General features: G+C 42.5%; 3 protein-coding genes across 4 annotated transcripts; 2 read left to right on the top strand and 1 right to left on the bottom strand.

Annotated features, from left to right (window-relative positions):
• The first annotated feature begins 4,706 nt into the window (after positions 1–4,706).
• mthfd1a (methylenetetrahydrofolate dehydrogenase (NADP+ dependent) 1a, methenyltetrahydrofolate cyclohydrolase, formyltetrahydrofolate synthetase) lies at positions 4,707–27,759 on the top strand. The gene is made up of 27 exons (XM_076272886.1): positions 4,707–4,858; positions 5,276–5,385; positions 6,077–6,161; positions 6,823–6,882; positions 7,601–7,654; positions 8,220–8,356; positions 9,366–9,466; positions 10,914–11,050; positions 11,981–12,092; positions 12,548–12,675; positions 13,378–13,475; positions 14,237–14,410; positions 15,005–15,141; positions 15,316–15,362; positions 15,502–15,609; positions 15,892–15,966; positions 16,052–16,147; positions 16,374–16,514; positions 17,926–17,994; positions 18,883–18,994; positions 19,562–19,701; positions 21,875–21,975; positions 22,662–22,839; positions 24,173–24,280; positions 24,448–24,600; positions 25,882–25,964; positions 26,789–27,759. The coding sequence occupies exons 2-26, from the start codon at positions 5,285–5,287 to the stop codon at positions 25,948–25,950; spliced, it is 2,721 nt and encodes a 906-aa protein (XP_076129001.1). The 5' UTR covers positions 4,707–4,858; positions 5,276–5,284; the 3' UTR covers positions 25,951–25,964; positions 26,789–27,759.
• A 7,151-nt stretch (positions 27,760–34,910) lies between these two features.
• zbtb25 (zinc finger and BTB domain containing 25) lies at positions 34,911–39,429 on the bottom strand. The gene is made up of 3 exons (XM_076272892.1): positions 39,371–39,429; positions 38,238–38,435; positions 34,911–38,016 (listed from the first exon to the last, which is right to left on the bottom strand). Exons 2-3 carry the CDS (start codon positions 38,408–38,410, stop codon positions 36,798–36,800), a joined length of 1,392 nt encoding a protein of 463 aa, XP_076129007.1. The 5' UTR covers positions 38,411–38,435; positions 39,371–39,429; the 3' UTR covers positions 34,911–36,797.
• Positions 39,430–39,788: 359 nt separating this feature from the next.
• Positions 39,789–45,839, top strand: zbtb1 (zinc finger and BTB domain containing 1). Of its 2 annotated transcripts, none has more exons than XM_076272891.1 (2): positions 39,789–39,914; positions 41,290–45,839. In XM_076272891.1, exon 2 carries the CDS (start codon positions 41,294–41,296, stop codon positions 43,328–43,330), a length of 2,037 nt encoding a protein of 678 aa, XP_076129006.1. In that variant the 5' UTR covers positions 39,789–39,914; positions 41,290–41,293; the 3' UTR covers positions 43,331–45,839. The 2 variants fall into 2 exon arrangements, with proteins under 2 accessions (XP_076129006.1, XP_076129005.1); XM_076272890.1 differs by lacking the exon at positions 39,789–39,914 and adding an exon at positions 40,005–40,208.
• The last annotated feature ends 6,440 nt before the right edge of the window (positions 45,840–52,279 follow it).

Here is a 52,279-nt window from a genome sequence, read left to right on the forward strand (position 1 = left end):
CCACTGAGTTAACAAAAAAAAAATACTGCCAAAACCGTCAGGGTTATGTCACAAGTTACAATCAGAATATGTCAAAATCTGACACACCGCAGCACACCCCACGAGTGACAAAGATTGGTGTGGCTTGATTAAGATGGCCATGATGTGATGGGGGGAGTGCAGCCCAACTGCTGTCCAATCACCACCCCATCCCCCCTCCTCCTCCTCCTCCTCCTCCTCCTCCTAAGACAGTTGATTGTTGAGACGAAGAGTCGGCCTGATAGCTCACAGAGCGGCCTTGACTCTCTCGGCTGGACAGCTGCTGGGCAGTGGTCAAGATTTCTGGGAGGCAGTGGCGGAGCTATTTCTGCTTTGGATGCACTCAAGCGGACTGTGATGTGACTGTTGTGATAGGTTTGCTGGCTTCAGTAAGATTTCCGTGGCACAGCATTGTAAACAACCAATGAAAAACACAAAACAGAAACTCGAGGACAAAAGGTTGTGTGTCCGTAGGCTACGTCGGTGAGGAGTCAATGAGTCTGTGTCTTTGTTCCTGCTGGTGTCCCCGCTACTGTGGCGAGACCATGGGTGGGAACAGCCTGTCAAAGAGTGTTACACACACACACACACACACACACACACACATGCCTACGCACATACATACTCACACTGTCACTTCCATGGATAAACAGTTAAGGTAAATCAATTAACCTGTCATCACATTCAGTGGTGCTCAGAACTTTATGGCACAACAATGGCCCATTCGTTCTGAGGTGATACTTGCAGACCAAGTCATCTCTGTGTCCCATTCTTCATTCTGGCTCCTCTTCTGGAGCAGTCCTTCATGCCCCGTGATTGATGCCGCTGCGGACGCACATGTCCACCACGGAGCCATACAGGTGGAGGGCAGGGCAGGGGAAAATTTAGAGCCACACTGGATCAGCAGTCCGGTTCTGTCACAGGCGACATCTGCATTTCAGAAACAGAATTTGACCCATCCCGGTGGTTTAGTGTGCCTCCATAACATCAAGGTCTGCAATCCAATACCAATTGGATTTCATTTATATGATGTAAAGGTCCAAGGTGACCTTAGCACAGCTGTACAGCTGAGTCCAGTAGATTACAACATGACACTTAACAGTCCGTGTTAACATTACATGCACTGCACACACACACTCACAAGCTCAACCAAATAACATTACAGCTCTGGAAATGGAGGGAATAGTGTTTTGGGGGGAGAGACACTCTAATGTAGGTGCTGGATCAAATGGTCCAGGGCATTCCCATCAATAACATGCCTTGTGCACGTTCCTAATACCACCACCCCCCCACCCCACCCCTCCCCAAATTCTCAGTGACCCACATTCAGGTAGATGGTGCCACTGCGGCTCTCTCCAGCTGCTTTGGCACTGCCAGCAGATGCCCTGGGCAGCGTTGGCACTCAGGGGGGGCACCTGGAGTCCCAGGCAGTAAATCACCCAGCGTCGCCCACGCTGGCTGGGAGTTTTGGAAATGGAGATTTATTAGGGGACGTCGCCTCAGTGAGGGACCAGTGTCTCCGCCAAACTGCCCGAGCTTGGTATGGCTCAGGGAGACAGAAGTGGGACAGAGGATAGGGACTGAGCTCTTTCACATCTCTGTCCCTCCTGTTAGGCTGCGAGAGGCAGGTGTAGAGGTGGGGTGGCTGTTAACTGCTGAGCTCTATTTGATGTTGTGTCATTACTCAGTGAACAGTGACATAGAAAACATAGAGTGAAGTTGGTAAATCTCAAAATACCCTCTCTCTCTGTTTCTCTCTCTCTTCCTCTCTCTCTCTCTGTGTGTGTGTGTGTGTGTGTGTGTGTGTGTGTGTGTGTGTGTGTGTGAGTGAGTGAATGAGCATGTTCAGGAGTGACCACGGTGTAATGGGGTGTAAAGACCTCACAGATTATTGTAAGTATAACAACAAGTAAACCTGAAACAGACATTCAACTGATAATGGGTGAGCTTATTATGAGCAACGCCGCTATGCTATTGCTATCCCAATAGGCCACTACAAATGCAGCTCTATGTGTTCACAAGCCTCCTCAAAAAACAGCTGCATTGCTCCAGATGTCACCATGTCATTCTTCCTGCAGATAACTAACCCCCCCAACCTCTCTGTCACACATGCCATGGCACATTATCACCCTGTCCTCCTTGACACCCTCCAGTGACCCCCACACGTGGCCAGCCTATTAGACCATGACACGTTCCTGGGACATCAGGGGACAGAGGGAGGGGCAAGTGGCATGTGTGGGGGGGGGGGGGGCTCTTCAGTGGACAGAACCATTATTACATCCCGCTAGAAACCATGGTGACAGCATGCATTGTTACAGATGTATTTGTCCTCTTCTGAGAGTTCTGCCAGTAAATTGATATGTGGGTTGGGAGTCAAGTCGTCTGATTAGTCCTCATTGTTTAGGGGCAGGTAAGTGTCCAATGTGCTGTAATCATGAATGTGAGCCTCACACAAGGAGAAGGATTTTAAAATGGAAATAGCGTACTGATAGATGACTTGTTACAACAGATATAGAAACCTGAAATAAAACTGTAAACTCCATTATGCCAAAGACAAATATGACAACCTATTCATTAAAAAACTCTTGTAGTATTTGGTAGTTGGATTAATTTGGATGACGACTGGTTAGATTTGTTTTGTATTGTACCACCATCTAGTGGACCATAAAAACACCACTCTCTGTATGATAGTCGTACCACTCTATATAAAAATGAAATTACAGGTGAGAAGACATTAATAATATCATAGTGCTGCTTTAAGTTCCAGTTTTCTACATTAAGCCTGAAAAGATGGAATATGTATCTTCTACCTTACTTTTACATATTTAATCAAAGAAAGAAAATGAAATACATTTATCATGTCTGTTCGAGATTCCTGTCAGAAATCTGTAGAAAATGGCTAATCATTGTATCACACAGAATATAAATTCCACATCTGACAAAACTGAGTTACCAGAAGCAGAATGAATCTTCAACAAAGAACAAAGAGATCCGTCAGCATCCTACCAGTCTTGCCTGATAACGGAATTGGTTTTGGTGTCCCCTGTTTTAATGTAATAGTATGGTGTGCTGCCTCCCCCTACTGGTCTCCTTCTCTCTCTCGTCTTGTGAGAGCATTGCTTTGGAATAAAACGGCCATAAAAAGGTTGTTTGTTTACTTGTAACCTACTTAGATTGCTATTTAGCCTACCCTGACTTTCTAATAAAGTCGATCAAATATGCATGACTTTGCTCTAATTAAGTCTGTTTTCCTGAGAGCAGATATTGTAAGACAATATTAATTTATTTACTTTTCCAAACAGTACATGAAATAAAAAAAACAACTTCTGAAAAAAAGTCAAAAAATGGCAATGCCCTGCTGCCAAGTGCAACAGCAAACTTGACCAAAAGACCATGTCTTACCAACATATTGCCACAGGGAGGCAGCAGTCTTCCAAAAGCAGCAGTCACCCATGGTCAGCTAAATAAAACATAACAGAAATAGTCCCTCCTTTGTGCCAAAAGTTTTCTCATTAAAAATTGACATTTCTGTTCTGAATTGTCACTGTTTTGTGTAAATGTCATTCTCAGAATTTCAATAGAACTATATTATGGGAAGAGATCTGAACAACCTCAACCTGAACAAGAAAAGTTTATGACAGTAATGTTTCCAGTAGCCTAGTTATTTCATCACTCCTATAAGAAGCCGTTAGCCGTCAGTCATTTCATGTGACTGTTTTGTAACAGAATTCTTGTCGCATGCTCTGATTCTGCATATCATATGGTTAGTGCACTTTACATTTCCGTCAAAGTTAGCCTATTTATGGAGAACGACTCAACAGGCTCTTTAACACGGAGCTTGTAAAATGTAGTCCAAAAGGTGGGTCAGCCTGATCTAGTTCCCGTAAACACACACATAAATACACACACACACACACCCACACACGGGTGCTTGTGACAGTGAAACAGTGAAAAACACTGCGAAACTCCTCCTATTGACTGGAGCCGCGCCAACCTCAAGAGCAGGAGTTTGCTGGAGGTTTGTGGAGCTTTTATTGGCCCAGTGGGTAGCTGAAGGGGAGGAGCTGCGTGTGCAGAGTTCACAGCGGTGCACTCTGAAATAGTCACACGCCACAAAAAGGCTCTGCTCAATCCTAAAATCGGCTTCTTTCAGTCTCTCTTTCTCTTTCTCTTCCCCCACCTTTCCCCCCTTCCTTCCTTCCTCCCCTCCCTCTCCACTCAAACTCAAACAGAAACGGTCTCTTCACTTTTTTGGAAGAAGCTGCCTATGTCTTGCAGTAAACTCAAGAAAGAGGGAGGAATGACACAGGAGAGAGAGAGAGGGCCGAAAAAATGTTTGTCTTCAGCTCCAAGAATTCTACACTCCCTTCTAGCAGGGCCCTGTGATTGGCTGCCGGGTAGCCTTGCAGTAGGACGGCCTACTTCCTGGTGAAGTCCAGCGGTCTGCACCGCCCGCCACCCCCCTCCTTCCTCCCGACAGGCCTCCCACCCCCACCATAGGGAGCGCCAAAACAACGCGCATTCAGCCTTGGCTCCGAGGTGCTATTCCAAATCTACCTGGCTCACAATCAGGCCGGAGCTGGCAGGAATGCTATGGAAAAAACCTGTCAGCCTGATAAGATAGAGCCTGGGATTGCTGTGCCTGTGCCGAAAAGTTTGCAGTCGACTTTGGAGGAAGAGGAGGAGGAAGAGGAGGAGGAGGAGAAGGAGGAGGCGGCCACAGACGAGGGGTGCAGGAGTGTGCAGCTGTGCACGGCCAGCAGTGTGCAGAGCCAGTGACAGAGCAGGGGAGAGGAGCTGGACATCGGGACGCAGAGGGACCGCAGGAGACCAGAGAAAGGTTTGGACTCCACTCCTCTCCTGTCCTCTCCTCTCCTCTGCTGTTGGCCCTGTCTTGCTTGCACATCTTGCACATAGAGCCTTGTGGTGCTTCTCATACTTCTCAATCTGCACTTGATCTCAGCAGATTAAGTCATAACCATGTGTCCATCTGTCTGCTGAACTGCTGGCCAACTTATTGTTGCTTTCTCACTGACGCAGACATTGCGTATCTTCATCTTTCCCTCACTCTCCCAATTTCTATCTCTCTTTCCCCTCATCTTTTTCTGTTTCTATCTTTTTGCATCTCTCTCCCTCTCTCTTTCAAATATGCTTTATTGGCACGAGAAATCATATGCTGCATTGCGAAAGCATTCACAGGAATAATAGAAAATGAACATACATATAAAAACACCTCTCTCTCTCTCTCTCTCTCCAGAAGCTCAACATGCTCTCCGTTGCTGCCACCATCCTCCGCCACGGGGCCGTGAGATGCCGGTGTGGCCAGCGTGCCATGGCAACGGTTATCTCCGGCAACAAGACGTCACAGTGAGTTGGAGTGCAAAGGGTCCCCTGAGTCCTCTCTGGCCAAACCATAACAGGCCCTTTTATACAGAGCCCTAATGTCTGACCTTTTATACAGAGCCCTAATGTCTGCCCTTTTATACAGAGCCCTAATGTCTGACCTTTTATACAGAGCCCTAATGTCTGACCTTTTATACAGAGCCCTAATGTCTGACCTTTTATACAGAGCCCTAATGTCTGACCGACTTGCTCTCTCTCTTTCTCTCTCTCCCTTTTATACAGAGCCCTAATGTCTGACCGACTTGCTCTCTCTCTTTCTCTCTCTCCCTTTTATACAGAGCCCTAATGTCTGACCGACTTGCTCTCTCTCTCTGTCTCTCCCTTTTATACAGAGCCCTAATGTCTGACCTTTTATACAGAGCCCTAATGTCTGACCTTTTATACAGAGCCCTAATGTCTGACCGACTTGCTCTCTCTCTCTGTCTCTCCCTTTTATACAGAGCCCTAATGTCTGCCCTTTTATACAGAGCCCTAATGTCTGACCTTTTATACAGAGCCCTAATGTCTGCCCTTTTATACAGAGCCCTAATGTCTGACCTTTTATACAGAGCCCTAATGTCTGACCTTTTATACAGAGCCCTAATGTCTGACCGACTTGCTCTCTCTCTCTGTCTCTCTCCCTTTCTCTCTCTGTCTCCTCTCTCCCTCTGTCCAGGCTGGTGAGGGAGAGGCTGAAAACAGACGTGGCTGAGATGAGGAGCCATTTCCCAGGCTTCAGGCCAGGCTTGGTTGTGCTCCAGGTGAAGCCTTAACATCTTCATGACTTTCACAGCTCTCAGTCCTCCGCTCTCTTTCACACTGTCCCTCTTTTTCTTTGTACGGTTATCTGATTGCGGTGATGTGATATCTTTTTCCTGGTTTTGTGTGTTCTGTATCAAAGAGACTGCCGTTTTGTGAATTGGCATGGCTCCCAAAAACTAAAAACCTAAAAAGGTCGGCAGAGTGTGTTGTGTGCTGACTGAAAGAAGAAAAAAAGCTATGCTAACTCTGTTGACATGCATTGTGCAACAATCCGTGCGTAAGTCAGGGCGAGCCAAATGCCCTAACTATATGACCCATGAGTCTCTCCAGAAGGCTAACATCCCAAATGTTAGCGGTCTGTAATATCATTGTGCATGGCTGTCAGGAGCAGATGAGACAACATTGCAGAACAATAGATCTGACACAATAATACGTTTTCATAATACGGCCAGAGGAATTGGGAGTGCAGCGCTCAGTATTACATCTCCTTCAGTGTACCAAGTGTGCAGTAATGATGATGGACAAGTTAGATTATGGATGTTATCATAGGTTCATTCATTCATTTATTTATTTATTTCATTGTACCTCTTTTGCCTGTCAATTACCTAATCACCTAATTGCCTCATTTGCTTACTCACATAAATGTGTTCAACGTCGTAGGTGGGTGACAGGGACGACTCCAATCTGTACATCAGTATGAAGCTGAAGGCTGCGGCAGAGGTGAGAAGACCTACGATAACCCGTATGAGTCGAGGGAGACATCCACAGAGCTCTTATTGCTGGGACTCAGCTGTTTAAAGCACATAGTGGGGCACAAAAGTTAAAGGTTTCATCTCTGACATCAGGGTATTAGGCTGGTTACTCTACAGGAAAGTGTGGATTTTGTCAGCAGAATTATGAGCCAATTGTCCTTTTTGCCTTTCTAGAAGACGCTTCTGTGGAAAGTGATGAATAATGAACGCACACATTGTATTATTGCCTAATAACTACACTCCCAGAAACTGAATAATGTTGGCAACATTAGAGCCATTGTCCTAGTTGAGTTACAAAATGTATCACAGAATATTGACGAATCAGACCCATTGATCTTGTATTGGTGTCATGTAACGTCAGACCCAGTGTTTAGAGTCGTCTGCTGCTGACTGCATGATTATTGTAACATTGTTGGATTTTGGTACAACAGACAATAAGGAATGTTGTATTGCCTTTTTGAGTGTGAAAAAAGTAATGATCTACCCAAGTAAATGTACAATCCTTGGATTGTGGATAAAATAAAGTGGATGTGGATGCAGCACGTCCTGGACCACTTCAAACTGAATGTAGGAACATACAGCATGCTCTGTGGACTTGGTTTCCTTTGTATCATTACTAAATACAGTACCTTCCAGTCTGTAACTGCCATGTTTTTCCCTTGGCTCCTTCTCTGTCTTTCACCCAGATTGGAATCAGTGCCAACCACATCCGGCTGCCAAGCACTGCCACAGAAGAGGAGGTAAGGAACCGTGGCATGGAGCCGTCAGTCAAGCCGCTTTATTGCACATCATCCATTTAGTCACATAGATTAAATGTGGCAACAGCCAAGGTCATCCGCGCCAATCATTGCTTAGTGGAAAAACACACCTCTGGGTCTCATTCTCACTCTTTACATGTGTCCCTTTCAACTGAAATGTTTCTGTTTCACTACAATGACCTTCCAGAAACTGCACACGCAAAACGTTTTGTTATGTGGGGGCCACAAAAAATTCCCCAGCTGCTTTCCCCAGACAAGACGCAACATAATACTAAGGCTAATAGTAACGATGATAATAATACAAATAATGATAATAACAAGGCTAAACAGTCTCTTGGTCTGAATTGAAATTATGGACCTGTTGATGTGAAGACATGTTGACTTGGGCAGGCAAGAGGAAATGAGAGAGAAAGAAAAAAAAAAGAAGTGTGAAATGAATACTGGCAAAGACATCTCTTCTCCTGTAATTCAGAATGTGATAAATGCTGAAGGAACAGAAAGCTACTTTTTGGAGAGTGGTACATGCTTACTCTTGTGCGTCTCGCAGGTGTTGCGAAGCATTGTGTCCGTTAACGAGAACCCTGCAGTGCACGGCCTGATTGTGCAGTTACCTCTGGATTCAGTGAACCCCATCGACACAGAGAAGGTGACCAACGCAGTGGCTCCAGAGAAGGATGTTGATGGGTGAGTGAGTCCTTGAAATGATCCATTCTAAAACATGGCTTGTCACTGAGTTTTTTTGCATGACTGCAAAGTGGTTGTTTTATGAAAGTGAAAGTGACCATGTTTCATATTCCTCCGTTTTTCACAAAATAAACAATTTGTGGATGATCACAAATGAACATGCCATAGAGCTAATTTAAAAAAAGCAAAAAAGGGATATTTGTCTTGCTTAGACACTCCACTATGTGCATAGGCCTATAAGTTCTATGTGTTTTTCTTGGCCTTGGCCCCATGTGATTTCCCATGCTATTGGCCCTGAGTACAGATTGTGGTCCCAGTCTCTTCTAGTTGAAGCCGACTTCACTCGGTCTGCCTTATCGACTGCTCTGGTGTGACCAGCCACTGGTCGCGAGCAAAGGCCAAAATACACGCTCGGTATTAGACGCCCACAGCTTTCTGATTCATCCACTGTTTGGTGCAAGATATTACAGTGGCAAAAAAAGGAGAACAAATCATGCTGACAAGATTACGGCCCACCCAATCACGATTCAGAACAGACAGAAGGTTGCCCTCTGCTGAACAGTAGCTGTGAATAACTGAATGTGTGACTAGGAAGAGGAATTAGTGAAGGTGTGCTAACATGGCATATTGTATTATACACTACACTTGTTATCACACATTCCCTAATAAGTGACCACGAGGAAAAGCTACTTTTAAAATGGTCCTATTATGGCCATAAACAAAGATATATGGGAGGTATAGGCCAGCTGCCAATTTACCTAGGTTAATAGGTTGGCAGGGCTACTGGAAAAACCAGCAGTTCTTGCATAATACATACTGTACAATATCCAAGCTACTTAAGATACCATCTCCCTGGTGGCTTTTCTCTGAATGTTACAAGCATATTAATACATACAGTATGTAGTAGCAGACATTCCGGTTTGGACAGTGAGGTGAGCAAAAACGAAACTGGTTTGTCAATTTGTGCAACTTATTTGTATAACTGTTTGTTGTATTCCTCTCCACACAGCCTCACTAGCATCAATGCGGGGAAGCTTTCCCGTGGGGACCTGGGCGACTGTTTCATCCCCTGCACACCAAACGGCTGCATGGAGCTCATTGCCCAGGCAGGTGTGTGACGTCATGCATGTTCAACATTTCAGTCACTCCTAATACCCCAGATCATAATTCATCATCAATTCAGTTCATGGCTATGCAAATGAAGCACAGCAACACAGCACCCACACTAGGGATAAAGAGCATCTGAATAAAGCTGAAGATACACTATGAAAGCAAAGTAGCTTACATGCATCTGGCTACATCTTTATAATGCTGGGTTTATGAGATGTCTATAATCTGTGAACTAAATTGCAGATCTGCCTCATTTGCATATAGATTGCATATGTATTTACATTAATTCACTTAACAGATGTTTACTGAGAACTGTGAATGAAACATGAACTGTAAATGAAACTATGAAACAATTTCATTTTGGGGTGGATGTGTTTGTGAGTAACTTTTGTTATCATCTTCAAATGAAATTTTGGTGCAATATGATCAATATGAATATGATGTGATAGATAAACACACTTCTAGTTTTTCTCATTAGCTGTCCAGGCTCCATGAACTATGGTTCTGTGATTCAGGTTATAACAGTCAGTGAAAATGTAAGAAAGGTCATGTCATCACAAACAATATCATCAAAAGACACCAGTTATCATGATATCAAGCTTTTATCAGTGTCAACTTGGCTGTTGGTGATTTTTGCATGTTTTTTTACATGCTTTTCACATAGGTAGGCCTATCTTGCTAGTTTTAGACCAGAAGCGCTTCTTCAAAATGCAGTACAGGCCTAGGCTTCATCTGCCTTGAAATTATGCGTCCTAAAAACTGAACCCTTGATTTTAGTGTTGTTGTCAGCTTATTATCATTGCATAATTATCATTGCTAACTAGATTAGATTATCAGATTCAACTTTACTGTCAAATACATGTACGATATTGTAAAATAGACTAGTAAAATAAAATACAGTTTTACATCTAACCAGAAGCACAAATAGTAGATAATGTGCTGTTGGTAGAAGCACAAATAGTAGATAATGTGCTGTTGGCAGAAGCACAAATAGTAGATAATGTGCTGTTGGCAGAAGCACAAATAGTAGATAATGTGCTGTTGGCAGAAGAACGAGGCATCACTGTGTTGCATACATGCTGTGTTTGTGGTGGGAAGAATGTGGTGGTGGAAGCCTTGGTGTTCAAACTTGCCGTCAGCTTATTACTTATTAGATCTCTGAAGACTGGAACGACGCGCTTCAACAACAGCTTCTACCCTTCAGCAATTAGACTCCTGAACTCCTGAAGATTTGCAACTCTACTTATTTATTTATTTTATTTTATCCCCTCCCCCACCGGACTGAGCTACAAAAAATACCACCAACATTGTTGTATGGCAGTTTCTATTCTATTCTATTCTATTACGTAGCCTACACTGTAGTCAAAACATTGTCAGTGGGTTTTTTTGCTATCAAGAGAGGAAAGAGGCGACACCGGTGACCAGCCTGTTATGTAATGGCGTGCAGGTGTATCTGTGGCTGGGAAGAACGCGGTGGTGATCGGGCGAAGCAAGATCGTGGGAGCCCCCATGCACGACCTCCTGCTGTGGAGCCACGCAACAGTCACCACCTGTCACTCAAAGACCCGGGATCTGGCAGCACAGGTGATAACAAACTTTCATCTTTTATCTTGTCACCATCTATTACAATTATTATTATCCACCCTGATTTTCTCTTTTATCTTTTAATTACTCATGAGTTACTCTTTGTAACTCATTTTCATTTTATGACCCTTTCTTTGAGTCCTTTTGTATACGTGCCATACAGAATACAGAAATGAAAAAAAAATATAAGCACCTCTAGCGTGTGCTCGGAGTAGTGCTTGACATCTTACCATTAATCACATGAGAAGAGAACAGAGGTTAATCATGGCGATTATTGCCATGGCTGCTCAAGTCAAGACTGTCTTTGTTCTGCTGTAATCTCAACGGAAAAATGTTGCACTTTCAGCATACTAAATTTGCCACAATGTTGTTTCTTTGCTCCACTATTGAATGCTAGGCCTTACTGTTTTTTTTTCAAAGAGCTTGACTGGTGTGGAATGAAAATATAGGTCAGCTGAAGAGACACTTGGACACAGAGCTAATAGGATTTGGAAAAAATGGACTACATACACATAAGAGTGTGTCTTCAGAATATTCAGCGGATGCCTTTACATTCACAAGTTCACGGCCATAAACAAAGGCCACACACACACACACACACACACACACACAGCCTGAAGAGGACACATACTTGAGCAGTCCTCTTCTCTACCCACCACCCACAGCGCTAAACGTGCAGTTTGTAGTTGCATATGGCTTATTGAATGGCTTGGGGGTTAGTCATAACAATGTGACACGACGATGATGACGACGATGATGCAATGGCGAGTAACAGCACCTGCCTCTCTCTACAGGTGGGCGAGTAACAGCACCTGCCTCTCTCTACAGGTGGGCGAGTAACAGCACTAGCCTCTCTCTACAGGTGGGCGAGTAACAGCACTAGCCTCTCTCTACAGGTGGGCGAGTAACAGCACTAGCCTCTCTCTACAGGTGGGCCGGGCGGACGTCCTGGTGGTGGGCGCTGGGAAGGCTGAGATGGTGAAGGGGGACTGGCTGAAGGAGGGGGCCGTGGTCATCGATTGCGGGATCAATCACATTCCAGGTCTCCACACTCTTTGTCTCTGTGTATTTACAAGGGCAATTACTAAAAACACGCTATTAAATACACGCTAATGTATGTCTGAGAGAGACTTGTATCGAAACGCACACTGAACTAATAGGCCTACATTTGATGGACATTGCTTTGTGGGAACTGTGCCAATGACCTTGATTTTACCTCTGCTATTCCATCTTCCCTTGTTGATGCTCTTTAGTGCTCATCATGAATTGCACTTCACAAGTACATTTACAAGATCATTATTATAAACAATACACCATACAACAATATACAAATATACTGTATAACTACTGTACAGTGCATTTATTATTACATACACTGCCTACAAACTGGACACTGTTGAGACATCTCTCTCCACTTTTCTGACCTGAGGAAACGCTTTTAACGCTTTCTCCTCCTCTCCCCCATGCTGTTCCTGTCCCGCCCACCTCCTCCTGCAGACAGCAGTAAGCCCAGCGGGAAACGTGTGGTCGGGGACGTCCACTACGCCTCCGCTAAGGAGCGGGCAGGGTTCATCACCCCAGTGCCAGGAGGCGTGGGTCCAATGACAGTGGCCATGCTGATGGAGGTATGCACAACGCCTCTCTCTAACACTTGATGTGGAAATGAATTATCTCTTAATGTAGGCCGTGTGAATCATCTCACTTGGCACGCTAGAGGGATAGCCTTGTGTTCAGGTTTTAGCTTTTCTAAACCTCTGATGAAAAGTTAATCAGTGAAGAATAGGTAAAACTGTGGAAAACCCGATTGAATATTACAGTAAAACAAAATGATTAAACTCTAACTACGGATCAAATGACAACACTGAGAATGTCATAGTAAATTCACAAGACAGAGTGAGAGAATAAAGTGAAGATACAGTGGGGCACATTTAGTCTTTCACAGGTAGATCTTTTCATTCCGGAGTGGTTCTTTGCCTGTGTGATGACAGATGCTGTTGTAATTAAACTTGACAGGGTTTTACGGCTAGCATGAATCATCTGAGCTGCTAATCCAGGGGGAATCTTATTTAGTAGCATGCTTGAAAAAACACAGCGTCCACCAGGAACAAAATGCATCCCCCACAGCTGCAGAGTCGATGCTCTGTCCACCGCAGTTCTACACAAGGGCTTCAATTAATTTCTTTTATGATCATCGGATACTTTTAATTATGACAAGCCTTGGAGACTTTTGATACAAATGCTTATTATTTCTTTTAACCTTTGACATGAAATGTATACATATACAGTATACACACCTGATTACTTTTCCTTTTGTCTGGTTGTACCAGAACACAGTTCAGAGTGCCAAGCGGTTTCTGAATTCATATCGTCCAGGGAAGTGGAACATTACATACATCAAACTGAAACCGGTGCGTCCAAAGCCAAGGTATTCCCATTTGATGCCCTGACATTCATCTGTTGGACAGTCAGGACTTTGAACTAAATAGAGCACCTACATAACACTCTATTCAGTATATTCTCTCTATATTCTTTCAGTAGTTTTGTTTTATAGAAGGCTAGACATGATGGAAAGAAGTGGGCAGCATTTACCATTTCTATCTTCTGCTACTGTGTTTGTAGATAATGTATTGCCTTATATTAATATAGTGGAAGAGTTTGTTTTGTGACTTTCTTCAGTAAAATTCACGGTAATAATAAGTCCATTGACTTTAAAGTACATACTCTAACGGACATACTCTGCATGTGGGTGTTTCAGCACTGTTGATCCGCTTAAGAGTAGACGCCACAGGCAGACCCCCTGGAGATGTTAATCACGAGAGCACTTTACCAGTATATCTCACGGAGCAATGCTGGAGATGTTAATCACGAGAGCACTTTACCAGTATATCTCACGGAGCAATGCTGGAGATGTTAATCACGAGAGCACTTTACCAGTATATCTCACGGAGCAATGCTCCGGTCACGACCATGCAGTAGTTTTTTTTCTGCATATGACTGCAGCTTCTCGGGCTAAATTAAGAGTGTTAGTCTAATTGCATTAGTGTCTCCTAGGAAATATGACATAACATTGTATTGCTCTTGTCCTCTTTGTTAGCGAAATCTAACGTTGCTGACGTCTCTCCATCTCCATTCCTCTCTGTGGTCGCTGTTTGTTTTATGTAACGCCACTTTGCTTACCTCCTGCAGTGATGCTGCAATTTCCCAGGCGTGTGCTACCAAGCCTGTCATGAAGCTTGCCAGGGAGGTGGGCCTGTTCTCGGAGGAAGTGGAGCCGCACGGACGCCACAGGGCCAAGGTCCAGCTGGACGTCCTGACGCGCATGAGAGCACAGCCTGATGGGAAATATGTGGTGGTCACAGGGTGAGATCATAATGGAAATGGGAATCAAATTGGAATTTTCAAACTGCATTCCAGTTAAACTGACTGACAACAATAAATAAACCCTTCACTAACAATTGCTCCCATGCTGAGCATATTTGGTCAAAATGTCAACCGATATTTATAGAATAAACCTATTTATAATAAGGTAGGGTTTGATTCTGAGAGCACTGTGTGTAGAATACACATTAAAAATTAAAAGTTCTATAAAACTACTGTATACAGTATAGTGAGTGTACATTAATGCTAAACCTGCCCACTGTAGTGAAGGAAAATAGTTATGACTAGGTGAACGCAATGTTTACCTGATGTTGCTGTTGCTGCAGTGTTAATATAGGGTTAGATTCACTTTATAAACATTGTTATGTATACACTGTTCCAATCATCCCATTCCATTCCAGTTATTAATGTTATTAGCACTTTGTCTATTGAGCTGTGAGCTACACATAACATTAGCCTACTTTGTGAGACAACCATTATTGACAAATGTGCACTCAGCAGTAAGGGAAAATTGATGGACACACATTACCTGAGGCTATTAATTTCCTTGTGTTTGATGATGGATCTCCTGTGTAGAATCACACCTACTCCACTGGGAGAGGGCAAGACCACAACCACCCTTGGACTCACTCAAGCACTTGGGGCACACCTTAATGTAAACAGCATTGCTTGTATACGGCAACCTACTGCAGGGGCTACATTTAGCGTCAAAGGTAAACAGTTAGCTTTAGCAAATAATATAGATACATGGGTAATGCTGTATGCTAGCCCGATTTGATTAGTAAAATGATGTAGGTGATGAGATATCCTATTCCTTTTTCCAGATGTTCTAAGCTACCACTATAAAATGGTTTGTCTTACTAAGATTTCTCCCTCCTTCTCAATAGGGGGTGCGGTTGGAGGGGGATATGCCCAAATTCTTCCAATAGAGGAGGTATGGACACTTTCCTCAAAATAATGTTAAATCATTACAGAATAGGAAAACACAGTGTCACAAGGGTATTTGTTCAAGTAGGTATAGTTGATTTGTTTATTTTCATTGTTTGTTTATAATTTGTTGTTTATTTCAAAAGGCCAGTCTGCAACTAACCAGCGACACTCAAGCAGTCTCCACAGCCACAAGTCTGGTGATGGACTCCATCACTTCTCGGATGCATTGTGAATCTCAGCAAAACCACCAGGTGACTCCCTCCCCCTGGGTTATCATGTTAATGTTTAGCCATATGTGTCCTCATATGTAAAGGTTTGCATGTTTGATCATGTATGCATGTATATGTGTCTGCAATGCTTATGCATAATGCATTTGCATGTGTATGCAGAGTGCTGACTGTTTTTGAGAGTGCATATGTTCTCTTTGATGTCTGGTTACATATGACTGTGTCCATCTAATGAGATTTCTTCTCATGTGCTGTTTTTCTGGCTTGTGTTGGAGTGGCCTGAATTTCCTCTCTCCATTTACACAGACTCTGTTTGATCTCCTGGTCCCTCTTCGCGATGGTCAGAGAGAATTTTCTACACCTCAGCTGAAGAGGATGGAGGCAAGTTAACTCATGTGCAAACCCTGCTCAACATCATCAGCCTCTGCATTGACCTAAAACTCTCTGTTTACTCGTTGACCTTTAGAAACTTGGAATTGACAAAATGGACCCTCTGACACTAACTGACAAGGAGATAAGACAATTTGTGAAACTGGACATTGATCCTCTCAAAGTGTCTGTGGTATGTCGCCAACAAGAGCTAGATTTAGAACTCTCTGACTTTTTCTGACCTTTGGCTATATGGGTTATTTGTGTGTGTGCGTGTGCGTGTGTGTGTGTGTGTGTGTGTGCGTGTGGTTTGCAGATATTCTGTTTGCATGCAAGTATCTGTTTTTTGAGAGTATATGTGGGTGCCATACAAACCAGCCTTAAATCAATCTGTATGTGTTTGGGTCTCTTATCAACAGGACAAGCTCAGCCACACCATAGGGAATGAAATCATGGCCATCTTGGCTTTAAGCACAAGCATTCAGGGCTTGCAGGAGCGCTTGGCTAAAATGGTGGTAACCAGCGACTGCTCTGGAGAACCTGTCACCACGGAAGACCTGGTTAGTTTCTGGAGAAAGCCTCTCCGTGAGAGTGTGTGTGTGTGTATGTAGGGCATTTTAAACTTGCTGCGGTGTGTGTGTACATACCCAGTGGATGCCTACAGATGAGCTTTCTGGTATGGCAACAAGCATATAGAAGCTACAGTAGCAGCAGAAATAGCCTGCTGTGCTGGCCCCTCTGGATCACGGTCACAGGTGCTTTGGCAGATTGTAAACAAACATCAGGAGAAGCAAATCTGCTGCTTTCTGTCATCACTTAGCCTACAAATTAGTATTTGGAAAGCCATCTAGATTACCAGTGATCTTGGATCTCTCTGCAAAAGCCAACAGGCTACTTACATTTGGCAAGGTGAGGTCCAGTGATACAGTATAATGTTTATTTGTTTATTTGTTTATTGATTTATTTGATAGGGACAATGCATATTAATGAACATTGTGTAATAAACACCATGTAAATATGCCAGAATTAGTAAGAAGAACTACTTTTCATCTGCAGTCCCTAGGCAGGTGACATAGGACAACACACTGTAAAATTAAATACATAATGGTGACATATGCATTAACAGAATAAACAGAACACAACAGACAAACAGAAACAAAACAGAAATACATGAAGACAAGGAGGACATAAGGGTGACATATACAGTACATTGACAGAATAAACAAACAAAATGAAACAGAAATACATGAAGACAAGGACATAATTCATCCACCTCTATACATTCAATTGATAGTAAAATTGAGTGGGTGATGAAATTACATGTGTGGCAGTTAAAAGTGAGTGCATCTCTGGTTTTCTAGGAGCCACTGTTTTAAGTGAGTTTTAAAGGTGTTATATGTAGGACACTCTCTTATTGGGAGGGGCAAGCTATTCCATAGTTTACCTCCTACTACTGACAATACGTTTTGGCCAAAAACGGTGCGTCTGAATGGTATTATACAGTCCCCTTTTACAGAGGCCCGTGTACTACCTCCACTTCCAAGTCTTTGGAAAAAGCCATGCAGCGGAGGGGGTATATATTGAGCCAACATGTTTCGACCGAACATGGTCTTCTTCAGGGCAAAGACCATGTTCGGTCGAAACATGTTGGCTCAATATTTTAAATGACCTAAGCCAGATTCAATAAAGGCTTTTTAAAGAATTCCTTCTCCTCTTATATATTTGAGTGCCTGGGACCTATACTATTGCTTTATTGGATTTTCCCTACCCCAAGAGCACCGCTTGAGGACTTGATAATTTCACCTAAGCGCCTGGTTGAACCTCTTGCATACAGTATAATGTAGGCTATTGTAGTGACTCATTGACATAAAGTTGAAAATGGAACAAAATACCATACCAAAGGGTTTTTTTGTACGGCCAACCATTGAATGGTTAATGTGTACTGACAATAACTTTTACCGTGTCCTGCAGGGTGTCACAGGTGTGTTGACCGTCCTTCTCAGAGATGCATTGAAACCCTGCTTGATGCAAACAGTGGAGGTGAGAGTCCTTATTTGAACCTTTCCCCTGCTTTCAAGCATTTCCTCCCCTGCAGGCTTAGAGCTTGGGGCGGCCCAACTGAACAGATGTTGAATTATGCAAATCTTGTTGCGCTCTTTAAAGAAAATAAACATAGTGAGGATGACATCTTCCCCTGGAAATACAGAAACATTTTCTATTTCTATTTCTGTTCTATATTCTATTTTCCCTTTTGCTAAGTGCTGTTTAGCCTGTAAAATCCAAACTAGTCTGGTTACTCTTGATTGGGAAATGTTTGCAACACTTCAATCGCGACGGGCACTAACTTTAAAATCATTGGTTTAGCCTTACCAATCACATTGATCAGAGATCCCTAACGTTGCTTCTTACTTCGCCTAAACTTTTTAAACTGACAATGAACAGCATCAACAGTCAGGAAACAATGTATGTGAGTCTACCTTTGCTGTAAATAAATTGCTACATTTTCCCAACTGCATTTTGCGATGTTTGCAGGAGTTGCTGCTTCTGTTTATCACAATACGTTTTGGTTTCGACTTCCCCTCTCGTCGCTGATTGGCCTGACATTTTTCTTGTCTGAGGGAAACGGTTATCTCTCTGAAAAAATATCTAGGTGGGAGGGGCCATGCTAAGTGCTGTTAGCACAATAATATGGTCATGGTAGAGTTCGGCTTTGTTTCATCGTGGTAATTCAACTCATGACCTTCCAGAGCTACCCAAATAGCACCTGATTTTGGAGTTAATGCTCCATATCAGATGGGAATCAGATCAGCCCTGTTCAGCCTGTATCCGCCACTCTACCTGTATTATATCAGACACATATCGATGTCATAACTCTTCATGTATTTGGTTTCTGTTGCTCTCTGTCCGGTCTATCTCTCCCAACCCCAGGGGAGTCCAGTGTTTATTCACACAAGCCCATCTGCTGACATCGCCCATGGCAACTCGTCCATCCTGGCCGACAAAATGGCCTTGAAACTGGTGGGGCCCGCAGGCTTTGTGGGTGAGTCATCTTCAGTTTAATATGTCTTTCTCATGGGTGCGATGTTGGCCTCTGGTTGATTTTGTCCGCTGCCTGCTCCCTTGTCATTCATTGGTTTGATTGAGAGGGATCGTTTCCATTCACTGCATTAGTATTGCAGAAGGACAGCTCGAGTTGATCATTTCAGACTGACATTTTAGTCCAAAATGAGAAGCATAATTCTGTGGGTTAATAATGCAGGAGCATCATAAATAGATATCTTTCATCTTTTGTCTTGCACACATAAATGAAGACTGAACATACCAAGTAACTAAAGCATTGTTGAGTACATTACATTTATAACTTAAATAACTACAGCATTTGAACAGCGGAATTGACACAGAAATACACAGAAATACACAGCACATTGCTGGCTCCCCTGTGTCTGATTGGATAGCTACTGTTTAATGTACTTTTAACCTGATGGGTTCAGTGAAAGAAACCACTGAACTGGATTGCTGTCAGGCCAGCCCCTAGTGTACAGATTTGCCAATGTAATGATACAGTATCAAAGACTTGAATGACCAACTCCCCCTCAATTTCTTGCAGTGACTGAAGCTGGCTGCGGTGCAGAAATTGGTCTGGAGAAGTTCTTCAACATTAAGTGCCGATATTCAGGCCTGCAGCCGGATGTGACGGTGATGGTGGCTACTGTCCGTGCTCTCAAGATGCACGGAGGAGATCAGAAGGTAAGACAGTTATTAAAACATGAGTGTATAAAAACACTGTTGCTCTTCACATACTGTAATGTCTTCACATCACATCATGGATAAAAAAAGATATGGATAAATTCTGAATAATGTCAATATACTGGGGAGACAATTAGAAATGATAAACTTAGATATGTTATGGGATAGCATTAGTAAGCCTTGGTTGAGGCATTGCCACCTATTTTATTTCTATTTCTGGCGTTCTGCTTCAAATAGGATGACGCACCTGTCCGCAATAACAGCTTAGCACATAGCTTGTTATCTGCAGATTTGACTGGAGACTGAGATATATCAAAAAAGGAACCTGCTTTTCAGCCAGTGACACCTTATCTAAGAATGAGACAGTCAAATGGACATGTTACCTGTTTCACTGCACAGTTACTCTCTGAGGAAAAAAAGGACACAAACTTGTACTTGGGCCATTAAAAACGTGCTGTCAGCCTGCCTGCCTCCACCTCTGTCTGTCCCTGTGATGCCTGTGTAACTACTGCGCTGTGGGACGTGTTAGTGTGTGCCGGAGCCAGCCCGCGCCGGCCTCCCAGTGCGCTGTCACTGAGGCGAGGCTGCGGCAGAGTGCAGACAAGCGCACAGACGCTCTCATTACAGGGTCACCCAGGGCCACTCACGCATCAGGCTCTCGTAAGCGTCAGAGATGGAAAGATACAGGTGGTAGAGAGAGAGAGAGAGAGAGAGAAGAGGGAGAGAAAGGTAGAGAGAGAGAGAAAAGAGGGAGAGAAAGAGAAAGGTAGAGAGAGAAAGAGGGACAGAACAGAGCGAGAGAAAGAGAAAGGTAGAGAGAGTGGGGAAGAGAGAGAGAGAGAGCGATGCATAGCTGATTTTGTACATAGAAGAAGAGATCATAGGAACAGATCTCCTGGGCAAGCAGCAGGGCCTGAGGCGCTTGCTAGGCTGATGTAAATTGTTGAGACACTCAGGGCAACCACAGTGCATTTGGGAAAACTAAACATATCCAACCTTTCTCAGAGACAGGATTAGTGAACAAGCTAGAGACCACGTGTGTATCTGTGTGTGTGTGTCTGTCTGTCTGCCTGTCTGTCTGTCTGTCTGTGTATGTGTGTGTGTGTGTGTGTGTGTGTGTATGTAAATTAGTAAAAGAGTGTATGTGTGTGTGTGTGTGTGTGTGTGTGAGAGAGAGAGAGAGAGAGAGAGAGAGAGAGTTTACTGTCGCCAGGGCATGTTTACTGTACGGTCTGGCTTTGCATAGTTAAGATGTCTCTGTCCACTGACCAGATCTCCATGCTGCAGGTCACAGCTAGCTTGACCTCACCAGCGAAGTGTGCAGCAGAAGTAATGTCTCATGTGTTTGTATGAGTGCACTCAATGAACTCCACTGTTGTCTGAGCTATATGTATGCATGTATTTACATCAAGCATTGACACACTAACATGGCATAACAACACTGTGGTATTATGTATGTGCCTTAATACAGCATGACATTTTAATAACAAATAATAGATCGATAGATAGATAGATAGATAGATAGATAGATAGATAGATACAGTAGATACTTTATTGATCCCCAAGGGGAAATCCAAGGTCTCAGTAGCATACAGACATCACACACAACATGCACTTACAGCAGAAAAAGTAAATAATATACATATAAAAAAAACTCCACTGTACAATAGAGACAGTAGAAGATAATGATACTAAAATACTAAATACTAAATATACTATATACACTAAATCAATCAACATAGTGTGCTTAAGGTTGATCGAGCATGACCGGGCAGGGACTGAGCCTGTAAGTCAGTGTGCAGCTGAGGATGATCGCTTCCTTGTTGTCCCTGTCAAGGGTGCCATGGTCGTGGACCCCTCAACAGACACAATCAAGATGCAATATACAGTTGAAAGGGTGGGGATAGTAATATGGACATACAAGAGTAGTTTTTGCAATATGGTGAGATATTAGTGGCTGATATTGTATACAGAAATGTTATTAATTTTCAACAGTGTACAGTTTATAAATCATGTTTACATGTACTTTTTTAAGAATACACCATCATTTGATTCACTTCAAGATTGATGCAAAAAGTAGAAAACATATCACTAAGTTACCATGGCATTAGGATAGGCATTTGTTGATTGCATGTCACCTTAATAATGACATTTAGCTACATCTTTCCTATAGAATGTGAACCGATTGGAGTTTGGCTGTAGCCATTTAAGAAGACAGATTGAAAATGCAAGAGTTTATGGATTACCAGTGGTGGTAGCCATCAATATGTTTTGGTAAGTGTATCAATTTAGATGTACCATATCTGAAATAATGCATACACACAAACACACACTAGCTTTTGCTAAACATGTCATAGGTTTACCTGTGTGAGTATGACTCACCATCCATTGTTCCCATATCCATAGTTTTATTTTGACACTTTATTGAGTTTGCATAACCAGCTCTCCTACTCCATTTCAGGGAAAGGTTCAGTCAAGTTCAGTGGAAATGTAATTATAGGCTGTATATATTTTGTTAGTATGACTCAGACTAATGTCTTCAGGGCTTCAACCAGTCTCTGATGAAATTGCCATCCATGTTACTCTAACCTTTCCTTAGAAAAACGTTCCAGATAGTATCTACTTTTATGCTGTGTAGTAGTCAAAGGATTTGAAAAATTTCTATTCTGGGTTCCGATTAAATCTACACTTATTTTTACACGTGTGACAAAGAGGCTACTTACCGGTACATGCAAACATACTGTGTTATAATCCGTTTCTAAATTTTGAAAATGTAGAATGTGGCTCTTGTTCTTCATGAAAATAGCCACTAGTCTTTTCAAATCATTAGCTCCCCTGTGGTTAGTCAGCTATCACATACTTGTATGAACAAACATGTATTTCTGTTTTTGTGTGTGTGTGTGTGTGTGTGTGTGTGTGTGTGTGTGTGTGTGTGTGTGTGTGTGTGTATTCCTCCAAAGCTCTGACACAGAGGATGAGTTGGAGATGGTCTCTGCCCAGGCCAGGTTAGCTGGGGCTTTTGATGTGGTGCGCTGCACTCATTGGGCTGAAGGAGGCGCTGGCGCCATGGCTCTGGGAAAGGCTGTGCAGAGAGCTGCAGAGGTCCCCCATCCATTTAAGTACCTCTACCCCCTGGAGGTAAAGAAGGGCATTTGCTCTCTTTATTTAAGTACCTCTACCCCCTGGAGGTAAAGAAGGGCATTTGCTCTCTTTATTTCATTCATTTATTATTAATATATGTTTGCCGTGAAAGTAATTGTCATTGGTCTGTAATGCCATACCCTGCGTGAACATCATATCTCAGATAAGTTGTTAATTTGTAGTTTTTTTTGTCTAGATTTCATTTAATTGCAAGTGATAGAACCTTCTGACTGACAAAACAGGAAATGACCACGGTTGCCTAATGCAACTATGTTGTATAGTATGTTGTCTGAGATTGTTTGTGTGTGTGTGTGTGTGTGTGTGTGTGTGTGTGTGTGTGTGTGTGTGTCTGTGTGTGTGTGTGTGTGTCTGTGTGTGTGTGTGTGTGTGTGTGTCACTGTGAGTGAGTGTGCAGCCTACATACTGTACATGCGCGTGAGTCGGGGTGGTTACTTAGCTCATCCAAATCTATATGACCCTCCTCACACTGATGCAGACTATGCCCCTGTTTCCCATTAACTAATGGCAGCCCCACCACCACCCACTCCTACTCACACCACCACAGCTGTTTCATCTCTTCAGCTCGTAGCTGACGACAAAGCCTCAGGCAATTAGCACTCGCCAACTAAAGCGACTGTGACCCCCTATTACACCTGCGTGTGAGTCTCATAATCCCTACCCTGTCCCCCATTATGGTTAGTGACTTTTTCAAACAAAGACAATTAATTCTAAAGACTATAAATAATACAGACTATAAAGTTAGATATTTTAACTGGGCACAAGTGGTCTTTAAAAACCAGAGATTCTGTCTTTGTCCATCTAAAGCAGTGGTTCTCAAATTGGGGTACATGAAGGCACTCCAGGGGGTACGTGAGATTTTAAAATATACATATATTTAAAAAGTAGAATCCATGCAAAAATACTTTAAAAACAATTATTTAATAATAAATATTTCAGGAAAATGTAAGTTATAAAATGAATTTTATATTTCAGTAGGCTATTCAATTTCATTATCCTAAAAACCCAGAGTCGCCCCCATACCAGGATGGTTCGACCCAACCTGTCACATGCCACCTGTCAATCACATTCAAAACTCAAACGATGGAGTCGTGGTTGAAGCATAGCAGTAATTCTTGTGCGCTGGTTAGGGGTACTTGGCTGAAAAAATATTTCACAGGGGGGGTACATCACTGAAAAAAGCTTGAGAACCACTGATCTAAAGAATGTTTGAATAAGTGGGTTGAGCTGAAGGAGTTCAGGTCACCTTTGAGTGATGTGTTGTTTTAGCCTAATGTTTTGAAGACCCTAAGAGGTGTTAATTATTTTCAAGATGTCCATTGAAGAGAAGATTCGCACAGTGGCCCAGAGGATGTATGGAGCCAAAGACATACAGCTATCAGCGCAAGCACTGAACAAGATCAGACTTTATACCAAACAGGTTAGGGGCCATAATTAAAAAAAATCAGCTTAACACTTATTATTTCTATCCGTTGTTAATGTGTCCTTTTGGATCTAAGAGGTTTCTGTTTCAGCGGTCTACTTTGTATCACTGATGGTGAGCTTGTTGTCAATGCTGTCTTTTAATGTGTTCGTTCTTTCTCAAAGGGGTTGGCAAATTTGCCGATCTGTGTTGCCAAGACCCACCTGTCACTGAGCCCTGAACAGGGGAGCACGGGAGTGCCCAAAGACTTCACCCTGCCCATCGTGGACATCCAGCCTAATGTGGGAGCCGGGTTCCTGTGTCCTGTGGTCAGCAATGTGAGTGCCTTCTCTGGTGCGGTCAGCACCATCTGTGGATGAAGTAAGGGATAATGTATTGTCCGCCGGTAATTATCAGAAAATAAGTCCCGAAAGGGAGAACAGAACCCCGACGCGCAGCGGAGGGGTTTTGCTTCGACCTGAAGGGACTTATTTTCTGATAATTACCGGCGGACAATACATTATCCCGCTTATTACACGGCTACTTGCCAAAACAAGAAAAGAAACCTAACACAATGAATCTTTAAAAATGATTTTGCTACCGTTTCGTGTCTTCCGCTGACAAAATAAATAGTTCGCCACACAGATAGAACTTGACAGTTTCAGGTGTTGCGTGGCAACGTCTTACTAGCTTACTTTCCCTTTCAATAAAATTCCATTGCAATAAGCGAACGGAATTCTTGCGGAGGGATATGAAAGACGTTAATCAACCCGTTGCCATTGACAGCGGTGATTATATACTTTGCCGGTGATTTATATAGATTTAACATAGGCCCGAACGTTGGAAAGGCCCATTCATGTGAATGGAACTTTCTGCAGCACTCTAAAGAGCCGTGTAATAACAAAGATTAATCAAGTTGGCTATTAAAAAAAAATATCTCTGGCAATGTCTGTTTCATTGCATAATTTAATGGTTCTGAGAATATTTTTTATTATCTTTTTATGTCTTAGTATAATTTTTAGCACACACATATATATAAATAATAAATTGGATTTTGAAGTATGTCTCTCCTTTACTTCACTATGTGATATGTAATAGGGAAGAGAGAAAATTGCGCTGAAAAACATCCCATAACCCCATGGTGTAACATTTGAGAAGGTTGTTTGGGTGATTATCCACAGAGAAAAGAAAGCAGTGGACATGTTGTTTTCCACACTAAAAGTACAGTAGTTGCTAGGTTGCAGAGCTTTACTTAACGTAAAAGTGTGAATAACACATGCGTCTGTTTAATCAGACGCTCACCTTGTCTGCCTGACGTGTGTGTTCATCTGTGTGTGTGAGTAGGTGAGTGAGACAGATAGAGAGAGAGAGACAGTGAAAATGCAGAGAGAAAGAGACAGTGAAAATGTCGTTGAAAACTACCGGTATATGTTGTTGCATTGTCGATGTTGTAAAGTTTTTGTCCTCAAAACATTTGTAATTTGTGATGATTTTTTTTCTACATTCATTTGATCACAAATCAGTGTCTTTAATTGGTGTGCATGTAAAACTATAGTCTAGAAGAAGCACTCTCTCACCTTTCCACCACCTTCTCCCCTCTGTCGATATACCTTCACTAGATGACTCCACCGCACAGACTAATATGGCCCTGTTACCATGACAACGACCTCTATTCCGTCATGCAATAGGTTCAGACCCCAAGGTAAGTAGAAAAAAAGTGTGTAAATGTGAAAAACGTGTTTTTCTGTCTTGCCTCTCGGCTTGTTCCAATCCATCCTGCCATTTTCATTAAATAGATGCCTAGCTTTTACATAGTAACCACATCAGCTCACCGAAGAGCCATATGGTCATCTGTAGCAGAGTAAACATTTCATGCCCAGGACCTTTAATCTTTATCACGGACCAGACTGCTGTTTTCATTGCTTTAAATTGCTTTTTTTTTATCTGGCTTCTCTCTCTCTCTCTCTCTCTCTCTCTCTCTCTCACTCACACACACTTGCCTTCTTCTTTCTCTCTCTCTTTCTCTCTCTCTCACACACACTTGCCTTCTTCTTTCTCTCTCTCTTTCTCTCTCTCTCACTCTCACTTGCCATCTTCTTTCTCTCTCTCTCTATTCTTGTAAGGTGTCGTATGTTGATTGATTTATAAATCTATGAAGATTCTTGATGTTTTTGAGGAAAAATGGTGCTACAACAGCGTGATGTGTATTGTTGAGAATGATAAGCTACAGATTGCACATTACTTTAATAAATTTTCCTAACTTTTACTTTTTGAGTACAGTGTCAAGTTGATCTTGATGTATTTTTAAGATTGTAATAAAGAGTTTTTGAAAATTCAAATTCTCTCTCTCTCTTTCTCTCTTTCTCTCTCTCTCACTTGCCTTCTTCTCTCTCTCTTTCTCTCTCTCTCTCACTTGCCTTCTTCTTTCTCTCTCTCTCTCTCTCTCTCTCTCTCTCTCTCACTTGCCTTCTTCTTCTCTCTGCACTTGATTTGTGCTGCACACACTCACTCTGCCTCCCTCCCTAGGTTTGGTCAGCCATTGAGGTACAACTCCCCCTGGCACCTGGCCCTTGAAGAGAATGGATGTCTCCACTCTTCCATCTATCCCTTGATTGATTCAGTAAAGCGCAGACCTTAGCAAGCATGGCTCATGCTTTTGAAGACTGGAAGACCGTCACAGACACAAACACTTGCAACACACCCAGTGTGCTATTGTGAGGTCAAAATCCTCCACAAACCCATTTTCTTGAATACCCACATGAGGAAGATGTCTAGAAAGAACACATGAAGCACCCCATTCACTTGGAAAATGGATAGTGGTTCTGCTGTTCAATTTTATTTCCACTTGAGTGAGTGTGTTTATTTCAGCGCTACCTGCTACTCCACCTAGCCTGTTGTCATTACATACTGGAATTGACTAACTGTCCCTCAGTGGCTCCCACTTCCAGAATAGCAACAACACTTCTCTGGGATCTGCCATTGTGGATCAAGCTGCCATTGTGGATCAAGCTGCCATTGTGGATCAAGCTGCTCCAATGGATTACACTGCTTGTCTGTTGCAGTTTCAAAGGAACTGAAAGTTGCGTAAGTCCTAATACTGTTACCCTGGGATAAGAGGAAACTGATTGCTGTGAAGAAATCGTCATGTCATGTTCCTTTTGCCAGAAGAAAGCAACAAAAAAGAGCCTTTAGTTAACTATTCTTTTTTGAACATTAGTTCAAACAAAACATATCCTAGCTTGCTGTGATTAAACCCTGTTTATGTGATATTGACAAAGGTGAACGTAATAAAGTCACAAACTCTGATAAAACACTTGATATTTGCAAGGTTCCTCTAGCTAATCTGAATTATACAAGGTTTTTGAGTGATGTGTACTTTTTGAGATGACAGTATTATCACAAAATGAAGCTATATTCTTTTAATTTATCTCCTGCTTGGGTCACCTGTGTTATACACACATTCTCTCTCTCTCTCTCTTCCTCACACACACATATAACACACACACACACAAATACACATTTTGGAGTGTCATTGTGTATCTTTTTCCCTCAAACTTAATCTCTAGGTGACCTTTGATAAAAAAATTAAAAAAAAGCGATTGCTGTTGCTATGGCTACAAAGCAAAAGGTGTGATTGTATTATTAGACTCTGGCTAATTAGTGTCAGTGTTTATTTTAAGAATGCTTACATGAACAGACTGAGACCAAATTCACAGCGCTTGATGGGCTTAAAGACCTTGGGGCCACACACATGTGACATACATGGCATGAAATGATCATAATGGAATTGCAGTGATGTGTCTTTGTGATGCGTCTTGTGTGAGAGTCCCAGGTGTTATGTCTGGTCACAAACTGCTCTTGCAATAATGCGCCATATGCATGGAAGGCTCTTTAGCCAGCCAAAATGTTTCTGGTGGAGCGTCAGCTGGGTTGTAACAGCATCATCTGCTCCTTACATGTTCAGTCCAGGCACTGAATATCTTGTTTATGCCCCATAGGGCAGCTCTTTATGCAACTTTGACACAAATCCTGCATTGTAACACGCTCATTCATTAGGTGCACACCCAACCGGGTGCATGTAGACAGGTATGCTTACCATTAACAATAGCCACTGCAACACCTGAGACTCCACTGGAAATAAATGTGCTGGCCAAAGAGCCTTAGCAGAAGTGGTCTGTCTTGTGCCTTATTACAGCAATGCATCACAAGTTGCTTTTATAGATGATTTAATCAAATTGAAGCATACTTATTACATAGCTAAGAGGTGTTTTTAACTTTTTTAAATTAGATGTTTTGGTGGAGTGCCTTGTGTAATGAAACATTTTCTTCATACATCTGTTTGCAACTTCCTAAAGACATGTTTTTTTACATATGAAAATATATAAAGATTTACAGTCATTCATTTTTGTATTATTTGCCATCATAGCTACTGTAGATTACTGCGAAATGATCTATTTTATGAAGACATATTCCAAAAATAAATGTAATTAATTTGATCTGTACCAAAGTCTGGTAGTTGGTTTTTAGCCAAGTATCACAGATGACAAAAAATCCTCCTTCTCTCGAGCCACTCAACACTGCTCAGTGCAACCATGGAGGCACTGACTTCACAGCATAGTTGAGACCGTCATCGGAAAGCCACTGGGATTTCATGTCACTTATCATTTAGCTGAGCATTCTGAAGCCAGGGTTAGTGTTGCATGTGTGACCTGCCGAGGTTTCCTCCTATGTGGCTTACACTTTTCAGTTATTTGTACTTCATGTTACTATGGGTACTATATGGGACTATTGCAGATGAAAATGTGAATTGATTTAACATGGATACATAAAGAAGTGTTCTGTATTGTAATCCTCTCTAGATTTCCTTCAAGGAAAAGTACGATGTAACGCAGGGTGTTGAACTGATAGCTGCATATAGCTTTGAGTTTTTTTTCGCATGCATTCCATTAGCTAGGGACTGATATCTAAGACTGGACTTAAAAGTGATGCCTCAGGAGAAAAGCAATCAGTATAGAGTATTTTGGTCATAAAAGGTTCACATGTGTTCTTTAACAAATTAATTACCCGCCAATTCCAAATAAGAGCCAATTCAGGGCAGGCATGCTTTGCGAACAATAGCCATGGTCGAATTTTGATAGAGAACACAGTCCAAATTAACCTGACCCTCGCCAGATGAATTTCGTTCCGCTTAGCTCCGCCTAGCTTCACTCACATCCATCTGGGACCTCTTCCATTGAGAGTGATTTCTGCAACCGACTTTATGGTTCAGCCAATCAGGACGCAGGGCGGGAGTTTCATAGATGTGACGTAGTGGAGAAGCGACCGTGAGACTGTTATCAGCGTTACGGGGGTGGCTTCGATGTGAGTGGTTGAAGTAGCACGTCAATAGATGACGGACAAGTGGCTTATTCAATCATATGCAAGCATTTTTTGATTAGGCCCAGCCTTCGGAAACACCATTCCAATGGATCGGTTCCAGATGGATGAGTGGAGCTAGGCGGAGCGAAATTCATCTGGCGAGGGTCAGGTTAAGTCCAAATTGGTTTGCCGTGTAAACAGACCCATTCTAATTCCCATCACAGCAGGAACCCAAACCACACCTGAATACTAAAAGGCTTATCCTACTTTTACCCATAAACCCCTGCAACTCATTCTGCCTTGTGGACGTGAGGACATTTGACTACACACATTGTCACGTCTCGGTTCCAAACTCTGAATTTGTATAAGCCCCAGACGATACTGTGGGTATGGTTTGAGATTCCACTGCGATAAGCTCTAAAGCACCTTGCCAGCTGGAAATCATAACTTTGAAATCATTTTGCTGCTTGTGTCAGATGGTGAATTTAAAAGCTTACAGCTTGTCATGGTTGACGTCAGGTGCCTCATCCTTTCTATATCTTACCCTCTGTCATTTTTATGACAAATATGGGAATGGAATGAAATTAATCCCAGTACAATGCAGCAGGGAAATAGGTATAATTTAGGCTTTAATAGTCATAGTTTTAAAATTTAGTTAATGAAAATCTTGTAAATGCTGGATGTGTGCTTGGATGTGTGCTTGTTTTTCTTTCTTTCTTTTTTTCTTTTTGAGTGGTTTGTTTGGCTATTAACATTGTAGCTGACCTAACAGAAGCTTAGATCAACATTACACATCCCTATCTGCACTGTATCTTTTTCATAGTTTTCTGAAAATAAAGTGCCAATCAGCAGGTTACTATGGAAACTGGGTAAGATGCGACTGCATGTTGGCGGCAGCGACCACTTGGGTGTAGACGTGCTGGAGGAGGGAGAATATTTCCCACCTCCCTGGATCTTCATTTCATCGCGAACTTCAGGAAAATAAGGTATGTACTTAACATTTAAAACGAGTCCAGTTTTTATATTCAGAGATGTTACACATATATTCGTATAAGTTGGAGAATATTTACTCAGATGCGTTTGGCTACTTGTTAAGGTCAAACCCAGTGTGAAGAACTGAAAATATATGCGCGCGCTCTGATGCCATGCCGTTGATAAATGTAATGCTCTAATGTGTGAAAGATTCCTCTTCAAATAGACTTTACTCAAACCGCTTTGTTATTTTTTTGATACACGAGTCTGCTTTATTTTCTACCAGATTGTATTCCGAAAGTGTTTGAAACCTACTAATCTCATGAATTACTAAGGCTAATCAATTTGCAGTTGAGCATTTTATGTTATAGCCTATATTTATATAAATAGCTAAGCTACCTGTAGGCTAAGTACAAATAGATCACTTTTTTATAATGCCTTGCACAGGGACTCTCCACTCTAGGCTGTCAACAATTAGTTATTTCCTGTAATATTAACTTTTGTAAAAGTAATTGTTACGAGAAAAGCTATGATTTATACTGCTTTGCCAGTCACAAAATATTATGTATATTTTAAAGTATTTTATAAGTGTAACTAATTTCACATTAAATTATATAACTGGTATGTTCAGATGTCTCTAAAAACAATTGTGTGTTGTGCACTCTGGCATCTCTTCATTGTGAAATTCACTGATGCTTCATTGTTGACAGGGAGTGTACCTTTGACGTGTGTCCAGTTTAGAGCCATGGCTACAAGTGACTCTGACACTAACCAAGACCAGCAAAAGGTTGTGTTGAAGAGGAAACTGACAGGTCCACCAAGACTTCTTCTGGGCAAAGCTAAGAACGTGAATCAAACTGAAGAGAGGTCAGACGCACGAGCGCTGAGACACCGACGAAGAATGGACATCAATGGGACATCAAAGGACTCCACTCCTCCGACAACCTCGGACACATTGGGAGAGGAAGGAACCACGTTGGGGCTGTCCTCTGAAAATCTTCAAACAACTGTGAAGAGGGAAACTGAGGGAAGTGACCATGCAAAGCTTCAAAATGATTGCACTACTTGTGATGCTGGCCATCAGGAGGACACAGTTACGGAGCAACATCTCGACGTTAGCAGGAAGAGGAAAAAGACCACTAAAGAGGGATTAAGGAGTCTTTTTCCGCACGTGTTTATGTGTGTCAAGAGAAGGAGAGATAAACATGGAGACGGTGAGGTTAAAAAGGGGAGTGCAATGACTCCACAGTCTATGGAATGTACCCGTGATGACACTCAGTCAATGGGTGACATCAGCACGCCTGGTGCCACGTGTCACTCGTCTTCCTCCAGTGCTGATCCGGAACCTGGAACTGGAACTAAGACTAAGAAGAAGAGGATGAAAAGAGTTTGGTTCCCATCTGTCGGCCGCCACGCAGATGAACGCACATGCGTGACCAAGGAGTCACAGTCATCATCAAAAGACACAGAGCCAGAGGTGCGAAAGAAGACGCTTCGGAAAAGAATCCAGGGCTTCTTGAGCAGACGGAAGAAAGCAGACTCCTCTAACCAGTTTGAATGCGGCGCCACACAGACACCGGAGCCTGAGCATGTGGAAAGACTGGTAGACAACCATTTGGAGAATAAAGAGAACCTGCCCAGAATACATGAGGAAGACATCCCAGAGAGAGATGGAGAGGGTCAGGTGGCCTGTCCAGACACCATGACGGTTAGTGCTGAGGTGACGGCCACCAGTGCGAAGGGCACTGAGTGTGAATCCCATGAAGGAGACACTGAGGAACCTCGCTGCAAGATGTCAGAGGATTTGACGTCAAGGGAGAATGAAAATGAGCTGGAGAGCTGTGTAGGTACACAAGAACCCTCCAAGATGGATCTGAATGAGTCCTCAAGCCTCTCTGATGGTGCTGCCACCTTGATCTGTGTTGCTGAGTTGGACACAGGCTTCAGACCACAGATTGATATTGCCATGGCCACGGATGAGGTGTTCCGGAATGGGCCGGAGGAAATTCAGTTATTTGATAGCATGAGGGAGACGACAGGACCCGACCACGACAGTGTCGTGCCTCGCAACAGCCCCAGCAACATGTCGTTTCTGACTGTTCCAGGAGATGGTTGCAGGAGTCTGTGCGAAGCCAACAGCACAGATGCCAAACCCTGTGGCAACACATTCGATTGCAGTCTATCACCTGAAGACACCGGCCTTCTGAGTGGTGAGAGCCTGCTAATACTCACCGCTAACTCCCTGGTCCGAGCGGCCATCAAAAGTGCTCTGTGTCAGCTTTCAAGGGAAATACAGCCTCCCCTAACAAACAGCCACAGAGATGATAATGTGGAAGAGGCCTAAGTTGTAGTTAGCTTATGGACATGGCTATTTTGGATATTCGGTTGTAACATATAAGATATCCAGATATATTTTTTTCCTTACATTGTGCAATTTATATGGAATCCTTACATGTATTTCTGTCATTTTACAGCCCAGTGAATCTACATTGTGTTGTGAGGACATCTATTGTGCTGTGCATTCATAGTAATGAATACATACTTTATCTTCACAATCAGGAGCACTCTAACACAATTAACACAATATCTGACCAACATACACAAATCTCGTTTCATAGAAGATTTGGATCAGAAAACATCTTCTGAAAAATATTGATCTCCAATTATTGTGTATGATCGCCTTTGGTAAGGTAAAATGTGCTACATAATGTAATTAAAGTATTGAAGCTTTCCAGAGTCGTTTTCTTCATTACAAATATAAAGATGACATATGTGCCCTCCCACAGTATGATATTTTTAGCTCTGATTTGTGACATTATATTTTTTACAGGGAATTAGATCTAGTTTCTATAGCAATGGAAAACCCACACTTACATTAAAATCACACAATCTCAAAGCAAAACCTGTCCCTTGATTTTGTACTTTTTTCTCTTTAACTATATTCTTTTTTCCATATCTCTCTGTATAGACTGATAGAAACTGAAATATACCTACCTGTGTAATTCAGTTTAATATACAGGTAGGTATATGCATTTCAAAATATAATGCTTCTTTAAATTACACAGATATACCAAATTCAGTGTTGGATGGAAAAGATGCATTATTAATGTGAAATGTTCCATCAAGAGGACCTAAAGTGTCTCTCTGTGGATCTGATGAATGTTTAAATTTGAAATGCCACACAGGAATGCATAATGCATTCAGCCTCATGGTTTTGTAGTGTAAGACTAGAACAAGCAGGGCTTCACCTAAAATGACATCACCTCTGAATCTTTCACAATCATGCTCTTAAGGATCCCTGGTGTGGTGCGGCACCAATCCTCTTAACTCTTGCCTGTCTGATCTCTCCAAACTCAACTGAGGGGTCTGACATTGAGGTAGCGCTGTTGAAGGTGGGCCTCCTACCAGAATTCAGACAATCTGACCTAATTTTCTGTAGGAGACAGAATTCAAAATGATCACTTGTTAAGTGGCCTTGGAACAGATCTAGCTATCCAGTCTCGCAGCATACTGCCATCTAGTGACATGTAATTGCAAATACATTTATACAGTTTAACAGATGTTGTTCCTTGTCACTTGCAAAGCAATATGTAACATATGACTAAACCACAGGGACGGATATTGCTGCAGTTACACATTAACTTGATCATAAACACAAAGAACATGGGACTGCCAAAGTGGATTTGGGTTAAGAGATGGATACAATTCATCCAATAGACTGTTGCTGAAATTAAAATATTTAATAAACTTAATAAATACTTAATAAAGTGTGTAAATTAATAGATACATGGGATGTATCAACATATGAGGCTTCACATAATTAAAAAAGTGTGTCTTGGACTTTGCATTATATTAAAGGTGCCATGTGTAAGAATTGAGGTAAAAATATGATATGAGATAGAAATAAGGGCGATGATGTCATTAAAAAAATGACAAGGTATAGTGCTGCAGAGATATCAACCTGACTTAGTATGCTAAATTACTAGCCACAGCCCGACAGGTGTCATAATACCAGTTTCGGCCATGGGAGGCGGTATGCGGGCAACATAACCGCCAGCCAAACTGCAATACACGTTTCTCGGTTGTTACTCTAGGGTAGACCAACTCACTTTCTGGAGGTATACTGCCCCCATCTTTTAGGGAATGTGGAGTATGAATTGATTTTTTTGGCGGACATTACACATGGCACCTTTAAGACCTCCATACCACTTCAACAACATTCTTATCTAAGAACATAACACAATGTATTCCATTTTGATGATGGCACACAAGTTTTGGAAAAACAAGTTTATTACCAAAAATATTTTGAAAACGCGTACCACGTAATGATATACACTTTACACTGAATGGCAAAGTGAACTTAATACATACACACCATACTGGTCACAAAATACACAGATGAAGAGCACATCTGTAACTGTTACACAGGTTTTACAAACCAATCACAGCACGCTAAACATGAAACTGACAAAACTGCAATAACCAGCACATTCAAAAAGCATGGACTATCCAGTACAATGGACTATTTAAGAAACGGAACTATGTATATTCAGTTCAGGAACCAAATATGCTTTGCGCCATCAAAGCAAGTTGTCCTTGATATGATATAGAGATACAGTAGTGTCATACGAATCAAACATGCTGTGGTTTGAAAAAGGGAGGGGTGTGTAGAATTCATTATCCAAATTAGCATGCTCTTCAAAATTACTGCATCATACAGTCAATATGGCTCCAGTATGGACATTACTGACTGTCAAATATAACTAACTCATCTGCCATCTTCTTGAAGCATTCAGAGGCATGACAAATGAAATTTCACCAGCTATCAAATTAGGCCATAATTTCAAGGCTGATCTGTCTGGCACAAATATACAGTATATTATAGATCTTCTGAGTTAACGAGTTCAAAACAAATTCAATTTGATTTTTAATTTTGGCATTGAGACTAACGTCCAGTAGAACTGCCCTGGTTGCATTTTGTGCCAGTTAGAGTGAGTCTCGCCAAAAAGTGCAGTAATGGCCGTGGGGGTTAGTCAGTCCACGTCTGGTGCCTGACGCTCGTGGCTTTAGGCTCGTTTCTTGCAAACAGCAGTTATCTCAGATGAACAAGCAACATATGTATCCGGTCAAAAGACTGCATTATGATGATTTACAAATATATATATATATATATATTGTTTTTGAAAAAAAAAAACATGCTTTGAATGACTGTTCTCCAACAAGAGCTTTGTTGTTGGAATTTAGAATATCACATGTATTCCAAAACATGAGCCAATCTTAGATAGGATTTGGTGGAGCTTGAGAAGCAAGTGCATTTGCTGGGGTAGTGAGAGTTCTTAGAGCACTTTCACACCTGGCTATTTGAATCGGAACGTGGAGCGTTTCCATCAAAGATCGGTTCGATTGGGTATATGTGAAAGCAGCAACTCTGATTTGGAACAAAATAGGTATGAAGGCGCCTTTAGATAAATCCCTCAAAGGCACAGCAAACTTGTTTCATTTGTATACTCATTATCAAGTATTCCTTCCAAAGTGACGCAAATAAAATTCAAAGATTAGTCTTGGACTTCAATATTTTCATACAACATTCATATTGAACAAAAAAAAACTTTGTGTAATCCAAAGTATATAAATGTTTTGGGATAGCATTATATGCTATTTTTAGGAATACATCAAACAAAAAAGCACAACTTAGACAATGCTGAAACACAAATACTGTAAGCACCAATATTCCAACATGGAGACCTCCTACATCAACGCCACCATGATGATCCTCATACAAGAAAAGATATTCAGGCTACTGGAGACCTCCTACATCATAGCCACCATGATGATCCTCATACAAGAAAAGATATTCAGGCTACTGGAGACCTCCTACATCAACGCCACCATGATGATCCTCATACAAGAAAAGATATTCAGGCTACTGGAGACCTCCTACATCAACACCACCATGATGATCCTCATACAAGAAAAGATATTCAGGCTGCTGGAGACCTCCTACATCAACGCCACCATGATGATCCTCATACAAGAAAAGATATTCAGGCTGCTGGAGACGGACAGGAAACGAGTAAGAAAAAGCGCCATTTCATTTCGCACATGCAGATCCTGTCTCTGTGGAAAGAGAGTGTGTATGCTGTTTATCTTGTCTCTGTTCCTTACTTTACATTCATAAATGTATTTCTTTTTTTTCTTTTTTTTGCTATTCAACAGCGACGGCATCCACACTCTCCCGCGACACCTCTGAGTCTAGCGAGTAGCAGGAGCTGCCGTTGTCCTGGCCATCCCTGGCCCCGCCTTCCTCTGCTGACCCCTCCACTGGTCCTGGCCCGGCCCCTTGAGCACCATCGCCCGTGCCCTCGCACGCCACCTGCAGCAGCTGGTTGCAGAAGCGGCTGTAGCGCTGGTGCTGGTGCGGGTGGTGGTGGTGGCGTGCCGTCTTGCCCACGTGCGAGAACATGTGCTCCTGCAGCTGGCTCTTGTGCGCGAACCGCTGGTTGCACACGGCGCACGCGATCTTCCGCTTGCGCGTGAACAGGCCGACCATGGGGGGGCTGGCGCCGGTGAACCCCCCGATCCCGACGCCCCCCGCGCCCCCGCCTTGCCTCAGCTCGGCCGCGATCTCGTCGGCCAGCGCCTGGCTCTGTCTTAAGGCCTCCTCCAGGCAGCCGGCGTCCAGGCGCTCCCGCGAGGCCCGGTGCTCCTCTGCCCCTCCCGGCCCGCCCAAGTCCGCGTCCTCTGAGGGAGACCCCTCCATCAGCGGCTCAAGGGAGCAGGCCGCGTGGCTGATCAGGTGCTCCTGCAGACCCTCAGGAGACAGGCAGCGCTCGCCACAGTGAGGGCACAGGAGAGCCAGGCCTGGCTGGCAGGGGTTCCCCTGGGCCGAGGAGAGTGAGGATCGAGGAGCCGGAGGGGGCAGCGAAGGCTTGTCCACTTCCTCCTGCTCCTCGTCGTCCAGGCGCTCCTCTTTGATCCGGGTGGAGATGTCCGAGTCATCCCCGGAAGCCAGGGAAGATAGGGGCCGCATGCCGGGCAGCTGGTGGTCGGAGGGGATGCCCTCCAGGCCAACCGCCTGGGAGGAGGGTCGGGCATGGGAGCGCTCAGCCCACTCTGCCCGACTAGTGGAGCGTGATCCCTCAGGGTCCCGCTGCCCACCCGATTTCGGCCCTGTGCCATCCTTATTTGGGAGCTGGGAGGAGATCTGGATGCCGTAAAGGTTTGACATGCGGAGGTCAGAGGCTGGGTCTGGACCTGCCTCGTCTGGTTTACGGCACAGCTGGTAGGCATGAAGAAACTTTATCCCTTCTTGAAGACGGCTCTTATCCACTGGCTGCTTTGGCCCCATGCCAGTGTACATTATATGGAGCAGGTAACTGAACACATCAGGCTGGATGTCCGTTGGTTGAATTTTGATGCACTCACTGCAATATCAAAGTTACATCACGTTAGCCATATGAAAATCATAATATTGCAAACTGAGCACAGATCGCCTGATTGAAGTACAGGAGCAATACACAAACTACTGAAACAAAGAACAGAGAAGGATGAGGAAGCTCTTATAAATAAATTAAAGTGTTCAGTAAACATACTATTCCGTTGCAGCATAAAATGTGAGGGCAAAGATTAAATTGATGATCTGAACCTGGACTGATGGATGAAGATCATCTTGAAGTAGTTGGAGAAGGCCGCTAGAACTGCCCGGTGGGCTTTGAAGTACACGTTGCCAATGGCAACAGTGCAGTCACACAAGAAGCCAAACTCCCTCTGAACATTCAGCTGCTGTAGGAGGTAGAGGCTGTGACTGGACACATCCATGGCGCCCAATCTCAACCTGTTACACCTACACACACACATTAGATCAGAGACAGAGTTCAACAGATGTGTATGACCAACATCAACAGAAACACTTCATAAAAAAGTAAAATACATAACATTATATGCAGTTATACTGCCTTAGAAAACATGCTCTTCAGACGACTAGTCTACTAAAAGAAACTCATTTTACTGAATATGGTGACCTCTAGTGACAAGACTACATTTTTCTTTCCCCTTCCAATTTTTGGACAGTAAAACCAACAGGACAGGTTTCCCTCTAAATAGAACATCGGCCTTCAGATTTCACCCTGCCATTAATCTATTTGACAGATGCAGGACCTGTGTGAAGGGAATTAATGTTGCAGGATACAGACCTGCAAATAAACCCTTTTTCAAAATAAAGTCTTGCTTTACAGCTTATTCGAAACCATGTAAACCATGAAATCTTGGCATTTGTTCCATAGTTAACTATTTGTTTACCTTCATGCTGATTTCACAATAGCCAAAAACACTATGCAATACTTGAGAGAGTGCATTGTTATGCTGAGACTACAGGTCCCAGTAGACCTAGACATTCGCTTACGGCACTGTAGATTTCAAAGCTGACGAGACAATACCTGGGATACTCTGTTTAGCCACATTGCCTGCATAAAATGACGATCCGGACGTATACTATCCCAGAAACATAATGTGAAAAATGAGAGACATTCTATTGTCCATGCACAATATTATCGACTCGTTTTGCTTTAAATTCTCCTTGGCTAGCCTACGTGACAATCACAGTTCACGACAGCAGCATCATGTTAATTCGCATTCGTTTTAGCCCCAACGAGTCAAGTGCTGTCGAAATTAAATCTACAATATTGTCCCATGCAATCTGAGATACATTACATGCACAGTTATTGTACGAAGCTATACAATCCTGTCAATCTAAAACAGAATCGTGGAGTGGATCCTTACCATTTAAATGGGCGAGATTGTTTAGATTTATGTTTGTTGCTGCAGGATAAAAGTCTCGTGTGGTCTCGCGTTTCTTCCTATGCGATTGTCAACTAAGCTTGTTATTCATCACGTGACCGTACTGTACATTTGGTGTCTCGAAGTGATTGTTTCTCATTTTGAAGGGCTAGTTCAACTCCTGTTAGTAGACTAAGGCATGACTCCTATACCAGAAAAGGGTGGCAAAAATCTTTACTATCGGTCAGTAGGCCTGCAATAGTTTGTCTCGTATCGTGCAATAGAACTCATAGCCTATAGCCTACACTCTTACAACTGGAAGAAGCTTGTACGAATACCGTAAAACCTGGCCGCAGCTGTTCTGTGAGGTCATGCATGAATTAGCATGGTTCACCTCGCAGCTCTAAATGGTCTGCACTGTCGCCTACGCTACAAACCTCTTCCAAACGAAATAAATGCGTTATTCCTCAGGAAATCAATAGGCCTAAGAGCTTGCATTTTGACTTGTAAGTTCAAGCTGGCCTATTGACGCTGTTGTTACAGCAAGGTAATGTGCATATTTTCATGTACGGTTGCATTCACACTGTAGAGCTCCGTCCTATGGAGGGTTGGATTTGCGTGAGTGGGGCTGGATCTAGCGCAGGCAGCCTCGGTGCGGTGATACAGCTCGCAGAGCGGCTGTGCGGAAGTTCTTTCATCCGTGTAGCAGAAGGGGCTTCGCCCTCGCGATTATTCTCGACTGAACTTCATGCTTAGATAAAGACAAAAACGGCGGAACTTCTAAACCAGTGCTCTACAACTTAACTTTTTGTTCATTAATTGGCAGCACCCTTTGTTTTCGGTGAGTATTTCCTATGGCTTTGAGTATAAACATTACAGTGTTAAACGAGAAGGTTTTTTTCCCATAGCGTGAATGCGGGAAGCAGCGCGGGGGTGGCAGTGCGTGCTTGCGTGAGATCAGAGACAGCACAGACAGTTGGTCTTCTACACTTTCGATACGGACAAATCCTTGTACAGTTGTCGGTAGTTCTTGCTACCGATATATAAAATGTCTACAAATGTTACTTTCACGACAAACACAATTTAAAATACTTTTTGTGGCACATGATTGACAGCCACAACGCCCGCACGTTCTGTCTCCGAATTAGGCCAATGAAATGCGTGGGCGGGATGTAAACCTCCTAATTTGAGATGACGACGAGTCTCAACAAAAGGAACTGCATGTGCATGACTGTAAATTTAGCCATGCGGGCAATCGTACAATGACTTGTTTTCACACGTTGACAGTCTTCCATCTCTGTGCGTAGGCTATAGCTTTGGGTTCACGGAAAAATAAAACCTCTGGGACTTCAAATTAAGATCTTATTAATTGAGAATGATATAAGTTTAGAAGTTGGAGTGTTGTCACTGTAAGCTATGTAGGCTATCAGGCCGACCTATAATTCATGTTTACGAGTTTAAGTGATTTTCACTTTGAAAGGAAGGAAACGTCTTTAATCTCAGTAGGCCTACACCTGTCTGAGCATTGTTGCAGGCCAGCCTGTTTGTAGTCCTAATCTGTTTTTGCTGTGTATTTAATTTAATAAAATGTAATTTAATAACCTAATTATAAAGTAGGTCTATCATGAGACAGAAAGTCTTTTGGAAGTTGTATGGTCATTTCACTTCTTTGCACAATTATAATGATTATTGTTCCTTTTTTCTGCATTAATGGGCCTATTACAACCAGTAGGACCTGTGCTATTACTTTTAAACATACACATATGTATTATTTAGAATGATGTATTCATTTAGGCTATTATTAACAGAGTATTATTTTAAAAATGTGTGTGTTTGTAACTTAATAATCTTTTTTCTCCCCACATTTAAATCCGTATTAAACCATTATCTAATTCTTATTTTCCCCCTTCACACATCTCCAGGGTGATGGCGAGGCCAAGTCACAGTGAGCATGTCCTGCAGCAGCTCAACAACCAGCGTGAATGGGGTTTCCTTTGTGACTGCTGTATCACTATTGGTGATATATATTTCCGGGCCCACAAAGCTGTGCTGGCTGCCTGTAGCTCCTATTTCCGAATGTTGTTCATCCGGGACCAGCAGGCCACGGCCCGTTTAGACCTCAGCAACATGCAGATCAGCGCAGAGTGCTTCGACCTCATCTTGCAGCTCATGTATCTTGGCCGCATCATGGTGGGCCATTACGAGTTTGAGGAGCTCAAGGCCTCCATGGCTTACCTACAGATGTATTACATACCAGACTCTCTGGAGGATCTGCGAGACATCCGCTCCTCAAACCTCACACCGTCATCCTGCGCCTCATCTTCATCTTCGTCCAGCTCATCTTCATCTTCAAGCGTGGTGGGAGGCAAGATGATATTCGGTGTCCGTATGTTTGATCAGAACAAACCCAATGCAGCAGAGCCTGAGCTTCCATCCAAGGTTCCTGCCGTCCCTACGAGACAGAGTCTGAATGTGTCGACCGTTAGGCCGGTGGAAGACGTGGTCCTACCCCTGGCTCCAGTGCCTTCAGAGAGTGGCATGAACGAGCAGCCATGTGACCTGCGAAAGAGAGGCTCCGGCAGGAGCGCCACCCTGAAGGAGCGGCCTCGTTTCGGGCGAACCTACACCTGTGATGACTGCGGCTTCGTCTTCAGCTGTGAAAAGCTGCTTATCGAGCATATTCTCACCTGCACCAACCGCAAAGCCTTCCAGCCTCCCAGGGTCAATGCCGAGGTGGATAACGATTCCAACAAAGCAGAAAGCTCCGCTTCAGAGGGAGCAGAGGAGCATAGAATGATGTGCAAAGGAGAGGATGACTGGCCAGACCAAAAGTCTGATTCAGAAAGTGTGATCAGGTCAGTGGGAACAGGGACAGACAACGAAGCTACCCCCTGCCAGAATGTAACAATCAAAGTGGAACAAGAAGACGACTCAGAGGCCGAGATGGAAAACATCAAAGTGATCAAAGTGGGGAATCACAGCATCAAAGGCTGCAGCGTACGCCTTGGATCTTACAAAGACATAGCCAGGGACCAGAAACGCTTTGACAAAGAAGAAGCTGGTGTTTCCGCCATGGAAGATGTCACAGAAGGCTCTCTAGTCAGTAGTGATGAGTCTGGTGCTTCAGGTTCAAAGGTCGTCAGAATTAAGGAAGAGAAACAGGACGAGGAATCGGCACCCTGCGAGCTTTGTGGGGCTTTGCTGACAGAAGAGGAACAGTCGGCCCACTATATCTCCAACCACATGGGCCACATCTGTGCGTGCGGCAGGTGTGGCCAGGTATTGATCAAAGGCCGCCAGCTGCAGGAGCACGCCGAGCGCTGTGGAGAGCCCCAGAGTGTTGACCTTGACTCGCCCGAGGAAGACTCCCCTCTTCCAGAAGATGCGCAGGCAATGGAGGAGGGTCTTTTGGAGGGCTACCGCTGCCCTCTCTGTGGCCTTGTCTTTGAGAGCGAGAATCTGGCTGTGGAGCACACGTTGGTGTGCCCCGAGCAAGAACCTTTCCGTCCCTCCCTGCTTGACGACGGGGGCGAGCTTGACCATCGACGTAAACACTTTTGTGCCATTTGCGGGAAGGGTTTCTATCAGCGGTGCCACTTGCGAGAGCATTACACGGTGCACACCAAGGAGAAGCAGTTCACCTGCCAGACGTGCGGAAAACAGTTCCTCCGTGAGCGCCAACTGCGGCTTCACACCGACATGCACAAGGGCATGGCGCGCTACGTCTGCCCGGTCTGTGACCAGGGCACCTTCCTGAAGCACGACCACGTCCGTCACATGATCTCGCACTTGTCAGCAGGTGAGACCATCTGCCAGGTGTGCTTCCAAATTTTTCCCAGCGGAGATCACCTGGAGAAACACATGGATGTGCACCTGTATATTTGTGGCGTTTGTGGGGAGAAGTTCCGTCTCCGCAAGGACATGCGGAGTCATTATAACTCGAAACACACCAAGAGACAGTGAAAGGCTACCACAATGTGTAGATTGTATTATATTGAAAAATGAAAAAGCGAAACAAAAGAAACAAGCCATACTGTAAATGTGAGAATCAATCTATGCACTTATTACACCAAAAATAACCTATTCAACAAGCACTTTCAAATGGTATACATAGTCTAAATGTGTTTGAGGTTTTTTTCCCTGAGGGATATAGTGTCTCAGGCTTACAAAATGGGTTTAAGGCCTTTTTTTCTACCTAGCAAGTACTGTATGTGCACGATTAGATTGATGGAAGACATGCATATAAGTTTCAGGCAGGTCACACAGAGTATGTCAAGCACCTTGTGTTTTTTTCAAGTTAGGGTTTTCAAAGGTTTTGTAAAAACATGTTCAATTTCTATGGTTTTCCTTCATGGACATTTCTTTTCTCTGTGGCCAACATATGAAATCTCTGGTAATATTGATGTCATTATAGATCACTCTTGCTATTTGGTGCTTGTCTTTTTAGCAGTAAGGTGTCAGGTGTTGAGACGTCTTTTCTGGTGTTGTGATGTCATGGTTAACCTAACAGGTACATTTAGCTATAGCTGTTTCAGGTACTGAGGGACTCCAGTAAAGTTGCATTACAAGGTACAGGCACTAAATGTAACACTCCAAAACACTAGTGTGGTTGACTTTGAGTAGGCCAAACTATGGAGATACTCTACTCAACTGTTCTCCACCAATTACTGTTTTCTTTCATATCCATCATATGCACCGGGAACGTTGATTTTCAACACAATTTGAATTTTTATATTTTAACTATGCAAGTGTAGATCATAACAAATGAAACTGTTACATATTTGGTCTTTCACATTGCTGTTTTCAGATGTCTTTCTGAAACAACCTTTACCAGGGATAGAAATAGGTGCATTGATGAATGGTTAACATACATTTGATCCCATAGGAGCACTTTTTAGCATGTTTGGTATTTTAAACAAAAGACAATCTCAGTTGCCTCTTCTATGTCTTAACTTTTGAATGTTTGTGTAATGCAGGATACTTGGGAAGTTATTTTTTATATATATTTTATTTGAAATCTGTTTCAATCTGTGCTTTTCTTTTCATTAAGCTTTAATGAGTGCAAAACATTTACTGCAGTGTGTCTATTCATGTCCATATTAAACAGCCTGTCTTGATATTCAAACTACCAGTGAAAGAGCTGCAAAAACCAATACTATTTAATCTATATCTATTAAAAAAATAAGACATTTCAGTCAGACCTCAAGAATAGGAAGCTTGTCATATTCTAAATAGACATATTCACATATTCTAATCTGATTAGATGTTTATACGGGTTTAGGTCTACCCTCAGAGAGTCAGGTGCAATGGATTATTACTGTCAGGACAATATAACATCCTGTTTTGATGCTATTTTTTAATCATAACTACATAATTGCAGCCGGTTCTCTGTATTTAAGCACACACTCTCCATTAGAAGTAATAGTTCAGAAACTAAGCCAGGGATCAAACTAGAGAAGGTCCTTGTAGATCAGTATACAGTATGCTCCAGTGCTGTTCAAGTTGAAATGCAGTGTGATGTCAAACATTGAACATATTTTTTGTCTGTAAGGCTTGACAGCAGTGCCTGGAGTATAACAAATGTTATGGCTGTCCAGACCTCAATATTTGTTTGTGTTTTGAGTTCTCACATCTATAGCTCTACAACTGCACCCTGCCATGGGGGTATACATGTTAACTATATTAGTGTCAGCCAATTCCATGTACATACCTTTTTCAAAGTGGGTTGTTCCAGTTTGTTTCCAAGTTTTTTTTTCTTCAAGCAATCCCTGGACATTTAAGTTCTTGGACAATTTACCAAACACTTCAGTCATTTATAGAGAACTCAGGGTTTAGCGGTTTCTATAGGGAGCACCACAATGAGATATTTTTAAGTCTTGACCACAAATGGGTGTCTGGTCTAAGTTCAAAGTAGGATTATCAAAACAATCAGGTTCCACCTAAAACATATATGGTTCAGAGAAGAGTTTGTCCATACAAACTAACAAAAAAAATAATCCATGTCTTTGTAGGATATTGTTTAAGCTCATGCCATTTGAAAGTTAGTCAAAGAAAATAGGGATGGATATTTCTGTTGCCAAGACAATGTAAACATCTACAGTGGCAAATGGTGCCGACATACCATAGGCCTACGGTATAGCTGTGTGGTTGGTGAGAGTGTAATTTAACAGGGTGTATGGAGGATTTGAGAAGTCTCACACATGTATACATTGCAATGTTGATGTCTTGTTTTATGAGTCATTTTCCATTTTTTACATCATGTAACTTCAAATGGATGTGAGTTATGCATAATGATAGTGTCATTTGCTCTAACAACGCGGAAGATGTCTGTTAATGTTTACCTTTCGATAAAGCTTTCTTTTTCAAGCTATAAAATAAAGAAATGTGGAATATAGGAGTGAAATTGAGTGTACATGAACATATTGAGATTCGGGTTGAACTGTTAGTTTTATTAAATACAACTGCAATGACATCTCAAGGCCATACTATCAAACATTATTCTATCATTTAGAAAATATACTCAAGGTAAAATGGTATTAAACTTGTCTATACATCTAATCATCTAATCTATACATAATGGTCATGTCACTCCTAACTCATATTTTATCCCAGCAAACCAATTACAGAACTTAAAGACGTGGTGCTGATTGGAGTATTGCTGTTTAGGAGACCACAGCTCACTATGGACATGGATAAACCCAACAAGATGCTAACTCTAATTGAGGTTAATTTCCTCCGTTCTGTGTGTGGACAATAATATATACAACTAAATATGCACAATGGCTCAGCTCAAGATGTAGAGGCCAACACATTTTAAAAGAGTAAAGTAATGACCAGTATACATTTATATCATTCATTTACCCTAGACTCTCTTTCATGCCACATGTTTAATGGGGAGGGGGTGGAGTGGCATTGTAAAAATGGGAGTGAGCAACAAGAGAAGACATGTAAAGATCAATGAATAGCTACATGCACCATTATTTAACATGTAGCCTTATGTAGGCTTTGTTGGCATGTTTGCAAGGGAAATACTAGGCATGTCTACATTTTCTTCTGCCCAACATGCCTTAAACAATAGGCCTACACCTAATCCCAAAATAGCACACAGCAAAAAACAGCACACAGTGTGGTCTAAACGCATTGTCTACTGCTTACAATTTCCATAAGAAATGAAATGCTTTTTTGCCATCATGTGTAGGTATAGCCCTAGGTCTTACAATGGGCTTTTTAAAAAAAAAAAAAAAACTTGGCTTAATCATATTTTGAGACTGATTTTCTATGTCCAGCTGACAGACACAAATGTGGTCAAAATGAAGGTCTAGAATACAAACAGTATTTTTTTTCTAAACTTTGACGCATTCTTATTGGCTGTAAGACATCCAATCTTGTCCTGGAGAAACGACTTCATAGAAGAACACTGACAGCACTTATGGGTGCAACACACTCCAGATAGGCTACTGATGTTGAACAATTTAGCAATTTGTGCCTGCTGGGTGTAGTTTTTACTAAGCCAATAGCCTCAAACACAGCGTGAAGTAGAGACCTGTAACTTATCCTACAGTAGAAATGGAGCTCTGTCGAGGTTAGTAACGTTAGGCAATATCCCAAAGTTAACTAAGGTAGCATAATCAAGTTTTGTGATGGCTAGCCACGAATTAAATGTGACTTTATACATTGTAAACAAAGCCAAATGTGACCCTGTAGGGCTAATTATTTTCTGTATAAAACATTTGTTTTTGTTTTGTTAACGAGATTTAACTAACCTACAGCAGTTAGGTCTAATAGCAAATTAGCTGAATTAGCAAATTAAGCTTGTTGCAGAGTGGTTAGTGGCTGCTAAGGTAAATAGTTGATTAGCTGAATCCCATAGGTAAAATGGGGCTTAACTTCTCTAAACATTTGTGTTAAAGTAGCTTTAGTCAATTAAATGAATGGTCAATCAATTTGACCATAGTCCATAATCTTCTGTCAATGTTTGCTTTGAGTTTGGGGTGTGTCGCGTTGTAACCCTACACATCAACTGTAGGCCTATAGCTTGCTAGTTTTAGGCTAATGTCTATGGCTTCCTTTCTATGCCTTCAAAGACTCGAAGAGCGGAGAGCGAGAGCCATGTTTGTGTATACTCACAAATATGGATGGGGACGATGTTGTGATGCATGATGCGGACTGCAGTTACTGTGATGGAGACTGTTTAGAGGTAAGTATTAGCCTATGGTTAAGACCAAAGGGTGACTCACCTGGACAGGTTGTCTTGATCACAGTTGACTTGCCCACAGAGCTAAGTAAAGAGGCAAATGGGAAGTTGTCTGCTGTCTCTCTGTGTGTGTCCATGTCTTGGTGTTTAAATGCAGGAGGTTTAGGAATTCAAGTTTGCAGTGCTATTGGGTTCAGCAACTTCTGCCTGTTCTCTGCAAAGTCTTGGATACACAAACTCTTCTCTAATACACTCACCTGTATCAGATTAAGACACACTCTTCCTATATTTCAATAATGTATTTGATCAGGTAAAGATTAGGATTCAGTCCTGCTGTATAGATTCAACTTGGGCAATGGGAGTGTGTAGAAGTAATATTTATGATCTCTTGATTTATGCTTTTCTTGAGGATAATGAGTTTGACAGTGGGTCTTGCCTGACGTTTGATGATGTTGAAAGCACAGCTGAGAAAGGCGGTGGTGTCCAATTCAGGACTGAGGAGAAAGAGAGTGGGCGATATGTCAAATTTAAGACTGATGAGAAAATGAGTGTGAAGTGTGAGGTCTTGGAGAGTAAGGAAGCCCAGCTGGACAAATACATAGCTGCAATGCAGAGAAACAATGCCAGGCTACTACAGCGCTTTTACGTAAGTCTGAATGCCTTTTCTGTGAAAAGAAAAAACATATTGAAGTAAACTTGCAGTCTTTCTAACTTATGGCTTTTTGTCTGCCTCTGTGGTTGACAGGAGGTTCAAGAGGACCAAAAGCGGGCAGAACGTTGGGAAAAAGAATGGAAGAGGAAGACTAAGGTCACGGTCTCCCTCAGGGTCAGGTTCTCTCCACTGAGTGTGAGGGCTTCATCACTTTTTTTAATGGGTTCAGGATACCACAAGTTAGCAACACATTTCAGTTTAAGTTTGTAACATGGAGGTTTAGAATATCTACCTTGAAGTATTCAATATCCACACAGAAATAACATTAAACTACTTTCTTTTCTGTAGATGAGAAACAAGGTGACACTTGTTTCAAAGTGTCATGCAATTGCGAACTGAAAGCTATGGGTAAATGCCTACTCTATGTGACTAGCACTTGGCAATAACCTCCATTACTACATGGTACCACCAACCAATGTATGACTGTTTAATTCATCTCAGTGCTACTGAACGAGGGATCTGATGAAAAGGCTTTGTTGATAGCTGTGATCCCTCTTTTACTTAGAGTTCTCAATGTGTCTCAGTTGCTTTTAATGTAATGATGCAGTAACATAAGGCATTGCAGTTGAAGCTGTACCACCATCATGGGCTGGTTTCCCGTACATGGAGCCCTAGCCTAGCCCCAACCACAGCTCAGGCCACACATGCACATCCACATATCACAAAGGTAGTGTCGGCTCTAACCTGTTAACATGGGCACTGAACTCACAACACAGAACACACAACAAGGCCGCTCCGGACATGCAACGCAGGAGCTGCGGTGCCTGCCATGCAGTTAACAGAATTAATATTTGGATTAGGGGAAATGCAGTTTGTCCCCTCTTTTTTTTGGACACACAAATAAAGTCTGGTGGCAAACTTCATTTTAGAGTCATCAATGATATTACAATGTTGATAGTGTCCATCTTAGTCATGGGAGATCGTTAACTAACATATCGTTGACTTAACATATTTTGTCTTCGTCTTGTCTGATGAAATGAACACTACCTAGACTGAAAGAAAGCTTCAATGTCAAAAGGCTTGAACCATGTTTGGGAAACTTGCCGCATGTGTTTAGAAATCTTACACAGCAGTTTGTTTTTCATTCCTGAACTGTGCTTACATCTTCGAAACACTAACTGAATCCAGGATTCATGTTTTTTTTTTTTTGCCTTCGGAATAGGGACATCGGACTGTGTCACTGATTGAGAGAAAAACCAAGAGAAAGAGCAGAGAATGATAACGCAATTCTGAGGTAGGTCATTAGATTACACTTAGATCCAGCTCCTTGGGGCCTGATCCCAAAGCTGAACGTGCAGTGATCCAGTACACTACAGTAGATTGTGTATTTTTATTTTCTTGAACTAGATATCCTCTGTCGTTCCAAGGTGGGGTGATCTTTTAGCAGTCAAGGTAGACCTGCATAACAAGATGGATCATGGAGTGACACTATGATCTAAGATGCAAGGAGACTACACACTGACTCATCCACTTAGCCACAAGAAACATGTCTTAAACAACACCAAAATCACTGAACAAGACATCAAACAGCAGTGACTAAAACGTTACCCCCCCTGAACAAAGCACTCCTCTCACAAAGCAGCTCGCTTGCGTGTGTCCCTCTTACCAAGCCTGCGTGGAAATCTGAAAAGAGCTCTGCTGTGTTTCCCCCTGGCTTGGTATGTGGAGCCGTTCTTGCTCTTCCTCACCATTCTTAACTCTCGCCTCTGAGCGGCTAACAAGCTTGTGGTTTCCCAAACCGCCATGGAATGCCTGGAAACCTCTTGTGGCGAGCGCAGTGACGCAGGCAGTCCAAACGATGGCCAAACGCAATGAGAGCAATATGTGGGCTAAAAGAAGATGGAGCTGCTGGAGAGGAATGAGGGAGTCCACAGTATCACAAACACCCTCAGCTCTGGACACATGTGGAGTCTTCTGTGTGCTGAAGAACTTGACAGAGAGAGGCCTGGAGACTTTTGTTCATTTAGATCTGAAGGAAAGGAGGATTCTCTGTATGTGATTGTAGGTAATAGTAGGCACAGATCATTTTGCCTGTGATTGGTGGACAATTTCTGTCTCTTCCTTACAATGTGTATGTTTGTGTGTGTGTGTGTGTGTGCACACGTGGGTGTGGTGTGGCTTTCTATGTGGTGTGGCTTTCTATGTGGTTTTTGAGAAGGGGAGAAATTCCCAACCAGTCTCGTATGGTATTTTGGTTAAAGCAAGTTTTAGTAGTGAAAGAGAATATAGACAGTGTGGATACTTTGATACACTAGGGGGAGGTATTGCACTATTCTTTGGCAGATGGATACATTTACCATAAATGCAGAACTGTTACCTGACAAATAATCACTGATGAAAGAAAAGATCCAGGTCCAATTAAATAAAACATTTTTAATATGTGATCCATGATATGCCCTTGATTTATTAATGCCTTCCAAATGCTCTATTTTCTTCATTTATGTGGATATGGTCACAGAATTATTTCTTTATTTGTTTAGTTTGAAGGAGCATACATATGGTATGTTTTCCCGTCATCAGCAAAGTAGTATAAACATTGCAGCTTCTGCTGTGCTTGGAGAGCACTGTGTGAATTGTGTGTTTTTGTTATGGCACACCCATGTAATCAAATTCCTGGCCATTAGTCGTAATTGCATGTCTTCAGGGATAGAGAGGCAGACAGTATGGTATCTGACACAGATTATACTAACCCAGTCAGTCAAACAGTCGCTTGCCCCCCCCCCACCCCCAGTCTGTTGAACACCATGTCCCTTATGTAGCAAGCCGCTCGTTTTCCGACATGTCCCAGGTCGTGTGGTCCCCACAGCAGAGGGTGCAAAACCTTGATTTTGATTGATGGGGTGAGCCCCTGCGGGTGGCATGGAAACAAGGCAGCTGTTCCCGATGCTGCCGCTGCTGTCGCCACCAAGGTTGCGTAACACCCCCCCCCCCCCCTCGTTTCCTCCCCCCTCTCGTTTCCCCTCCGCCCTCCATGTCTATCAGCCTCACCCCTTGGCGAGAATCTAGCGGTTTGCTTTCGGTGTTTGCTTTGACTCTGCTGGCTGTTCCTGTCCTAATTTCCTGCTAAAGGAGAATTCCGGATGATTTCTCTCATAGATCTCTGTTTCTCGAGGTCACCGAGTACTGTCGGTACGAAAAAAAGCAAAAACAATCGGTTCTACCTACTAGCTCGAGTTGCTGCAGCCAACAGCTAGAGCAGCCAGGCAGCTACAGTGCTACAGTGCATTCTGGGGGCATGTCCATGAGCCCCCATGCCCCCCTGGAATTCCCTGTTGCTTCGTGTTTGACTTCTTATTCCTTCAGTTTACATGATAACCAAATAATCCAACCTATCATTTACACTACTCACAAAAAGTTAGGGATATCTCGCTTTCAGGTTAATGTTTCAGTACAGAAAGTACTGAAACATTGAACTGTTGGACATGCACATTCAAAAGTTTATAGAAGGTCACATTAAGTTCACATGTAAAGGTTATAGTAGATTTTTGTAACACACACACACACACACACTTCCTCCCTCCTTTCGTCGATTTCATTAAAAAGTAATTCAGTCAGTTCTTCACTGACCTCTGGCCCAAATAAATCACTGACTGAACCTACTGTATGTTGTAGTCAAATACTACAGAATGCATAGATTGACACTGACATAGCGATTTGCTATTTTGATATGTTTAAACATTGTAATTAAGATATTTAGAAGATAGATAAGAGTATGCACCCTGGCAGGTCCTTCAACCTGATTAGAATATTTGTTATTATGGCCATGTATTGAATTGCAGATTTTGTGATCATTTTATGAATGTAGTATTTTGTACTATTTGCACTGCCTACTTAATACAATTAAAATTTTTATGTGTATGTATTTATTGACAATACAGAAAAGTTCTATTACTCTATCTAAGTTTCTAGAGTCATTAATATTGCAACACATCTACCTCCAGTAGCCGAATTGGGTAATCTTCTGATATCATTCTATACCCTTAACTAGACATTTAAACAACATTTC

The sequence above is a fragment of the Alosa pseudoharengus genome, unplaced genomic scaffold, assembly GCF_046254945.1.
Source record: "Alosa pseudoharengus isolate Yale_2024_CS ecotype anadromous, Long Island Sound unplaced genomic scaffold, YU_APseudo_1.1 YU_APseudo_1.1_scf_7, whole genome shotgun sequence".
NCBI classification, from domain to species: domain Eukaryota; kingdom Metazoa; phylum Chordata; class Actinopteri; order Clupeiformes; family Clupeidae; genus Alosa; species Alosa pseudoharengus.

Coding starts and splice junctions, on each gene's coding strand:
- mthfd1a (XM_076272886.1), top strand. CDS start 5,285: ATGCTCTCCGTTGCTGCCACCATCCTCCGCCACGGGGCCGTGAGATGC. Junction 12,093..12,547: donor CGGGATCAATCACATTCCAG/GTCTCCACACTC, acceptor CTCCTCCTGCAG/ACAGCAGTAAGCCCAGCGGG. Junction 22,840..24,172: donor AGTACCTCTACCCCCTGGAG/GTAAAGAAGGGC, acceptor ATTATTTTCAAG/ATGTCCATTGAAGAGAAGAT.
- zbtb25 (XM_076272892.1), bottom strand. CDS start 38,410: ATGGATGTGTCCAGTCACAGCCTCTACCTCCTACAGCAGCTGAATGTT. Junction 38,017..38,237: donor ATCTTCATCCATCAGTCCAG/GTTCAGATCATC, acceptor TTGATATTGCAG/TGAGTGCATCAAAATTCAAC.
- zbtb1 (XM_076272891.1), top strand. CDS start 41,294: ATGGCGAGGCCAAGTCACAGTGAGCATGTCCTGCAGCAGCTCAACAAC.